Source organism: Triticum urartu, chromosome 1A (assembly GCF_056163025.1).
Source record: "Triticum urartu cultivar PI428250 chromosome 1A, HENAU_Tu73, whole genome shotgun sequence".
Taxonomy (NCBI): domain Eukaryota; kingdom Viridiplantae; phylum Streptophyta; class Magnoliopsida; order Poales; family Poaceae; genus Triticum; species Triticum urartu.
The window spans coordinates 333,837,950-333,910,038 of record NC_141873.1 but is presented as its reverse complement, the minus strand read 5'-3'; the positions used below and the strand labels follow the sequence as shown (position 1 = coordinate 333,910,038).

Genomic DNA, 72,089 nt, shown 5'->3' with positions numbered 1-72,089 from the left:
CAGAGTCGGGCAAGTCAGCTTTGCTTGAAGCCCAAGTAAAGTTGCCGTGTGAGTTTGAAATCTGACCGTTGGAACACGTGTCAGTTCCTTAGTGACCCAGGGTCATTTCGGATAAATCAGGTCGGGTTGCCAAGTGGCTATAAATAGCCCACCCCCTACAACCATAAACGGTTGGCTGCTCAGATTTAGAGTACGGCTTTTGTCGTTTGAGAGCAACCCACCTCGAAGCCTTTGAGAGAGAATCCCTTGCGAGGATAAAGCCCTAACCGCCCAGAGCCAAAGAGAATTAGGCATCACTTAAGTCTTCTTGTCTGTGTGATCTGAAGACTTATTACACTTGAGGACTATGCATCCTCCAGCCGGTTAGGCATCGCGTTCTGAGCATCCAAGAGACATTGTGGATTGCCGGTGAACGAAGTCTGTGAAGGTTTGGGAGTCTACCTTGAAGACTTACCAGAGTGATTGGGCGAGGTCTGTGTGACCTTAGCTCAAGGGGAATACGGTGAGGACTGGGTGTCCTGAGCTACGTGTTCAGGACTGGGTGTCCGGGACTGTGTGTCCTAAGGTTTAAATACCTAGCCGCCCTAACCAGACGTACAGTTGTCACAGCAACTGGAACTGGTCCAACAAATCATTGTCTTCAGCGAGTCACTGGTTTCATCTTCCCTTCCCTTTACTTACTGTTACTCCTTGTGAAGTCATTATATGTTCGCACTATCTTTTGTCTTCACTGAGTGACTGCGTGTTCTGTGTGGCTTCACAATATCTTCCTACCTGATCCTTACTACATTGCTGCTATTAGTCATTGTGCTTTCACTCTATTGAATACTTGACTATGGCTTGCCTAGTGTAGTCTACCTTCCGCTGTAGGGTAATAGGTTTATTTCTATCGTTTGTCTTCATAACTTCCACGTTTTGAAGACTTCCATAAAAATCGCCTATTCACCCCCCCCCCCTCTAGTCGATATAACGCACTTTCAATCATCACCAACAATCTCCCATCTCGGGGAGGGAAATCTCCATCAACATCTTCAACAACACCATCTCATCTCAACCCCTAGTTCATCTCTTGTGTTCAATCTTGTTACCAGAACTATAGATTGGTGCTTGTGGGTGACTAGTAGTGTTGATTACATCTTGTAGTTGATTGCTATATGGTTTATTTGGTGGAAGATTATATGTTCAGATCCATTATGCTATTTAATACCCCTCTAATCTTGAGCATGTTTGTTGTTTGTGAGTAGTTACTTTTGTTCTTGAGGTCATGGGAGAAATCATGTTGCAAGTAATCATGTAATCATGTCATTTGATAACGGGATCACATCATTAGGAGAATGATGTGATGGACAAGACCCATCCGTTAGCTTAGCATAATGATCGTTCAGTTTTATTGCTATTGCTTTCTTCATGTCAAATACATATTCCTTCGACTATGAGATTATGCAACTCCCGGATGCCGGAGGAATGCCTTGTGTGTTGTCAAACGTCACAACGTAACTGGGTGATTATAAAGATGCTCTATAGGTATCTCCGAAGGTGTTTGTTGGGTTGGCATATATCGAGATGAGTATTTGTCACTCCGAGTATCGAAGAGGTATCTCTGGGCCCTCTCGGTAATACACATCATAAGAAGCCTTGCAAGCAAAGTGCCTAATGAGTTAGTTGCGGGATGATGTATTATGGAACGAGTAAAGAGACTTGCCAGTAACGAGATTGAAATAGGTATGAAGATACCGACGATCGAATCTCGGGCAAGTAACATACCGATGGACTAAGGGAATAACGTATGTTGTCATAACGGTTCGACCAATAAAGATCTTTGTAGAATATGTAGGAGCCAATATGAGCATCCAGGTTCCGCTATTGGTTATTGACCGAAGAGGTGTATCGGTCATGTCTCCATAGTTCTCGAACCTGTAGGGTCCGCACGCTTAACGTTCGATGACGATTTTGTATTATATGAGTTATGTGATTTGGTGACCGAATGTTGTTTTGAGTCCCGGATGAGATCACGGACATGACGAGGAGTCTCAAAATGGTCGAGAGGTAAAGATTGATATATAGGACGATGATACGTCCATTTTGCATCATGATTTTATATCGATATTTATTGCATTATGGGCTATTATTACACATTATGTCACAACACTTATGTCGTTTCTCTCTTATTTTACAAGGTTTACATGAAGAGGGGGAATGCCGACAGCTGGAATTCTGGGCTGGAAAAGGAGCAAATATTAGAGACCTATTCTGCACAACTCCAAAAGTCCTAAAACTCCACGAAAGTCAGTTTTGGAATATATTAAAAATATTGGGCGAAGAAAGCACTAGAGGGGAGCCAGCCACCGTCCACGAGGGTGGGGGGCGCGCCCCCTGCCTCGTCGGCCACCTGGAAGGCCCCCGATGCCCATCTTTTGGTATAAGGTGTATTTTGCCCTGGAAAAATAGGAAGGAAGCTTTCGGGATGAAGCGCCGCCGTCTCGAGGCGGAACCTTGGCGGAACCAATCTAGGGCCTCGGCGGAGCTGTTCTGCCGGGGAAACATCCCTCCGGGAGGGGGAAATCATCACGATCGTCATCACCATCGATCCTCTCATTGGGAGGGGGTCAATCTCCATCAATATCTTCACCAGCACCATCTCCTCTCAAACCCTAGTTCATCTCTTGTATCCGATCTTTGTCTCAAAACCTCAGATTGGTACCTGTGGGTTGCTAGTAGTGTTGATCACTCCTTGTAGTTGATGCTAGTAGGTTTATTCGGTGGAAGATTACATGTTCAGATCCTTTATGCATATTAATACCCCCTCTGATTATGAACATGAATATGACTTGTGAGTAGTTATGTTTGTTCCTGAGGACATGGGAGAAGTCTTGCTATAAGTAGTCATGTAAGTTTGGTATTCGTTCGATATTTTGATGAGATGTATGTTGTCTTTTCTCTAGTGGTGTTATGTGAACGTCAACTACATGACACTTCACCATTGTTTGGGCCTAGGGGAAGGCATTGGGAAGTAATAAGTAGATGATGGGTTGCTAGAGTGACAGAAGCTTAAACCCTAGTTTATGCGTTGCTTCGTAAGGGGCTGGTTTGGATCCATATGTTTCATGCTATGGTTAGGTTTACCTTAATTCTTCTTTCATAGTTGCGGATGCTTGCGAAGGGGGTTAATCATAAGTGGGATGCTTGTCCAAGGAAGGGCAGTACCCAAGCACCGGTCCACCCACATATCAAATTATCAAAGTAACAAACGTGACTCATAGGAGCATGATGAAAACTAGCTTGACAATAATTCCCATGTGTCCTCGGGAGCGCTTTCCTTTATATAAGAGTTTGTCCAGGCTTGTCCTTTGCTACAAAAAGTATTGGGCCACCTTGATGCACCTTGTTTACTTTTGTTACTTGTTACCCATTACGAATTACCTTATCACAAAACTATCTGTTACCGATAATTTCAGTGCTTGCAGAGAATACCTTACTAAAAATTGCTTGTCATTTCCTTCTGCTCCTCATTGGGTTCGACACTCTTACTTATCGAAAGGACTACGATAGATCCCCTATACTTGTGGGTAATCAAGACTCTTTAGTGGCGCGATTGCCGAGGAGTGAAGCGCCTTTGGTAAGTGGAATTTGGTAAGGAAAAATTTATATAGTGTGCTGAAATTTACTATCACTTGTTAATATGGAAAACAATCCTTTGAGGGGCTTGTTCGGGGTATCTTCACCTCGACCAGTAGAGCAAAGAGTTTCTCCTCAACCTACTAAACCTACTGAAAATGTTTACTTTGAAATTCCTTCACGTATGATAGAGAAACTGCTGGCTAATCCTTTTACAGGAGATGGAATGTTACATCATGATATGCACCTAATCTATGTGGATGAAGTTTGTGGATTATTTAAGCTTGCAGGTATGCCCGAGGATGTTATCAAGAAGAAGTTCTTCCCTTTATCTTTGAAGGGAAAGTCATTGACATGGTTTAGGCTATGTGATGATATTGGATTGTGGAACTACAACCGATTGAAATTGGAATTTCATCAGAAGATTAATCCTATGCATCTGGTTCATCGTGATCGTAATTATATATATAATTTTTGGCCTCGAAGGAGTAAGCATCGCTCAAGCTTGTAGGAGGCTTAAGTAAATGTTATATTCACGCCCCAATCATGAGCTCTCAAGAGAAATTATTATTCAAAAAATTTATGCTCGGCTTTCTCTCAATAATCGCTCCATGCTCGATACTTCTTGTACTGGTTCTTTTATGATGAAGTCAATTAAGATGGGATTTATTGGAAAGAATTAAATGCAACTCTGAAGATTGGGAAATCGACGATGGTAAGGAGTCAGGTATAACACCTAGGTTTGATTGTGTTAACTCTTTATGGATACCGATGCTTTTCGTGAATTTAGCACTAAATATGGACTTGACTCTGAGATAGTAGCTTCTTTCTGTGAATCATTTGCTACTCATGTTGATCTCCCTAAGGATAAGTGGTTAAAATATCATCCTCCCATTGAAATAAAAATAGTTGAACCTATTAAAGTTGAAGAAAAGACTATCACTTATAATGTTGATCCTATTGCTCCTACTACTTATATTGAGAAACCACCTTTTCCTGTTAGAATGAAGGATCATACTAAAGCTTCAACTGTGGTTCATAAGAGTAATACTAGAACACCTACAACCTCTGAGCAAATTAAAGTTAAACCTATTATTGCTATGGTTAAGGATCTCTTGGTCGATAATATTGATGGGCATGTTATTTACTTCTGTGATGAAGCTGCTAGAATTGCTAGACCCGATACTAAAGATAAATATAGACCTGTTGTAGGCATGCTTGTTGTTTCTGTTAAAATAGGATATCATTGCTATCATGGCTTATGTGACATGGGTTCTAATGCGAGTTCAATACCTCGTTCCTTATACAAAGAAATTATGCATGATATTGCACCTGCTGAGATAGAAGATATTGATGTTACTATTAAGCTTGTCAATAGAGATACTATTTCACCAGTTGGGATTGTTAGAGATGTAGAAGTCTTGTGTGGGAAAGTTAAATATCCTACTGATTTTCTTGTTCTTGGTTCCCCACAAGATGACTTTTGTCCCATTATATTTGGTAGACCCTTCTTGAATACTGTTAATGCTAAGATAGACTGCAAAAAGGATATTGTTTCTGTTGGTTTAGGGGATATGTCTCATGATTTTAATTTTGCTAAATTTCGTAGATAACCCCATGATAAAGAATTGCCTAGTAAAGATGAAATTATTGGTCTTGCTTCTATTGCCGTGCCTCCTAATGATCCCTTAGAACAATATTTGCTAGACCATGAAAATGATATGTTTATGAATGAAAGAAGGGAAATAGATGAAATATTCTTTAAATAGGGACCAATTTTGAAACACAACTTGCCTGTTGAAATTCTAGGGGATCCTCCTCTACCCAAGGGTGATCCTGTGTTTGAGCTTAAACTATTACCTGATACTCTTAAATATGCCTATCTTGATGAAAAGAAGATATATCATGTTATTATTAGTGCTAACCTTTTCAGAGAAGGAAGAAGAGAGATTATTGAAAACTCTGAAGTTTCACCGTGCTACTATTGGATATACTCTTGATGATCTTAAGGGCATTAGTCCCACTCTATGCCAGCACAAAATAAAATTGGAGAAAGACGCTAAACCGGTTGTTGATCACCAACGATGGTTAAATCCTAAGATGAAAGAAGTGGTAAGAAATGAAATACTAAAGCTTCTGGAGGCAGGTATAATTTATCCTGTTGGTCAGTGGGTAAGTTCTGTCCATTGTGTCCCTAAGAAGGGAGGTATTATCGTTGTTCCTAATGATAAAGATGAATTGATCCCACAAAGAATTGTTACAGGTTATAGAATGGTAATTGATTTCCGCAAATTAAATAAAGCTACTAGAAAGGATCACTAACCTTTACCTTTTATTGATCAAATGCTAGAAAGATTATCCAAACACATACATTTTTGCTTTCTAGATGGATATTCTAGTTTCCCTCAAATACCTGTGTCGAAAGAAGATCAGGAAAAGACCACTTTTACTTGCCCTTTCAGTACCTTTGCTTATAGACGTATGCCTTTTGGTTTATGTAATGCACCTACTACCTTCCAAAGATGTATGACTGCTATATTCTCTGACTTCTGTGAAAAGATTGTTGAGGTTTTCATGGATGATTTCTCCGTGTATGGGACTTCTTTTGATGATTGCTTAAGCAACCTTGATCGAGTTTTGCAGAGATGTGAAGAAACTAATCTTGTCTTGAATTCGGAGAAGTGCCACTTTATGGTTAATGAACGTATTGTCTTGGGGCAAAAAGTTTCTGAAAGAGGTATTGAAGTGGATAAAGCTAAAGTTGATGCTATTGAAAAGATGTTGTGTCCTAAGGACATTAAAGGTATAAGAAGTTTCCTTGGTCATGCCAGTTTTTATATGAGGTTCATTAAAGACTTCTTGAAAAATTATAGGCCTCTGACTAATATCTTACAAAAAGATGTTCCTTTTGTCTTTGATCATGATTGTGTAGAAGCATTTGAAATACCTAAGAAAGCCTTGATTTCTACACCTATTGTTCAGCCACCCGATTGGAATTTACCCTTTGAAATTATGTGTGATGCTAGTGATTATGCTGTAGGTGCTGCCCTAGGACAAATAGTTGATAAGAAATTAAATGTTATCCAATATGCTAGTAAAACTCTAGACAGTGCCTAGAGAAATTATGCTACTACTGAAAAAAAATAGCATTTGTATTTGCTTGTGATAAGTTCAGACCTTATATTGTTGATTCTAAAGTAACTGTTCACACTGATCATGCTGCTAATAAATATCTTATGGAAAAGAAATATGCTAAACCTAGACTTATTAGATGGGTTCTCTTGCTACGAGAATTTGATTTGCATATTATTGATAGAAAGGGAGCTGAGAACCCCGTTGCAAACAACTTATCTAGGTTAGAGAATGTTCTTGATGGAGCAGTACGAGAATCATTTATGATAGCTTTCCTGATGAACAATTAGCTGTCATAAATGATTCTCATACTGCTCCATGGTATGTTGATTATGCTAATTACATTGTTGCTGAATTTATACCACCTAGTTTCACATACCAGGAAAAGATAAAGTTTTCTATGATTTAAGACATTACTTCTGGGATGACCCACACCTTTATAAAGAAGGAGTAGATGGTGTTATTAGACGTTGTGTACCTGAGCATGAACAGGAACAGATCCTACGCAAGTGTCACTCCGAGGCTTATGGAGGACACCATGCTGGAGATAGAACTGCACATAAGGTATTGCAATCCGGTTTTTATTGGCCTACTCTCTTCAAAGATGCCCGTAAGTTTGTCCTGTCTTGTGATGAATGTCAAAGAATTGGTAATATTAGTAGACGTCAAGAAATGCCTATGAACTATTCACTTGTTATCGAACCATTTGCTATTTGGGGCTTTGATTATATGGGGCCGTTTCCTTCCTCTAATGGGTATACACATATTTTAGTTGCTGTTGATTATGTTACTACGTGGGTAGAAGCTATTCCAACTAGTAGTGCTGATCATAACACTTCTATTAAGATACTTAAAGAAGTTATTTTTCCAAGGTTTGGAGTCCCTAGATACTTAATGATTGATGGTGGTTCACATTTTATTCGTGGTGCCTTTCGTAAAATGCTTGCTAAGTATGATGTTAATCATAGAATTGCATCCCCATATCACCCACAGTCTAGTGGTCAAGTAGAACTGAGTAATAGAGAGCTTAAGTTAATTTTGCAAAAGACTGTTAATAGATCTAGAAAGAATTGGTCCAAGAAACTTGATGATGCATTATGGGCCTATAGAACTGCATATAAAAATCATATGGATATGTCTTCGTATAAGATGGTTTATGGAAAAGCATGTCACTTACCTCTCGAACTAGAACATAAGGCATATTGGGCCATTAAAGAGCTCAATTATGATTTCAAACTTGCCGGTGAGAAGAGACTATTTGACATTAGCTCACTTGATGAGTGGAGAGCCCAGGCCTATGAGAATGCCAAACTGTTTAAAGAAAAGGTTAAAAGATGACATGCCAAAAGGATACAAAAACGTGAGTTTAATGTAGGTGATTATGTTTTGTTATACAACTCTCGTTTAAGATTTTTTGCAGGAAAACTCCTCTCTAAATGGGAAGGTCCTTACATTATCGAGGAGGTCTATCGTTCCGGTGCCATAAAAATCAACAACTTTGAAGGCACAAATCCAAGGGTGGTGAATGGTCAAAGAATCAAACATTATATCTCAGGTAACCCCATAAAATTTGAAACTAATGTTATTGACACTGTAACCCCGGAGGAGTATATAAGGGACACTTTCCAGAATGTTTCAGACTCCGAAAAGGAATAGGTATGTGGTACAGTAAGTAAACCGACTCCAAAACAGTTCCAATAGCAATTTTTCTCCGTTTTGGAATATTTAAGAAAATAGGAAAATAAGAAGCAGTCCGGAAAGGACATGAGGTATCCACGAGGGTGGAGGGCGCGCCCTACCCCCTGGGCGCGCCCCTGCCTCATGGGCACCTCGTGTGCCCTCCGTACTCCGTTTTCTTGCACGATACTTTGTTTGGTCGGTAAAAAATCATTATATAATCTCTCGAAGGTTTTGACCACCGTACCATGCAAATATCCCCTGTTTTTGGTTCGAGCTGTCTCTGCTGCAGATTTAGAGCAAGATGTCCTCTCAAGACTCCGATGGAGAGAGCTATGTCTCACACCTCATTGCTGACCCAAAGACCTATGGGGACCTATCTCCTTATGGTTGAACTCTGGATGATGAGGAGGATTCTCACTTGATGAGGATCGATGATTCAAGTTTGGAGGAGGAGGATGTTCCTCTACCTCAACCCGGGATATGCACGTGAAGTTCAAGAAGTCTAGTCTCCCAAAGAGGGCTAACATGTCTAATAACCGATCCATTCCTTCTCGTTTTCGGCATAAGAGCAAAGGAGATTTATGTGACAAGATCTTGAAGCTGGAGTTGGAGGTCGATGATTTAAAGGAGGAAATTGCTCTCCTCCACTATAATATGAAAAAGTTGAAGGCACAATTGTCATCATCACCACCATATTCTTCACCACCAAAGAAAGAGACATAAATACATGGGTATGGACACCCCCCTTGGCAACTGCCAAGCTTGGGGGAGTGCCCCGGTATCGTATCACCATCACACTTCTATCTTTACCGTTTTTCTTAGTTTGATCCTTTTGGTTATATGTTGATCTAGTAGAATAAAGTTTAGTATGATCTAGCTTTGAGTTTTATGTTGATCCTTATCTATGTAATCGAGTCTGTGAGCTATATGTAATAAAGATTAGTCTTGAGTCAAGGGCTTGGTTATCTTGCTATGATCTTGAGGGTATAAAAATAAAATAAAAGAGAAAGAATAAAAAGAAATAAAGAGATCATATTGATCTTATGGAGAGTAATGACTTCACATATAAAGAGTATGATGAATAAAAGTTGTTGAGAGTTGACAAACATAGTTTTGGTCATCGTTGCAATTAATAGGAAGTAATAAAGAAAGAGAGGTTTTCACATATAAATATACTATCTTGGACATCTTTTAGGATTGTGAGCACTCATTAAAATATGACATGCTAAAAAGTTGATGTTGGACAAGGAAAACAATGTAATGGGTTATGTTTTCTTATATCCGAAATAAATTATATTGTTATGGATCATCCAACATGTTGAGCTTGCCTTTCCCTCTCATGCTAGCCAAATCCTTTGCACCAAGTAGAGATACTACTTGTGCTTCCAAATATCCTTAAACCCAGTTTTGCCATGAGAGTCCACCATATCTACCTATGGATTGAATAAGATCCTTCAAGTAAGTTGGCATTGTTGCAAGCAATAAAAATTGCTCTTTAAATATGTATGATCTATTAGTGTGGAGGAAATAAGCTTTATACGATCTTGTGATATGGAAGAAATAAAAGCGACGGACTGCATAATAAAGGTCCCTATCACAAGTGGTAATATAAAGTGACGTTCTTTTGCATTATGATTTTGTGCATCCAACCATGAAAGCACATGACAACCTCTCCTTCCCTCTGCGAAGGGCCTATCTTTTATTTTTGTCCTATACCTTATACAAGAGTCATGGTGATCTTCACCTTTCCTTTTTACATTTTATCATTTGGCAAGCACTGTGTGTTGGAAAGATCCTGATATATATAGCTAATTGGATGTGGGTTTTCATAAACTATTATTGCTCACATTACCCTTGAGGTAAAAGGTTGGGAGGCAAAACTATAAGCCCCTATCTTTCTCTGTGTACGATTAAAACTTCATACCCATAAGTATTCCGTGAGTGTCAGCAACTATGAAAGACTAAATGATAGTTGAGTATGTGGACTTGCTGAAAAGCTCTTATATTGACTCTTTCCGATGTTATGATAAATTGAAATTTCTTCAATGACTGAGATTATAGTTTGCTAGTTTTCAATGAAGTTTATGATTCATACTTTACATTGTGAATAAGATTGTTACTTTAGCATAAGAAATCATATGATAACATCCCTTAAGACCTTATTCTAATAACACTTTTCTTATTCTGATAACAAACCCCATAGCGCACCCCCGACCCATCGAAAAGAAAAGGCAGTCAACGCCCACTCCTCCTCATGCCCACCCATCGCAGCTTCTTCGTATCTCTGCTTCCCCCACTACCGCACCACCTCCCTCCCTCCCCCACCGCGGCAACCGGCGCCGATCTCCCTGCTCCCTCACCCCGCTCGCAGCCTTCCTTCCCTCGCTGGTGAGCCATCCCTCCCCCGTCCACTTCCTAGATCGAGCCGGTGCCGGATCCAGCACCCCTCCCCCTCCCCCCCCCCCCCCCCGCGTCGACTAGCTGCCGGATCCATGCAGTCCCCTCGCCGGCGAGCCACCCCTCCCCCGACCACCGTCCTCCCGCGCCTACCGAGCATTGGATCCGCGTGAACCCGTCCCCACCAACCGCTGGGTCAGGGTACTGCACTATTACTCACTTCCTTATTCTCCCCCTTAGGTCGTCGTACCTCCATGGGCCTCCCACTGCTCCCCCCATGCCTTGCCAACGAACTGGCCATCCTCTTTGCGCCTTGCCAGTGCCCAGTGCATGAGGAGCGCAGCGCTGGACTCCCCAACCTCCTTCAAGAACAGATCCGGTCTTCCCCTCGGCCCTTCTCTGACTCTGTGTCGTGGCCGCACTGCACACTGCTGCACGCGCAGTACACACCTCGATGGAGTGCCCCCACGCTCACGCGACACCGGCTAAGATGCATATGGTGGTTCTCTTCTTCCCCAACAAGAGGAAGGTGCGGTGTGGCTATGGCATAGTTGAAGTTCAGGATATTGTTATAGCTTTCTCAAATTTTGCTTGGGAATAGTTCAACGAGCGCGGATGTGCAGCTTCGCCAGCGCGATAGTGGAGGAGGCAGTACACTTTGCATCTTGCAGTATGAACCCCATCGTGTCGTGGTGCAGTCAACCACAACGCAGAGCCTTGAAAATTTGTTTGTGCTATTTGGAGTTCTCTCAATGTGTAGAAGATAATTATTTCACCTTTTTGAAGTCCGCTTTGTTCTTGGTTGTGGCACGCAAAAAAGGTGATGCAGTTTCCTCGGTTAGCAATTGCATTTTTTTGGGCTCTTTTCCCTATAAAATGTCGAGTCCTGATGTTACATTACAAAATAAAGAACGCATGTGGTTCACTCGCGGGAGCAGTGCGACATGTGGCTGTTGCAGTGCACGGGCCCTCGAGGTGCAGTGCAGCGTGCGTGCAGCCCGGCTGTAGGAGAGCCAGGTTGCATTTTGATTTTGTTTTTCAGGTGGTCATTACCAGATTCGGGGTTGCAAAAAGTAGTGTGGGCTGCTTCAGGTGAGCTCGCCTCCGGCGCATCCGTGCAGTGCGGTGCATGCGTGTGTGCAGTGCATTGTGCGTGGGCAGCAGCTCGCAAGGTCTCATGCGCTTCATCGTGTCCAGTTTCTTGCACAGACGTGTAGTTCTGCGCCACATTCCTGTTCTCACCTCGATCTACAGCGGCCTTGTCAACAACCTCCGCGTTCTACATGAAACAGTTCTTTTTCTTTTGAGTCGAGTTGTGTGTGACATGTTGTGTGTTGGACTAGATGCAGTATGGACGGCGACGTCATGCAGCTCATTGGCGGCGTACGTGTGATCCGATAACTAGCAGCGTGCAGTTCGGTAGCCCCCTGATGCATCTTATTTTGCAATTATTTTGCTGTGTTCTGTGATCTCTGTGTGCTGTCAAAAAACTCGGGTGTGTTTTGGTGCAGTTTGCTAGTATCCCATCTGCAGTGCAGTACCCATGTCTTGAATAAATTTCTTTGAAGAGATAAAAAATGAGTTCACTCCATTTGGGTAGCAGCTCATTACCCCTGCTGCATGAAGTGCAATTTGTTTCGTGTGTCTCAAATTTCAGTCGACTACAGAAACAATTGCAGTGTGTTTGGTCCTCGAATGTGGTTCACTCTTAAGAGTGATGCCGTTCACTTGTGCCTAGCATGAAAAATAGCGAATCAAAAAAAAGTAAAGCGGTTCACTTTGATATATGATGTGGTTCACTTGCCCTAGTCTCTGCAGTCCACTCTCGTTCATAAAAAAAGTTAAAAAAAACAACAAAAACTCCTATGAGAAAAATAATGTCCGACAAAAGAAATTATGCAGCTCGCTTGCAAGTCCGATGTAGTGCGGTTTTCATTCTGAAGCACTGCGGTCTGCCGTATGATCTTGTTCATCTCGTAAGTGCGAAAAAATTGTTACGGAAGCGAAGAAAAGTAATGCAGTTCACTTCTTGGTAGTGTTGAGATTCATTTACACCAGATGTGAAGTACACTCTACTTTCTTGTCCTTGAAAAAATTACGTTTGAATAAAAGAAACCATGCAGTTCTCTTACCCGTCTGATGCAGTGCGGCTTTTCGTCCAAAGCAGTGCGGTTTTCAGTCGGATGAAGTACCCACGTCGATTTAGGTGTCGCGAAAAACAGTGTCCGCATTTCGGTAAAATCAAAATTCCTCTTAAACCGTAAAGAATTAGAGAGGGTGTTCTACATGAAAAAGTTGCGGCTTGTCGATATCTTTCCAATGGCGTATTGTTTGAATCATTCCGACCAGCGGTTTGTAAACATTTCGCGACAAAACGGCCGCTGCCTCTCGTCATCAGCCGCACGATTTTCAAAATTAACTAAAAATCGTAAAGAATCTCAAAACCATTTCTACATATGAAAGTTGCGCCTTGTCCATAGCTTTCCAGCAACATATTACACGCCTCGTTTCGACAAACGGTTAAAAAACTAGAGCGAAAACAGTACCAAAAATTAGAATTTTTTTGAAAAACAAAATTCCGCGATTTAGTAAATTTGAAACTGCTCTTAAACCGTAACGAATTAGAGAAAGTAGATATGAAAAAGATGCGCCTCGATGATATCTATCCAACGGTGTATCATTTGCTTCATTCCGACGAGCGGTTTAGAAAAAAATGCGAAAAAACGCTCGCTGCCACTCGTTGTGGGCCGCACCATTTTCAAAACTGCTCTTAAACCGTGAGGAATCTCGAAAAGTGTTCAACATGGCGAAGTTGCGCCTAATCCGTAGCTTTCCAACAGTATATTACATGCCTCGTTCCGATAAACGGTTAAAAAATTAGAGCAAAAACAGTACTGAAAAAACACTACACGCAGTTTTTTCCGACACGAAGTTCACTAGTCTCTGTAATGCAGTGCTCTTGTTAAAGAAAGTGCAGTGCTCTCGCATTGAGCATGCAGTACGGAAGTGTTATCAGAATAACTATTCTGATAATATTATCAGAATAGACGGGTATATATATATATATATATATATATATGTTGTTCTAAGAGTGATCATGATGCCCTCATGTCCGTATTCTATTTTATCGACACCTCTATCTCTAAAATGTGTATATATTTTTCGATATCGGCTTCCGCTTGAGGACAAGCGAGGTCTAAGCTTGGGGGAGTTGATACATCCATTTTGCATCATGCTTTTATATCGATATTTACATTATGGGTTGTTATTACACATTATGTCACAACACTTATGTCGTTTCTCTCTTATTTTACAAGGTTTACATGAAGAGGGAGAATGCCGGCAGCTGGAATTCTGGGCTGGAAACGAGCAAATATTAGAGACCTATTCTGCACAACTCCAAAAGTCCTTAAACTCCACAAAAGTCAGATTTGAAATATGTTGAAAATATTGGGCGAAGAAAGCACCAGAGGGGAGCCAGCCACCATCCACGAGGGTGGGGGGCGTGCCCCCTGCCTCGTGGGCCACATGGCAGGCCCCCGATGCCCATATTTTGGTATAAGGTGTATTTTTCCCTGGAAAAAAATAGGAAGGAAGCTGTCGGGATGAAGCACCGCCGTCTCGAGGCGGAACCAATCTAGGGCTCCGGCGGAGCTGTTCTGCTAGGGAAACATCCCTCCGGGAGGGGGAAATCATCACCATCGATCCTCTCACCGGGAGGGGGTCAATCTCCATCAACATCTTCACCAGTGCCATCTCCTCTCAAACCCTAGTTCATCTCTTGTATCCGATCTTTGTCTCAAAACCTCAGATTGGTAACTGTGGGTTGCTAGTAGTGTTGATTACTTCCTGTAGTTGATGTTAGTTGGTTTATTCGGTGGAAGAGTATATGTTCAGATCCTTTATGCATATTAATACCCCTCTGATTATGAACATGAATATGATTTGTGAGTAGTTACGTTTGTTCCTGAGGACATGGGAGAAGTCTTGCTATAAGTAGTCATGTGAGTTTGGTATTCCTTCGATATTTTGATGAGATGTATGTTGTCTTTCCTCTAGTGGTGTTATGTAAACGTCGACTACATGAAACTTCACCATTGCTTGGGCCTAGGGCAAGGCATTGGGAAGTAATAAGTAGATGATGGGTTGCTAGAGTGACAGAAGCTTAAACCCTAGTTTATGTGTTGCTTCATAAGGGGCTGATTTGGATCCATATGTTTCATGCTATGGTTAGGTTTACCTTAATTCTTCTTTCGTAGTTGCGGATGCTTGCGAAGGGCGTTAATCATAAGTGGGATGCTTGTCCAAGGAAGGGCAGTACCCAAGCACCGGTCCACCCACATATCAAATTATCAAAGTAACGAACGTGAATCATATGAGCATGATGAAAACTAGCTAGACGATAATTCCCACGTGTCCTCGGGAGCGCTTTCCTTTATATAAGAGTTTGACTAGGCTTGTCCTTTGATACAAAAAGGATTGGGCCACCTTGCTGCACCTTGTTTACTTTTGTTACTTGTTACCCATTACGAATTACCTTATCACAAAACTATCTGTTACCAATAATTTCAGTGCTTGCACAGAATACCTTACTGAAAACTTCTTGTCATTTCCTTCTGCTCCTCGTTGGATTCGACACTCTTACTTATCGAAAGGACTACGATAGATCTCCTATACTTGTGGGTCATCAGACGATAGTATTCAGACACTGGAAGTGTTCTGAAGGGTACCAGGTACATATCGGGTCACCGGAAGGGGTTCCGGGCACCCCCGTTAAAAGATATGGGCCTAATGGGCCAAGAGGGGAAACGTAGCACCCAGCAGGGGCTGTTGCGCCCCCCATATGGGCCAAACCAGAGGAGGAAGGAAAGAGGGGAAGAGAGAAGGAAGGGGAGGGATTCAGCCTCCCCCTTCCTTCCCTCCTCCCTCCTCCTTCCTTCCCCCTCTGGAAAATATGGTAAGGGGGGCGAATTGGACTAGGCCCCCAAGTAGGATTCCTCCTACTTGGGGTGCCCCAAGGTTGTTCCCCTCCCCCACCACCTATATATACATGGGGAGGGGTGCCTAGAACACACAACAACATCTGTTAGCCGTGTGCGGCGCCCCCCTCCACAGATTACACCCTCGGTCATATCCTCGTGATGCTTAGACGAAGCCCTGCGCGGATCACTTCACCATCACCGTCACCACGCTGTCATGCTGATGGAACTCATCTAATTCCTTGACACTTTGTTGGATCAAGAGTTTGAGGGACATCATCGAGCTGAACGTGTGCAAAACTCAGAGGTGACGTACGTTCGATACTTGATCGGTCAGAATGAGAAGAAGTTTGACTACTTCAACCGCGTTGTCAAATGCTTCTGCTTTTGGTCTACGAGGCTACGTAGACACACTCTCCCCCTCTCGTTGCTATGCATCTCCTAGATAGATCTTGCGTGAGCGTAGGAATTTTTTTGAAATTGCATGCTACGTTTCCCAACAGTGGCATCCGAGCCAGGTCTATGCGTAGATGATATGCACGAGTAAAACACAAAGAGTTGTGGGCGGTGATCGTCATACTGCTTACCACCAATGTCTTATTTTGATTCGGTGGTATTGTTGGATGAAGCGGCCCGGATCGACCTTACATGACCATGTTCATGAGATCGGTTCCACCGACAGACATGCAACTAGTTTTGCATAAAGGTGGCTGGCGGGTTTCTGTTTCTCCTACTTTAGTTGAATCAAATTTGACTGCGACCGGTCCTTGTTGAAGGTTAAAACAACAAACTTGATAAATCACCGTTGTGGTTTTGATGCGTAGGTAAGAACGGTTCTTGCTAGAAGCCCATAGCAGCCACGTAAAACTTGCAACAACAAAGTAGAGGATGTCTAACTTGTTTTTGCGGGGCATGTTGTTGTGGTCTGATATGGTAAGACATGATGTGATATACGTTATTGTATCAGATGATCATGTTATGTAAAAGTTACTGGCAACCGGCAGGAGCCTTATGGTTGTCTCTTTATTGTATGAAATACAAACGCCATGTAATTGCTTTACTTTATCACTATGTGTTATTGATAGTTGTAGAAACAATAGTTGGCGAGACAACCATGACGCTACAATGGAGGTCAAGGTGTCAAGCCAGTGATGATGGAGATCATGATGATGCTTTGGAGATGGAGATCAAAAGCACAAGATGATGGTGGCCATATCATGTCACATATTTTGATTGCATGTGATGTTTATCTTTTATGCATCTTATTTTGCTTAGTACGGTGGTGGCATTATAAGATGATCCCTTACTAAAATTTCAAGGTATAAGTGTTCTCCCCGAGTATGCGCCGTTGCGACAGTTCGTCGTGTTGAGACACCACGTGATGATCGGGTGTGATAGACTCTACATTCACATACAATGAGTGCAAGACAGTTTTGCAGATGCGGAATACTCTGGTTAAACTTGACGAGCCTGGCATGTACAGACATGGCATCGGAACACTGGAGACCGAAAGGTCGAACATGAACCATATAGTAGATATGATCAACATAGAGATGTTCACCATTGATGACTACTCCATATCACGTGATGATCGGACATGGTTTAGTTGATTTGGATCATGTATCATTTAGATGAATTGAGGGATATCTATCTAAGTGGGAGTTATTAAGTAATTTGATTAATTGAACTTAATTTATCATGAACTTAGTCTTGGTAGTTTTGCATATCTATGTTGTGGATCAATAGCTCGCGATATAGATCCTATATTTTTTTGATATGTTCCTAGAGAAAACTAAGTCGAAAGATGATAGTAGAAATGGTGCGGACTGGGTCCATGATTTGAGGATTGTCCTCATTGATGCATAGAAGAATTATGTCCTTGATGCACCACTTGGTGACGAACCTGTTGCAGGAGCAGATGCAGACGTTACGAACATTTTGCAAGCTCGATATGATGACTACTTAATAGTTTAGTGCGCCATGCTTTACGGCTTAGAACCGGGACTTCAAAAATGTTTTGAACACCACGAAGCATATGAGATGTTCCAAGAGCTGAAATTAGTATTTTAGACTCATGCCCGTGTCGAGAGGTATGAGACCTCTGAAAAGTACTTTGCCTACAAGATGGAGGAGAATAGCTCAGCTAGTGAGCATGTGATCAGAATGTTTGGGTACTACAATCGCTTGAATCAAATGGGAGTTAATCTTCCAGATAAGATAGTGATTGACAGAGTTCTCCAGTCACTATCACCAAGCTACTATTCGTGATGAACTATAATATGCAAGGGATGACAAAAATGATTCCCAAGCTCTTCGCGATGCTGAAATCGGTGAAGGTAGAAATCAAGAAAGAACATCAAGTGTTGATGGTTAACTAGACCACTAGTTTCAAGAAAAAGGGCAAGGGAAAGAAAGGAAACTTCAAGAAGAATGGCAAGCAAGTTGCCACTCCCGTGAAGAAGCCCAAAACTGGACCCAAGCCTGAAACTGAGTGCTTCTACTGCAAAGGAAATGGCCACTGGGAAGTGGAACTTCCCCGAACATTAATTTGGCGGATAAGAAGGATGGCAAAGTGAACAAAGGTATATTTGATATACAGATTATTGATGTGTACCTTACTAGTGTTTGTAGTAGCCCTGGGTATTTGATACTAGTTTAGTTGCTAAGATTAATAACTCGAAACAGGAGTTGCAGAATGAACAGAGACTAGTTAAGGGCGAGGTGACGATATGTGTTGGAAGTCATTCCAAGGTTGATAAGATCACCGTCGCACACTCCATCTACCTTCGGGATTAGTGTTGGACCTAAATAAATGTTATTTGGTGTTTGCGTTGAGCATGAATATGATTGGATCATGTTTCTTGCAATACAATTATTCATTTAAGTCAGAGAATAATTGTTGTTCTATTTACATGAATAAAACCTTCTATGGTCTTACACCCAATGCAAATGGTTTACTGAATCTCGATCGTAGTGATACACATATTCATAATATTGATGTCAAAAGATGCAAAGTTGATAATGATAGTGCAACATATTTGTGGCACTGCCGTTTAGGTCATATTGGTGTAAAACGCTTGAAGAAACTCCATGTTGATGGACTTTTGGAATCACTTGATTATGAATCATTTGATACTTGTGAGCCATGCCTCATGGAAAAGATGACTAAAACTCCGTTCTCCGAAACAATGGAGCGAGCCAATGAATTATTGGAAATAATACATACCAATGTATGCGGTCCGATGAGTGTTGAGGCACGCAGTGAGTATCGTTATTTTCTGACCTTCACATATGATTTAAGTAGATATGGTTATATTTACTTAATGAAACACAAGTCTGAAACATTTGAAAAGTTCAAAGAATTTCATAATAAAGTGGAGAATCGTCGTAACAAGAAAATAAAGTTTCTACGATCTGATCGCGGAGGCGAATATTTGAGTTACGAGTTTGGCCTTCATTTAAAACAATGTGGAATAGTTTCACAACTCACGCCACATGGAACACCACAGCGTAATGGTGTGTCCGAACATCGTAATCGTACTTTATTAGATATGGTGCGTTCTATGATGTATCTTACCTATTTACCACTATCGTTTTGGGGTTATGCATTAGAGACAGTCGCATTCACGTTAAATAGGGCACCGTCTAAATTCGTTGGAACTATGGTTTGGTAGGAAACCTAAGCTGTCGTTTCTTAAAAGTTTGGGGATGCGAGGCTTATGTCAAAAGGATTCAGCCTCATAAGCTCGAACCCAAAGCGGAGAAGTGCGTCTTCATAAGATACCCGAAATAAACTATTGGGTATACCTTCTACCATAGATCCGAAGGCAAAATCTTTATTGCTAAGAATGGGTCCTTTCTAGAGAAGGAGTTTCTCTCGAAAGAAGTGAGTGGGAGGAAAGTAGAACTTGATGAGTTAATTGTACCTTCTCTCGAATTGGAAGGTAGCTCATCACAGAAAACCGTTCCCGTGATGCCTACACTAACTAGAGAGGAAGCTAATGATAATGATCATGAAACTTCAGATCAAGTTACTACTGAACCTCGTAGGTCAACCAGAGCATGATCTGCACTAGAGTGGTGCGGTAATCCTATTCTGGAAGTCATGTTACTAGACCATGACGAACCTACGAACTATGAAGAAGCTATGATGAGCCAAGATTTAAATAAATGGTTTGAGGCCATGAAATCTGAGATAGGATCCATGTATGAGAACAAAGTATGGACTTTGGTGGACTTGCCCGATGATCGGCGAGCCATAGAGAATAAATGGTTCTTCAAGAAGAAGACTGACGCTGATGGTAATGTTACTATCTACAAAGCTTGACTTGTCACAAAAGGTTTTCAACAAGTTCAAGGAGTTGACTACAATGAGACTTTCTCACCCGTAGCGATGCTTAAGTCTGTCCGAATCATGTTAGCAATTGCCACATTTTATGATTATGAAATCTGGCAAATGGATGTCAAAACTACATTCCTTAATGGATTTCTTAAAGAAGAGTTGTATATGATGCAACCAGAAGGTTTTGTCGATCCTAAAGGTGCTAACAAAGTGTGCAAGCTCTAGTGATCCATCTATGGACTGGTGCAAGCATCTTGGAGTTGGAATATATGCTTTTGATGAGGTGATCAAAGCATATGGGTTTATACAGACTTATGGTGAAGCCTGTATTTACAAGAAAGTGAGTGGGAGCTCTGTAGCATTTCTGATATTATATGTGGATGACATATTGCTGATTGGAAATGATATAGAATTTCTAGTTAGCATAAAAGGATACTTGAATAAGAATTTTTCAATGAAATATCTCGGTGAAGCTGCTTATATATTGGGCATCAAGATCTATAGGGATAGATCAAGACGCTTGATAGGACTTTCACAAAGCACATACCCTGATAAAGTTTTGAAGAAGTTCAAAATGGATCAGTCAAAGAAAGGGTTCTTGCATGTGTTACAAGGTGTGAAGTTGAGTTAGACTCAAAACCTGACCACGACAGAATATAGAATGAAAGTTATTCCCTATGCCTCGGTCATAGTTTCTATAAAGTATGCCATTCTATGTACCAGACCTATTGTGTGCCTTTCCATGGTTTTAGCAAGGAGGTACAAGAGTGATTCAGGAGTGAATCATTGGATAGCGGTGAAAATTATCCTTAGAGGAATAAGGAAATGTTTCTCGGTTATGGAGGTGATAAAGAGTTCGTCATAAAGGGTTACGTCGATGCAAGCTTTGACACTAATCCAGATGACTCTGAGTCTCGATCTGGATACATGTTGAAAGTGGGAGCAATTAGGTAGAGTAGCTCCATGCAGAGCATTGTAGACATATACATTTGCAAAATACATACAGATCTCAATGTGACAGACCCGTTGACTAAGCCTCTCTCACAAGCAAAACATGATCACACCTTAGTACTCTTTGGGTATTAATCACATGGTGATGTGAACTAGATTATTGACTCTAGTAAACTCTTTGAGTGTTAGTCACATGGCGATGTGAACTATGGGTGTTAATCACATGGCGATGTGAACTAGATTATTGACTCTAGTGCAAGTGGGAGACTGAAGGAAATATGCCCTGGAGGCAATAATAAAGTTGTTATTTTATATTTGCCTATTCATGATAAAGGCTTATTATTCATGCTAGAATTGTATTGATCGAAAACCTAAATACATGTGTGAATACATAAACAAACACTGTGTCCCTAGTGAGCCTCTACTTGACTAGCTCGTTGATCAAAGATGGTTAAGGTTTCCTAACCATGGACATGAGTTGTCATTTGATAACGGGATCACATCATTGGGAGAATGATGTGATGGACAATACCCATCTGTTAGCTTAGCATAATGATCGTTCAGTTTTATTGCTATTGCTTTCTTCATGCATGTCAAATACATATTCCTTCGACTATGAGATTATGCAACTCCTGGATACCGGAAGAATGCCTTGTGTGCTATCAAACGTCACAACATAACTAGGTGATTATAAAGATGCTCTATAGGTATCTCCGAAGGTGTTTGTTGGGTTGGCATAGATCAAGATGAGGATTTGTCACTCCGAGTATCGGAGAGGTATCTCTGGGCCCTCTCGGTAATACACATCATAAGAAGCCTTGCAAGCAAAGTGACTAATGAGTTAGTTGCGGGATGATGTATTAAAGAACAAGTAAAGAGACTTGCTAGTAATGAGATTGAACTAGTTATGAAGATACCGACGACCGAATCTCGAGCAAGCAACATACCGATGGACTAAGGGAATAACGTATGTTGTCATAACGGTTCAACCGATAAAGTTATTTGTAGAATATGTAGGAGTCAATATGAGCATCCAGGTTCCGCTATTGGTTATTGACCGGAGAGGTGTCTCGGTCATGTCTACATAGTTCTCGAACCTGTAGGGTCCGCACGCTTAACGCTTGATGACGATTTTGTATTATATGAGTTATGTGATTTGGTGACCGAATGTTGTTCGGAGTCCCGGATGAGATCTCGGACATGATGAGGAGTCTTGAAATGGTTGAGAGGTAAAGATTGATATATAGGACGATAGTATTCGGACACTGGAAGTGTTTCGGAAGGTACCGGGTACATATCGGGTCTGAAAGGGGTTCCGGGCACCCCGGCAAAAGATATGGGACTAATGGGCCAAGAGGGGAAACGCAGCAACCAGCAGGGGCTGCCGTGCCCCCGTATGGGCCGAACCAGAGGAGGAAGGAAAGAGGGGAAGGGAGAAGGAAGGGGAGAGATTCGCCCCCCCCTTCCTTCCCTCCTCTCTCCTCCTTCCTTCCCCCTCCGGAAAATAGGGTAAGGGGGCCGAATTGGACTAGGCCCCCAAGTAGGATTCCTCCTACTTGGGGCGCCCCAAGGCTGTTCCCCTCCCCCTCCCACCTATATATACGTGGGGAGGGGGCACCTAGAACACACAACAACATCTGTTAGCCGTGTGCGGCGCCCCCCTCCACAGATTACACCCTCGGTCATATTCTCGCGGTGCTTAGGCGAAGCCCTGCGCGGATTACTTCACCATCACCTTCACCACGCCGTCATGCTGACGAAACTCATCTACTTCCTCGACACTTTGCTGGATCAAGAGTTCGAGGGACGTCATCGAGCTGAACATGTGCAGAACTCAGAGGTGTTGTACGTTCGATACTTGATCAGTCGGAACGAGAAGAAGTTCAAACTACATCAACCGCGTTGTCAAACGCTCCCGCTTTCGGTCTATGAGGGTACGTACACACACTCCCCCCCTCTCGTTACTATGCATCTCATAGATAGATATTGCGTGAGCGTAGGAAATTTTTTAAAATTGCATACTATGTTTCCCAACAGCAATGTGGAGAAGGATGGTCGCAAGGTGGGCATCCCTTGATTCGACGGCTCGTGACCCGATTGATCTTTGCCAAAGATCAGCCATCCGACATGTAGAGTGGTTGTTATTAAAATGTAAACAATTAGCTATTTTCGGTCGTGTGGATGTCGCACATCCATACATTCCTATCACTGGGAAAAGGAACAAAGGAATCTCTAAAGATAATATGCTCTCCAGAAATTGAGGGCTTTGGTGCATCATTGGTAGATTGGATGTGTGGGTCTCGGTTGTAAAAGGGCGTTCGCTTTTTCAACCGCTTGGATCCAGCTATTGGATGCGTGTAGATTTTCTTATGTCATGTCTCACATATACAACCACATATGTGATACACATGTGTTGCTGATTGACGATGGATCCTATGTCCTATATATACCTAAATAGTTGTTCTTGTTATCTCTTTTATCTTAACATGTACACATGTCGCTTCATTAAAGACCCATCACAACATGCATGAGATTATTATTTTCATTATTAGTTGATCTCCATTACTTTTATCTATCTTAACATGCACATTCTTGAAATATATTGCCCGTCTTTTTTTTGAGCATCAGTACAGACTCAAGCGCTCATATACACGCGCATACACTCACCCCTATGAACGCATACACGCATATCCTACCCCTATGAGCACCTCCGAGAGACTGAGCCGGCGTATCATCTTGAGATTTACGAAGTCACCGTAGGCGCCTCGTCGTCGACGGGAACGTCTCCTCCCACTGAAAGTGCATCGCCGGAAATCCTGAAATAAATCCAGGAATAATGCGAGCACCAGGATTTGAACCCTGGTGGGTTGGGGATACCACTGTCCACCTAACCAACTCAACCACAGGTTGATTCGCAATATATATTGCCCGTCTTCCTTCATCAGTTTAGACTTTTGGAGCAACTGACTGGAGCATGAATTCAATATGGTATCCGAGCCAAGAGGTCTTGAGTTCAAGACCCTGCCAACACAGTATTAAATAAAACAATTTTGCGACCCGCATCGATCCCACGTCTAAAGACTAAAATAGTCTAGACGTGAGGGGGAGTGTTGAAATAATTGCCCGCCTCCCCATCAGTTCGGACTTTTCGAGCAACTGGCTGGAGCATGAATTCAATACACACATCCCACCTTATCACACATGCCACCTCATTAAGGGCCCACTCATCATGCATGTGAATTTTTTCTATGTATTATGACATCACTTATATTCAACAAATATTTTTCAACTATAATTTGGATCGGAGGGAGTATATATTTTTAGTTTTAGTTCATGTGTTATTAATGCAATTATTCATGTTTCATACGATCAAATCATATTGAAATATATTGCAACTAATTCCCACAACAAAGCGTGTGGTATCATATAGTATCACATACTACCTCCGTCTCGGTGAATAAGTCATTCACGTAGTTCTAGGTCGACGATTTAACTATCTAAATATGTAGAAACTATATCCGTGTAAAAATCTAGTGATATATTTTTCATGACATATAACACATATTTAATTACTCAAATCGGTGACCTAGAACTAGCCAAATGACTTATTCATCTAGATGGAGGTAGTATGTAGGATTAGGAACACAACAGTCACCATCGCCCACCACTCCAAAAAAAAATCATGTCCAATCTAAAGACAAGGACCAAGCCAGCGACACCAACGACCTGCAAAAATAAATGACACAACACACACACATCATTCAACAAACATCGACAATAAAACAGCTAAAAAAAGTACACAACCGACGCAACAATATTTTTTTAATAGGCGCAGCAAAGTTTTTCTTTTGAGGTCTTGTTTTTTTTTTTTTTGAGATCAGGCGCAGCGAAGTGCGCGTCAACTTCTAGTCCAAATTGGCCTCTTAGGCTCATGGGCTATCATCATCATTTAAAAGCATCCAATATTTTGTTAGTCCATGACCGGCCCGTAGCGGGAGTCTTAACAGATCGAACCGTCGCAAGGAGCCCACAATAGCCTGATAGTCCCACGCTGCAGCGAGGCAGTCGGTGGACGGACCTGCGGGTCGTCCCCTCCCTTGAGCCCCCCCGCGCGCCATGGACGGAGAGCAAGGTCGGCAGCGGCCTGACTCCGGCAAGAACCTCATAAAGATCCCGTCCTACCAAGAGGTCTTCGGTAACGGAGCCGCTGCCTCCTCCTCCTCCTCGACGCCCCCCTCCTACAACCCTCCTCTCCCCAGCGCCGCCGCTGCCGCCGCCGGCTCTTCGTCGTCGTCGTCGTTCTCCGAGGCCTTCTCCTTCCTCAAATCCTCCGAGTTCTACTCCCCTCCCCCGCCGCCTCCACAGCCATCCACCGCCCCTAGGTACCATCTCCCTCGCCCTCTCCTCGGATTCTCTCAGTGAGGCCTCACCCCTCTAGGTTCGGTTTCTTTGAACAGGCCGCCTTTGGCTGGCGCCACCACTACGCCGTCGCAGAGCAAGAACGCCATTCTAGTGAGCAATAGGCAGGTAATGGAGTGTGGTGATGATTTAGTACTTTTCTTCTTATAATCAATCTTCTCCCCTTTCTTTTGTGTTAAATTTGGAGTCTTTGTTCGTTTTTCACTTGGCAGAAAGGGAACCCATTACTGAAGCACATCAGGAATGCGAGGTGGACGTTCGCTGACATCGTTCCGGACTACGTGATTGGGCAATCATCATGCGCACTATACATAAGGTTCTTGCTCTATCATTCTATTTGTTGGTTCCTTTGTCTCGACTCGTTTTGTATTAGAAGAACAATGCCAAGAAGGCACAAAGTAGAACACAAACAAAGACAAGGATAAATAAACAAACAGAAAGAAGGATGGCAGGGAATCGAAGTAAGCCTAAACTAGGCTATTCCACCAAAAACAGAGAGGTGGCGAGGGACACCCTCTATTTTGTTTGCTGGTTTCACTGCATCTGCATGTATTGTTACCATTGGGGGCCAATACTAGAACCAGAGATACGCGAAAGTACTGTGCATCTAACAGATACATTTCGCTAGGGGCGTTCGAAAACAGGGTTTACTGCCTGCTTCCCTTTTTCATGGGTTCATGTGGAACCGTTATTTGAACACCCTAGCATTTCATATAGTGCACTGCACTACCAATCTGTTAGACAACAAGTTTGGAGCAGTAGTACTGCAATCTTAGTGATCTGCGTCACCTGTTGCTAGTAAAGGTTTTGTGCCCCGGTGTGTGCTGTGAGGTAGTGGCATGATTCTTACCATGTAACTTTGGTCAATGCAGTCTCAGGTACCATCTTCTTCACCCAGACTACTTGTACTATCGGATAAGGGAGCTCCAAAAGAATTTCAAACTCCGTGTCATCTTGTGCCATATTGATATTGTGAGTTTGAATCATCTGACCAACCTATTTTGCTTTAATTGGGAAATGAAGTTTGAGACATCTCAAAAAGGTTATTTATTAATCCATGTTCATATACTTCATGATCAGGAAGATGTAGTAAAGCCTTTACATGAAGTCACAAGGACATCACTGCTGCATGACTGCACCCTTCTGTGTGGTTGGAGGTATTATTCAGAACATTCTTATATGCTGGGATTATGCAATACCATGTTTAATTATGTTCCCTTTGTTTTAATTCTGTACTGTTGCATTGGTTCTTTATAAATGTAATTGCAAATTTGCAATTATAAGATCTTGTTTAGGTTCCTTTGCTCTGAAATAAAACTGTGACCGTGCACTGCTTAGTGATCTCATTATCTAATACTTGTTGAGCATTTTGCATATGAAAATTAAATTCAAGAGTGGAATAGTGGATGTAAGTACATGTTAAAGAAATGCTAATAGCTCTCCAACATGCTAACTGGAAAATTTTAGTAACAACATGATGATGTACTGATTTGGTTGCAAAGGCTTACTAAGATGCTCTTTGACCAAGCTGTTCTCTCTTGTAGTCTGGAGGAATGTGGCAGGTACTTGGAGACTATTAAAGTGTTTGAAAACAAGCCAGCTGACAGCATTCGCGAGCACACAGATAATGATTATTTATCTCGGGTATGCACCCTTACAGTTACAACATGGTTTGATCTATCTATCTCATTAACTGGACTGGGACGGATTAGTAAGTATGTTGAGTAATTAAGATTTGCGGAAAAGAAATCCCGCAACTTCAGCAATACTCAGTATTGCTTTTTCATTTATCAAGTTCCAAGCATTGCAAGTGGTTTCAATACAGAAGTTATATCGTCCTTTTGGGCTGCTGTAACAACGATAATTATTTGGTGGTTTCAATACTCAATTATATTGCCCTGTTCAGAGTGTCCATTGTGTTAACAATGATCATTATTTGGTGTGTTACTCATTTATGCTGTGGTTCTGGTTTTGGCAGTTCACTCATGCTCTTACATCGATCCGGCGTGTTAACAAAACAGATGTTATCACACTTGGTTCGTCTTTTGGGGTAAGATGGAATAAGAACTGGAACTATTACATTGTCTTCCATAATCTATTGGATATTGTTGTGTGCAGCTTTATTACTGTAAAAATGGTAGCATTTCACCCGGCAAGATCACCCATCAAACAAAAACAATTCACAGTATAATTACACGCATCGGGTCTTGTATTTGCAGTCACTTTCCCGAATCATGGATGCTTCTATGGAAGAACTAGCTCGTTGTCCAGGAATTGGCGAGCGGAAGGTACCACTTTAGACCTCCAATTTTATTTGTCATGGTTCATGTTGTTACCAACATTTTTTTCCCGATCATCCCATAGATATAATAAGCTACAACCATGTGTCGTGTCTGCATTGCTTTGCTTTTCCGCTTACTAACATGAAAGGCCATGTTTCGCTAGGCTAACATGTAGAGTTTGTCGAATGTAGGTAAAGCGACTTCATGATACTTTTCATGAGCCATTTAAACGAGTTACGCCCCGCCCAAACCTCGTAGTACCTGATACTCCCGACAGAGAGAAAGTGTCTGGTCAGCCTTCATCGACCAACGATGGCACGCCGGAAAAGCCAGGCACTTCCAAGAACAAGAAAGGCCCTGATGTCAAATCGGCCCTTACTGCTGCATTTGCAAAGTACTCAGAAAAGATCCGCAGTCAGGGCCGCGAGGCGGCCCATGAGGCTGGTGAAGGTCCTAGCAGCTCAACCATGGAAGGTGACAAGACAAAACAATTAGATTAGCAGTAGGAAGGAGTAGGAAGTGGCACGTGCAGGTGTACTGCTGTTGTTGTAGCTGCAAAATTTGCTTCCTCTGTTTATTGCTCCTAAACAAGGGTGAATTTTGCATTGTACTGATTGTTGTTGTAGTGTAGGCCTTCCCTTTTCTCAGCAAGGGTTGGATTTTGCATTGTTATGCTGGCCTCCTCTTTCCTGTCAACACAATTTAGCCGATCTTCTCTTTTTTTCTGCCTTGGAGAACTCTCAGAGCCATCCAAAAGATCTTCTCTTTTTTTCTGCCTTGGAGAACTCTCAGAGCCATCCAAAAGTACACCGGAAAATGTAATCTGTATTTTGTGATAAACATTGCCCATGCTTCGTTGTTCTTGTTCAGCAACTGAAGCAGACTGCTCGATTAACTTTCGTGTTTAGGCTTTGGAGATGTGTTTAAGCTTAATGCTGCGTACTTTTCACACTACTCGGTACTTCTTGCTGCCCAAAAATAGAACTCAAACTCTACTGGGCAAGTTCTGACATTGATACATTCAGAACTGGGAGCACAAGTTCAGCAAAGCTCTTAACATAAACGGGCTCTACTGCCATTCTTGGTTGATTATTATTATCATTCAATGTAGAGCAATATCGCCAATCCATTCATTTCCTAGTTCCTCCGCTGCAGTCTGCAACGGAGGGCTGCAAGCTGTACTCCAGGCAGGGATCAAATGATAATGCTTCAGCGACAAAATTATACTCCCTCCTCCCTAAATATTTGTCTTTCTAGACATTTCAAATGACTACTACATACGGATGTATGTAGACATATTTTAGAGCGTAGATTCATTCATTTTGCTCCATATGTAGTCACTTGTTGAAATGCCTAGAAAAAAGTATTTAGGAACGGAGGGAGTACAAGCCACTGCTGGATAAAGTACAACTTATTTATTTTGCATTCTTCTGCAAGCTGTTCGAACCAACGGGCACCCTACACAATCTACGGGATAATCACAAATGTTTGAATGATAGGTGTGGCCATAGCAGGGGAATGCACAGGACCGCAGTCTATGACCCACCAAAACCTATTGAATAAATTAAACCGAAAAAGAAGCTAAATAAAAACTAATATACACACTGATGGCAACAGGCCAAGGAGCATGTCCCCATTTTTTCCTTCTGACGGCGCTTATTCGGATATACATATATATATAGCTTCCGCGAGTACTGCTTCTCTAATGAAACTCAGATGATGCGAAAGCTAAGTGCGGGTACCCATATCAGCTGAACGTTTCACCTTGCTATGTTTCTTCATTGTCCTCGTCCCTAATGTCTTCTATTTCTTCTCGGCAGTATAATGCATTAAGTTCTTGCTGCAACTGAAAACGATTCCCGAAAAGGCATCGTGAATAAAGATTCATTCATCCATGAACAAATGGCAGCTTAAGAAATGTATTGCGACAAACTAAAACAAATGTTGGTACCAACCTGAACATGTTTTTGCTTGGCTGAAATCAGTTCGTCAGTCAAAGTAATCATTCTGCAGGAAAAAAAGGAAAGTTCATGAATTTGATACAATGTATACATATGTTCGAAAATAAAGATTATATAGCATCTAATAGGAATATTAAAAGTTGATTCTATCTAATGACCGACAAATCAGCATCTACGAGACTAAACATGATGTCACCATAATAACTAATGACAATTTATCTGCCACATAAACATGTAAATATGCTAGAACCGTTACAGTAATGTGTTTGTTGGAATTGTTTGTGAGATCATTCCCAAGGCAGTGGGCCTACCTAGACTGCAGCTCTGAAATTTTAACAAGTAATGACCGTTCTTTCTCAGTATTAGATGTTTCAACCTGCCAAACAATAGAAAGGATTCAGTGACGACAAACAATCTTCTTAAGGAACCGCTATCATTAAGTAAGGGTATCCCCTAACAATACAAGAAATCATACACCATTGCTGCTTACCACTGTCTCACTTTGCATATTTCGGACTTGCGACGACGTTCCAGACTGTGCACCTGAAGAAAATACGAGATTTAAGATTTAACCAAAGAAAAGGAGAATTTCATAGCCAGAAGAGAAAAAACATTTACCGTCAGCTTTCTCATTCTGTTGCATGCTACTTAGTAGGTTCACGATCAGATCCTGAGGTAAGAAAATTACAAAAAATGATAAATATCTTTTATATAACTTATCATGTATCATACATTCGTAAACATGTTCAAGCTTCCTCCATACTTGCTGAAGTGTAGTCTGTTGCACGAGGTTCTCAAGGTGGGGAATGAGAACAGACGATGATACCGAGCTATTGCAGAGTTCCTTCAGATGATGACTGTTAGACTGTAGCATCCATGCATCAAGAAAATTGGATCAGCTACAGCAGAAGTTGCAAAAAGGACAGAAATGATGGATTGTCTCTATGGTATCTCTTAAGGTTTATTACCATTTTGAAAGGTAAAATACAGTGTGCCTTTTAGGTGTGCATCTTCATTTCTCCACTAAAAAGGAAAATCTTTTCTCATGGTCTCTTTAAGAAAGTGAAACTAAGCAAATAAAGATCAAATAGAAGAATTATACCGTTGGTTTGGCATTGACAATCCAATCACCAACACTTGCGGATTTTCTTAGCTGTATACCCTGCGCAAGCAAGGTATTAATCACAAATGTACAGACTGCCGTAGATTCCATTTAACCTAGACTATAACTATGTCCTGAAAATAGCCTGGTAATATTAATATTCATAACAATCTTACCTGTGGTGATTTGCGTGAGATGCTACTCAATGGAATTTCCTGAACCTGTAAAGTAAGGATATGTTAAAAAAAGCATTTAGGCTCTGTACTGTTACCTTAAGTTTATCCACCAAATTTGCTTACCTTCGCAAGATCAACGTTCTCAGATGTCACAGAAAAGCGGCCTTTAATATGCACCACGCTACGTTTAGATTTATCTCCCAATGAATCTACATATCCTACAATGATCAAAAGAAACTCCTCCAGTACCACTCATCCAGAAAGCACATAAATCCGAAACAAAATTGATGTTTGAAGGCCACAGTTAAACAGGGGAAATAGAGAAGCCCTAGTATATGCTACTGTGCTACAACAATGCCAGAGCAAAAACCGGACGTGTCTATGGAATTGTACCTCCTGAAGACCGTATAGGAGCTGAGTAACTGTTTGCAGAGGCACGAGTTGGCAATGATAATGGACCACTAAGATTTGCGGCTCTTCTCGTATCACTTCCATGTTTGTCAGCAGTTGCATCCCTGCCATGAGAAAGAAGGATAATTGAATATTAGTATAGGATAAACTGATGACTAAAATGATGAAGTGTTCTTCCATAACAAGAAATCAGAATAAGACTTCTGAGAAAAAAAGATGTTGTAAAGATAACAGACCTTTCAAAATTATGGCTCCTTTCAGTTGTTGAGCTATTAACACCACCTTCAACTGGACCCCCAGTAGTCTGTTGTTTCTGTCCAACATTAGTTCTCCAATATTTCGACTCTGGTTCCTTTGATGTAGAGGGCAATGAATCATTCTCTGATCTAGAATTTTCATGTCCATTGGGCATCCTTCTACAATCAGGATTTGTCGTAGAGGTTTCTTCACTGAAATATAACAGAAGATATTACATTTCAAGACAAATGTTGTGCTGAAAATCAAAATATTAACATCATTTAAGTTGCTGGTCATTCTCTATCCACAACATCCTACTTTGATTTCTTGAATTGTACAAGCACTTCTGCAGTTATATGCAGAATCAACAGGTATACACTTTAAAGTTCTAGGAAGATTTATCACCAGAACATAGCCAAGAGTTTTGCTTTGCTACAGTTATTTTCATTCGCAGATGATGGTAAATATCAAAAAAAAGTTTAAATAAACTTAACAACATGCAGCAGTTTTTTGCTTAACCTGCAGGTATTTTCATTTGCAGATGACGACTGTCCTGAAGGGGTCCTCGAATATAAACTCTGATGACGAAAAAAAGAACTGTTACAACAGAAATATCCAATGTGTGCTTTTCTTCATGTTGTAAAATTAACTTATAAAACAGGAGCTGCGTTGCACCTAGGTATCCTATACAGTTATCACAGGGTGCATTTCTCAAGTTTGCTGATGCTGGATCTGCCTAGATCCAGCCAGGAAAAATCGGAATCAAGTAAAATTGTCAATATGGTTATAAGTCTAGTTTTTCCTCCATCATTTTGCACAACAAGCCTGGTATTATGATGATTTCCCACTCACACAACTTACACCCATAGACCATAGTTAAGAACTTTCAGTGGGACATTCCAAAATTCCTGGCAACAGTTTGATCATGGGCAACAACAATTAAAATTCCAAAACACAGAGAGCGTGACACACATTGAGATTGCTATGTTTGGTCAACAAGAAAAAATAAGGAGGATATTACAATTTAAGCTATTTGGTCTGCTGAATGCTGGACAATATTCCAAATTCATAACATTTCTGCGCACTTGGAAAGTAACTTGAAGCTTTTCTAAAGAGGACTGTTAAATGGCTCTTCTATAAAGAAAGGTAGTCATGAATCTACAAAACCTTTTCAGATTCAATGATTCTTGCAGCGACATCGTCCTCTTTTGTTTCAGATGGTTCATCCTCATAAATCTGGAAACTTAGATAGCTTAATAATAAGGCAATTAAGGTATAATGGAAGTTAAGCAAAAAGAAAACAGTAAACTTTACTAGTGATGCTTGAGCCTTGAGGTCTTCAATATCAAAGTGCCACGCACTAACACCTCGCTGGTATTCACTCTGTTGGATAAACCGATCAAGCATGAGAAACAATTAGGTTGATCGAAGGATGACTTAACAACCATGATTATTAAAAAGGAGACACATTTATAAACCCAAAATATTAAATAATTTATAGGGAACTAAAACATATAAGTGCAATTTCCCACAGAATTTATAGCGAGAAGAGACATTCATTGCAGAAACATGTGACTACACATGGAACAGTTGTATGAGGCAGATGAGTGAAGGTAAGAAAGAGAAATGCAGAACATAAGAAGGTTCTCTTAGTGTTCTAGGGTCCTAATTCCCCAAGTACCAGAAGCCTATCTTACAGTCATTCTTGTCAGGTTTCTAAACTTTATCATCAAGATACTAAACACTGAATTTGTTATTTTTCAAACAACCTTGTTACAAGATAACTTATGATGCAATGATTCATCATCATTGAAAAACATGGCACTATACGCCTATGCTTTGCTAAGTTGATATCTAGTGCAAAATACCAATCAATCACAAGGTATATCCAACAAAAACTACCACAACCTAGGGTTGTCTACCTACCTTGTGCACTATATGAGTATACAACCCTCATGTACTAGATCGCACTTTTGAAGACAGCACTGATGTGGGTTTTTTTAATCAACAACTCACAGGTTGATCTGGCCTGTTCTAGAAGTTACTAAGAAACTTATGCAATAATTGTAAATGCGAAATAGCCTTAAACATACATGAGAGCAAACTGAAACAGAACCACAAAATATAGACATGAAGGTTTAATATCACCAACCAGGGAAAGTGCCTCCTGCTCAGAAGAAGGCATTTTCTTCAAAGCCAATTGTGCTGCGTCTTTAAGCTGGAAATATGTAAGAACTGTCAGATATGAAATACATTGTGATTTTTGAGATAAAAAAGCAGAAGAAAAGTAGTTACCTGGAGTGCCTTTACACGCTCCCATAGAGGAGGCAGATCAGTTAACATACCCTTCATTGTCGATTCTGGAGGTTTTGCAGTTTTGAAAAATGAATGCTTGAGCAACTTCTCAGCCGTCGGTCTCTTTGTTTGATCTTTCACCAAGCACATCGCAACCATCTCTTTAAATGCCTGAGCACAAGTGAAAATGGTTCATCAAAAGGTAAACAGTAGAATATACTCTATTGTAGTTTTCAACCACATAAATGGTCCAAAAACCCAATAATTAGCTGAAAGGATCAAAATTACCTTCGAAAATCTTCTGTCTCGGTCATAGTCAAGACCAGGTGGCGCATTCTGGAGAGTCATGAGAAGAACCTGTAGCCAAAAGGAACCATATTTAAAAAACATGAGGATTTGCATGGATATGTTACCCTTGTGCAATATGAGGGTACAGGGCATGACCAGCAGATGCCCTTGGCCAATGGAAATAGAATACAAATAAGTGTGTAGATTATACTGTTGTACTATAATATTAGTATGAGGTGTGGAATGAGTCACTGGCCCGTAGGTATAAAAAAAATATTAGTCATCACCAACCCATACACCATCACAATATCAAAAGCAAAAAATCACATAAATGATTAATTACTTTACATTGCAGATGAAATCAAATCGTTACCTTCATAGGGGGGTACTTCGAAAATGGAGCATGTCCATGCGCTAGTTCAAGTGCAGTGATTCCAAACGACCATATATCGGCTCTGTAAAAATATGGATATTAGCTGTTAGTCCATCTCGGTTAGTAAATAAAATGCCAAAAAAAGCATCAGGGTGCTGGATCTTGACAAGCCATTTAATTCAATATGAAAGTAAGTCTCCGAACATCAGGTGATTTGTCCATGGCATGGCATGAGTTATCTGGGGACAGACTATCAACGAACATCTTTGTGAAGATTAACATTTCTGGAGTACTAAAAGCAAGCATGACACCATTATGAAATACTTATTAACATAAAAGCCAAAATCGCAAGAACAGGCTGCTGAACTTAAAAATAAGATATAATATTTGTCTGACACTCTTGTCAGTACATTATCCTTACTATATTCTGGATTTGTAATTTATAATGGAAAGGATAGCCCCATCCTTGCCTATAAGATGATGATGTGCGATGCAGGAGTTGCAAAGATAAGAGTCCCTATAAAAGAAAGTACCCGGGCCCGGCTATTACCACCTCCAGAAATGTAATTTTAGCAAAACTTCATTTTTCATGGTGATGGTTATTAAAAAGAATAATAGCAATGAATTCATACAGAAAATAATAAGAACACAAAGGTACAATGCATAGAAGACGTCCAAGGTGACTGCAGTGATGCTCTTTATGACATAAAATCAAACAACAATTCCTAAAACACATTTGTTACCAAAAGGTATGTGCATTTGTATGCACAATTAGAAATGTAACATACTTAAAGTTATATCCAGTGCCAGGCTGGAGAACTTCTGGAGCCATCCTAAAAGGTAAAATTAGAAACAAAAGAAAAAGGGTCAAAACATTCTCAAGTTCTATAATATTAATTTGATCCCTAGCATCAAGATACAGAAATCTACTTACCAGCATGGAGTTCCAACAAATGTGTTCCTAGATCTTTGCCTATCACCTCTATCAAACATACAAGCAGAAACGCCAAAGTCCCCAAGCTTCACTACACCAGCACTATCAATAAGGATGTTACCAGCCTGCATAGTGCCATATTGAGCAAAAATAAAGAATCATCACAAACCACATCAAACAATATAAGAACTGCACAGGAATCTTCTATAGAAGCTAACCTTGATATCACGATGGATTTGCCCTTGCCTATGAAGGTACTCCAGAGCCTTGAGTGTTTCTTTTAAAATTGATGCAATAACAGGTTCCTCGAAACCTTCAGGATACGCAATCTTCATCAAGTGTAAACATGAACCCTCCGTCATGAATGGCATTATGACCCAAAGACTGTGCTCCACAACAAATGAGCAGTAAGCCCTGATGACATTAGGGTGATCGATCAAGCTCATTATTTGAGCCTCCCTTTGTACTTCATCCTGCAAATGATATACATTTGTAAGATCTAAATTCATTTATAGCCTCCAGAAAGGGAAGAAACCAAGAAAAGAAATATGTTGACATTTGACACTACGCAGTGTTAGCATTAGGGGTGCAAGTGGGGCGGAATGGCAGACAATACCACGGTACAAATGTAGAGTTAATTTTACATTAACTGATGAGCTAATTGATGAGTTTTGCAGGACGAAGTGGGATGCCGCTTGCACCCTAGTTAACATATCACATATGCGAAAAAGGTATCACTAACTCCCCCAAAACAAGTAGCCTGTATGACAATTTGGTATGCAATGTGGGTTTCTTTTAGAGAAAATTGTATGATTGTCTTCGAGTGCACTAACGACAAATGGTGCAGGAGAAACTACAATTGGAATGTACAAAACAAGAGTCGCGAGTTTACGACTTTACTTCTCTTTGGTTACGTAACATCCCTCCCCCCCCCCCCCCCCCCCCCCTAAAAAGAAGGATTTATCGTAAATATAAGAGACATCGATTGAGCTTTGGTTAGCCGATACTTGAGCTTGTTGGCATACGTGTATGGTATACATGTTCATGTAGAGATGTATAATAACGACATCCTCCCAAACCCCAAAAGGATAATGTCATGGTACGAACCGCATAATCTTACGTAGCACTAGGAAATGCTGATCCTTGTATCTATCTATGAGTCATGAATTCTAGTAGACGACAATGTCCCCTTCTCCTAAGACCTTCGTCGTCAACGAACACGTGTGCCCACCCAAATGGAAGCACAAGGCCAAGCTGCATGACCGCGTCCCTGCCCATGCAGCATGCATGCAAATTTAAGCACCTCCCCTCTCCAGGCAGGGTTCTGGCAGTGACACTATGCCGTATCCACCACCATCAGGTTCATACATCGGCAAAAAAATTGCTCGAAGTAAATGATAGTTGCCGATGTTGCAACATTCTAGCAAAAATAACTGACCCTCTCAACCAGCTGCAAGCCAAAAGAAAACATCCAAAAATACAGCCACCCTAAGAATTGAAAATGCTGCATATTCAGGACTCAACTGATCGTCCTAGCCTCTTCACAACGACTAGTGGCGCATCATTAAAAATGCTAATTTATTAATGTCACTATATTATGTAGAAGCAAATCCTGGAGCACGCGAGGCTAATAGGACGCTAGACAGGCCAAATTCCAGCGCGATCTCCAAAGCTACCGAATCAGCAGTAGGATCCACTCCAATCAACCAATGGATCTCTCGCCAGATCAAACAGCAGAGGACGCCAAGCAACCCAGCGCCGAAGCCGTAAGAGAGCAGGGAGGGAGGGAGGGAGGGACGAGACGGATGCTCACGATGTTGTTGTTGAGCTGGTCGAGATCCAGGCACTTGACGGCAACGGTCTGGTTCCTGGGGAGGAAGAGCGCGCGGTACACGACGGCATGCGCGCCGTAGCCCACCTCCTCCATGAGCCGGTAGTCGGCCGGGTTCACCGTGAACGACGGAGGCGCCGCGGCGGCCGCGCCCCGCTTGACGCTCCCGTTCCTGCCCATGCCGCCCCGCCGTCCGCCGGAGGCAGCGCCGACGGCCCTCCGGTGCCCTCGGGACCAGCGGAGCTCGCCCCCCACGCCCCGCCGCGCTCGGCCTGGCCTCTGACCAGTGTCTCCCGCGCGAGCTGGGAGGAGGGAGAGGAGAGATGCTGGAGAGAGAGAGAGAGAGGGGGGGGGGAGGGGTGTGCTACGCTGGAGAGAGAGAGAGAGAGGAGGGGGTGAAGAGGAAGAGGAAGAGGAGATAGCGAACGGAAGGACGCTTAACAAACGGGGTCGCGAAAGGGAGCAAAATACTAATGATTTCGGCGGTGACGTGGCGAGGGCGGGGGGCGGCGACGTGGGGGCGACCTGCCTGCGAGACCCGTCGATGACCTGTGGCCCCCGCTGAGTGGGACCCGGCTGTCAGTGACCGCGGCGGCAGTGGCAGCGAGGGAGTGGCGTGCGGCCGACTGCCCGGTAGATCTCCGCCTCCCGATGCTGGGCTTCCGAGGGGGGGATCGTCTGCGGGGAGCGGAAGGACCGGTGTGTACGGACACCGGCAGCTAATCCAAACTCATAAATAACCGAGCGAGATAAGTAAGAAAAGATTAATTCGGATGCGAGTAAACCGGGAATGCTTTGAGTGACTGATCAATGTGGTCTTAAATCAGCCGGATATAGCTTATACCACACGTTTTTTGTGTGGCCCCAGAAACAGATAAAAAAATCATGATCTGCTGTCTAAAACCCCTTGAGATAGTGCTTTCGTATAGTCCACAGTTCTAAAAAGACCATTTCGTAACGGCTGCTGAAAATATTGTTTCATATTCTAGAGCGTATTTTTGTTAGTAATATTCCTAACCGCAAAAAACTTGTTAAATTTTAATATACATGTTTTCCTCTAAATGATTTTGTTATGGTCGGTGTTGGCTGTCACATACACGCGGGCATGCATACACACATGTGTTTTGATGTGTTTATCACATTCGCCTCTAGGGCTGGAAACATGCAAGGGTGAGTTTGTTTAAGAAAAAAATGCTAACTCGATTTGTGCTCACCTAGAGGTCGAGTTAGGGAGTGAGCTCTTACTCGACTTGTAATCTTGGGCAACTTTTGAGCAAGACAAAATATATGAAAAAAAACAATCCACTTGTTAGGCAATGTAAAATTCTCGAACATGGTAATACCACAACAACTACAAATAGAAATATAAAAATACATCGGTCAAAATGGAATTATGGTAATGAAGTTAAAACTTGGTGTACCATTTGTGAAACAAAGGATGTACATAATAAACTACAACACATGCGTCATAGTTTTGAAACAAAACAAATATGTAATGCATGTAAGATAATCGTTGACGTGTACCTATCCTACATAATAAATTATTGCATTACAAATGAGAAGTGCAAATAAATTAGTTGCATCTATATGCATCTATAAAAATATCCATAGCATTTACGTTGTTGCAGGGTGTATGAAGCCAAAATTTACTGAGCTGATTTTGGTTCAACTCATTTTTAGTTGAATAGCAATTTGGGCTCATGTTGGCTCCTTTCTTTTTGAGTCATCCGGAGTTGAGCTCGAGTGCTAACAAGCATGAAGGTTTCTCTTTGCATTCCCAGTGACCTCATTGAGAAGGCTCTATCATGCCCTCACTGCATTGGAGTTTTAAGTTAACTAAAGGAAACCGCGCGTTGCTGTGAGAATTTGTTGATAAAAATTTGGGTTGATAACATAAGAACCAAAATTAAAAATACATATAACTTATTATATTACATTACGTATAGTTGTAGCAATATTTATTGAATGTAAGTAGAATAATTTAATGAAAAACATTTTCCCATGCATGGTTTAATGTTGTGGTAGGTCTTTTCTCCTGCATGCTTGCATGTTGAGGTGAGTTTTATCTCATCCATAATTGTATGGTGAAGTGGCATGCATGTTGAGATAAATAAGCTAGTGGGGATGACTCGGGTTGCCCGTAGTGGGTAGTATTATAATTCAGTATTGTGCATATGATACTAGCGTATGGTACTACATCCGTAATGCATACCGTATCATAGATTAGTATCTTAGATTATCTCATTTATTGTCATGCAAGACATATAGTAGTTTTATTATGATACGGTATCATGATATGGTACTCAACCTTCTATTTATTCATTTATTTTATGTCACATCATCAAAATTTAAAATTGCCTAGTTGACATGCATGATACTAGTTATTGTACTCCTATTACGGGCGGCATTAGGTATATAGATTATGTATAGTTGTCACAATATTCATTGAATATAAGTAGAATAATTTAATGAAATACATTTTCTCATGCATGGTGAATGTTGTGGTAGGTCTTTTCTCATGCATGTTGAGGTGGGCCTTATCCCATTCATAATTGTATAGTGAGATGGCATGCTTGCATGTTGAGATAAATAAGTTAGCGGGGATGACTCCCTTAGGTATACTAGATGATACCTCGCATTGCTGCGATGATTGGTTGCAATATTTTTTGATGAAATTTAAATAAAAATTAAAATAGATATAATATATTGTATTTATTACTATATAGTTGTAAATATATATAGACGTAAGTTGCATTTCCCATGCATGTTAAGAAAGATATAATTAGTGTGTTTGATGAGGTGGCACGTGCGGTGGGATGGGACGTGTGCATGTCGACAGATAATATAAATGTCATTACCCGTGCATGTTAAGAGAAATAATTAGTAGGGTGATGAGGTGGCTGATACGTCTCCAACGTATCTACTCCCTCTGTTCCTAAATATAAGTCCTTTTAGTCATTTCAAATGGACTACAACATACGGATGTATGTAGACATATTTTAGAGTGTAGATTCACTCATTTTGCTCCGTATGTAGTCACTTGTTGGAACCTCTAAAAAAACTTATATTTGGGAACGGAGGGAGTATAATTTATGAAGTATTCATATCATGTTTACAACAATTTTATATGGTTTTGTTATGATTTGATTAGAACTAACCCAGACTATCGTTGTTTTTAGCAGAACTACCGTGGTGTCATTTTTTGTGCAGAAATAAAAGTTCTCGGAATGGGCTGAAAATTTACGGTGATTTTTTATGGACCAAAAGAGACCTCCGAAGCACCGGAGCTGGGCCAGGAAGTGACCGAGGAGGCCACAAGCCTAGGGGGCGCACCCCCACGGCTTGTGGGCCCCTCGGGCACCCCCTTGACATGAGACCGACACCAAAAATTCTTAAAAATACCCAAACCTCCAAAAGAACCCTAGGTTGGAAGTTCTGCCACCGCAAGCCTCTGTAACCATGAAAAACCAATCGGGAGCCCGTTCTGGCAACCTACCGGAGGGGGAAACCATCATCGGAGGCCATCTTCATCATCCCGGCGTCCACCATGACGAGGATGGAGTAGTTCACCCTCGGGGATGAGAGTATGTACCAGTAGTTATGTGTTTAATCTCTCGCTCTCGTGTTCTTGATTTGGCATGATCTTGATGTACCGCGAGCTTTGTTACTATAGTTGGATCATATGGTGTTTCTCCCTCTCTATATTCTTGTGATGAATTGAGTTTTACCTTTGAGGTTTCACTATTATCGGATTGAATACTTTTATTGATTTGAGAACACTTGATGTATGTCTTGCGTGGGATACCCGTGGTGACGATGGGGTGTTCTATTGACTCACTTGATGTATGTTTTGGCACTCAACTCGCAGATTATCAAGGTGACATTGGGGTAATCTATGCATAGGGGTTGATGCATGTTTTCATCCTTGTTTCTCCGGTAGAAATCTCGGGACACTCTTTGAGGTTCTTTTTGTTGGATTGAATATTATGAATCTGAAGCTGTTTGATGCATATCGTATAATTGACCCACGGATACTTGTGGTGACATTGGAGTATCTGGATGACATTAGGGTTAATGATGTGTATCATATGGTGTTATTTTAGTACAAACTCTAGGCTTGTTTGTGACACTTATAGGAATAGCTCAAAAGATTGATCAGAAAGAATAACTTTGAGGTGGTTTCATACCCTACAAGCAATTTCATCTTATGTTCTCCGCGGTAGGAACTTTTGAGTGACTCTTTGTCGCACGTTGAGGGATTGACATATTATTTAATTATGTTATCATTGTTGAGAGACTTTGCACTAGTGAAAGTATGAACCCTAGGCCTTGTTTTCAAGCATTGCAATACCGTTTCTGCTCACTTTTACTACTTGCTACCTTGCTGTTTTTATATTTTCATATCACAAAAACCTATATCTACTATCCATATTGCACTTGTATCACCATCTCTTCGCCGAACTAGTGCACCTATACAATTTACCATTGTATTGGGTATGTTGGGGACACAAGAGACTCTTTATTATTTGGTTGCAGGGTTGTTTGAGAGAGACAATCTTCATCCTACGCCTCCCGGATTGATAAACCTTAGGTCATCCACTTGAGAGAAAATTGCTACTGTCCTACAAAACTATGTGCTTGGAGGCCCAACAAGAGTCTACAAGAAGAAGGTTGCGTAGTAGACATCAATGGCATGTGTGCATGTTGAGAGAATTGAGATAGTGGGGATCAACTATTTAGGTATATTGTATAGGATTCTATCACGTCAAATATGTTGTTGGTAGATTGTTAGTTAGACCTATTCGAAAAGGGCTCTATTAGTTACATGTGTTACTTACATTGCGGATAATATATTGGTTTTGTAGATCATGAGGATCTACGAACTCATCACTTATCCAAGAACTTTATAGGGCTCATGCAATTTTTTACAAATCATACAAAGTCTATGTTAATTTATCTTTACACTAGAGTCAACACCAAAAGGTAACACTGTCAAGGTTTTCTTCCTGTTCGGCTCAGAAACCCCACCCATCTATCTAAAATATTGCCCCCTCACTAAGGAGCTTGAATGTCTTGGGTAAACATGGACGAATGGCCAGCTCCTAGTTGTGCATAACCAAAACTTTTTCGCGTTGCTCATCAGTTAGAGGGCCCTTCTTGTATCAACCCTACAAGAATATCAAACACAAACATAGTGGGCATGTCATCTCAGTATCATGGAAGGAGCAAATAGTTGGATCTCCATGGATATGCAAATCTTCATGGAGGTCACTGATAGGGCCCTTGAGTATATCGGCTAGAGGGCACTCGCTTTTAGCATGCTTGCCCAACATGTAGTGCAAGACATAAGTAGCAAGAGCTTGGAGTTTTAGAGGTTTGGTGTGTCACGGAAAATTGACACGACGGGCTATACTGCGGCATCCGGCTACAGACGAAGAAGAGGAAGGCGACAACGAAGTGGTGTGATGCATCAACTTTTTGTGAGTGGGACGTGTGGACCGTTGAATGTGGGTATGGCATGTGGGCCAGTGTAACTAGAAATTGTGGAGCTTAGTGGGGGCCATTCATGTTGGGGAACACAATATTTCAAAAAAAATTACCTATGATCATGCAAGATCTATCTAGGAGATGCATATCAACGAGAGGGGAGAGTGTGTCCACGTACCCTCGTAGACCGAAAGCGGAAGCGTTTAGTAATGCGGTTGATGTAGTCGAACGTCTTCGCGATCCAACTGATCCAAGAACCAAATGTACGACACCTCCACGTTCAGCTCGATGACGTCCCTCGATATCTTGATCCAGTTGAGGACGAGGGAGAGTTCCGTCAGCACGACGGTGTGGGGATGGTGATGATGAAGTTACCGGCGCAGGGCTTCGCCTAAGCACTACGACGATATAGCCGAGGTGTGTAACTGTGGAGGGGGGCACCGCACACGGCTAAGAAAAGACTTGGTGTGCCTTTGGGGTGCCCCCCTCCCACGTATATAAAGGGGGGGAGGTGGCCGGCCCAAGGGGGGCGCGCCATGGGGGGAGTCCTACTTGGACTCCCGGTCCAAGTAGGATTCGCCCCCCTTCCTATTCCAACTAGGAGAAGGAGGGAAGGAGGGGGAGAAGAGAAGGAAAGGGGGGCTGTCGTGGTTCTAAGTCTGACAGTAGAATAGGGGGGTAGGAATGTAGAGGCAAGATCCTAGCTATAGAGGAGTTGTTCACATGAGTTTTACGAGTTTAGGCCCTTCTTAGAGGAAGTAACAACCCTACGTCTTGGAGCCCGGAGGCGGTCGACTGGATTATATGCGTGTGTGTTACAGAGGGTGTGAACCTTTGTCCCTAAGGAGGGGGGTGGCTTATATAGAGTTCACCAGACCCCTCCCGCCCTCAGTTACAAAGGGTTTAAGGTACATAAAGATGGAGACGTTACTGGTAACGCCTGCAATAAAGATACATAATGACCATTAAGGCTATGACTTAATTCCCGATCATTGCAGAGTGGAGTGGCTCTAGATCTTCTGGTAGTCGAGTGATTGTCCATACGGTCGAGTGTCTTCAAGACTGTCGAGTGGAACATAGCTTCATGGTCGAGTGGATGATGATTTTTCTTCGACTGCTTCTGGTTCTTTTAGAGATGTCCTTGGAGAGGGTATCTTGGACAGATCCATGACCCTACCCTAGGTACATAGCTTCATCATTAGCCCCCGAATGGATCAGGGTTTGAGTGAGGAAGGAGTTGAGAACGCTTCCGACTCATTTTTCGTTGTTATGAGTATATCTTGTTCGGGATCAATGAACTGAGGTGATGACACCAACTTCTTTTTCAGTCGCCTTGATCCATTCTTAGTTTTTGTCGAGTGAACTTTTACTGAAAAGCTTCAGTGATGATGTGGAGGATGCCTTCCGTCTGACAAGTTGTTCTGCTGTCCGCGGATTTTGCGAGATTCGAATTTTGGGAAGCGCACCGGGCGGGGGAGGCCGTGGTAATCGGGACGGTTTAGGCAGGTCGCCTCGATCCCCGCGCCACCTTTTTTGCCACGTATCGCGCGCGTGACTGTTGTGGGATTTGATGAGATCGTCCGGGCCTACAAGTCAGTCACTCAGAAGTATCCTTATAAAAGGCACCGGACCGGGCTTTTGAACAGTGCGCCCTCATTCTCCTTCTTCTTCCTCAGATTTCTCCGCTGCCCCTGCTTCCGCTCTCGGTGTCGTAGCTCCGCTCGGACTCGATTTGCTACCATGGGGAAGGCAAAGACGGTGGATTGGAGCACGCAAAGAAGGCGAAGGCGAAGGCAAAAGGAAAGCGGACCAGCTGAGGTGGATCCTCGTCAAGGTCCGGCCTGCCGCCAGGCTGGATCCAGGGCGATTGGATCCGCTCGACGATTAGCCAGGACGACCTTGACGATCTAGTTGAGGGGGGACTGATCCCCCACGAATCGGTGCGGCTCCCGGGGAACGAGACCGAGCCGCGGCTGCGGGAGGGTGAGTGCGTTCTCCTCGCCACTCATGTTGACCGCGGGTTTTCTTTGCCTCCCCACCCTTTCTTTCGTGGTTTTCTGAATTTCTTCAGGGCTCAACTCCACCACTTTACTCCAAACACCATCGTGTACCTTGCTACCTTCATGTCAATGTGCGAAAATTTCTTGGGTTGCCGACCGCACTGGGGTCTCTTCAAGCACATATTCACATGTCGCTCCCAGTCAGTCAAGAAGGCCAACCCGAGTGACGAGAGGACGCATGTGAAACAGATGTGCGGAGGACTTGGAATCCAAATGAGGAACAAGAGCACCTTCCCAACTATGATCCTTCCCGACTCGGTCCGGGGCTGGCAGTCGACCTGGTTTTACTGCAAGGACCAGCCGACCCCGGGTCAGTCGACTGGACTTCCCCCCTTTTCTTTGGATCGAGTGGAGAAGCCCTCCTCCTTGAGGGTGATCCCAGAAGAGAAGGCACAAGTGAAGGTGTTGGTTGAGTGGGTCGTCCAACTTGTCCGCGACGGAGTGACTGGTATGGACCTGCTGGAGGTCTTTCTCAGTCGACGCATCCAACCGCTCCAAGCCCGTGACCATCCGATGTGGATGTACTCGGGACTCGAGGACTCCACTCGGATCCACCCGGAGGACGTTAGTGAAGACACGGTGGAGAAGTGGCTGAGAGGAATCACCGGCAACAAAGATAATCCCCGGGGGTCTAGGAGGGTGATTCCATTCGACCATTTGCACCAGCCGGAACAGGTATGATTCTGTATTGTCAAGTATCTTCTCGATTCACTATGTAACATCTTGTTGACGGTCGACTGTATTTCTTTCGTTCATTGTCTTTTCAGGCTCTTATTGATATGTACTCGATGCCCAATGGAGTGCAGGAGCAACACGTCGAGGAAGGGGCGAGCGGGGGCGAGAGTGGTGAGTGGCACTCGGATGCAGAGGAGGACGAGGAGAGCGACGACTCGAGCGATGAAGAAGAGGTCGACTCGCCTCCTCGCAAAGAGAGGAGGTCCAAGCACGCTCACGACCCGGCGAGCACCCCTGACCTGATGCCCGCGCCGACTGGGCCATCTTCGAAGCGCCCTCGGACATCTTCCCCAACGCCGACTGAGAAGGTACCGAAACAACTCAAGACTGCACCACCTCCTGTGCCGAAAGCCTCGAAGGCCACCTCCTCCAAACCACCGAAGGCTTTGCCCAGAATCAAAGTGACCATCCCCACCATCTCCGAGTAATCATTTGACCTGATCTTTTGGTCGACTCGAGCAACAGAACATAACTGACTGAATGTTGACATTTGCAGCGTTGCTATCTCTGGAACTTCTTCCTACCAGTACCGAGACGAGGAAATGGAAGACGCGGTTACCTCCAACCCAGGTAAAACTCTCATGATCCTGTCCTTGATTATTGGGTCGATTAAATTCTGGTGATTCACTTGGGGTCGACTGATCTATCTGCAGCCCCGCCCAACATCATCGATCTTCCAGATGATGATGAAGATGTGGCCCCTAGGCCCAGGAAGAACAAAAAAGTAGCATTTGGCAAGACGTCTCAGCAGGGACCGGTGACAACACCAACCGTCCGGCAATCCGAAGACGCAGGTGGGGCCTCTGTAACCTTCGCTGCCCCATTGTTGAGTGAGCGCCCTGCACCGTCGATTGTACCAGTGTTTTCTTCAGTCGTCCAACCTCACGCTTCGGAGCTCCAAGCTGCCGCACCTGGGTCATCTGCCCCCTTCTTCACCAACTACCATGTTCCGGAAAGTCAGTCGGACGCGGCTGCGGAGGCCATCCGCCAGGCTAACGTGATGATGGAGCGGATGAAGACGGTGCACGAGAACAGCCAGGCTGCTTACGATGCCGGCGCGGCTCTCCAGGCCAATGTCCAGGTAAGTAGGCTTCCGACTGACCTTGTTCTATTAGGATATGCTACCTGAAATATTTTATTTCATACAATCTCTTATTGTTTGCGTCGAATTTGTACACCCACTGGGTGTGTTTTGTTGTCTTTGGTATCTACGCTCTTCCACTCGGCCTGGTGAGTGGGATCTAAACCGGTGGGGGCACGCTAAGTGCACCCACTAGGTGTAGTCTCCGAGGCCGCAGTCGACTGCAGGCAGTCGACTGGGGTCTGATTACTTTTTTCTTTCTTTTCTTCCACTCGACTCGGGCGGACCGGTCGAACGGGATCCGAACCAGTGGGGGCACGTCAAGTGCACCCACTGGGTGTAGTCCCCGAGACCGCGATCGATTGCTAGCAGTCGGCCGGGCTCTGAATAGTTCTTTTCTCTTACTTCCCTTTTCTTTTTTTTCTTTTTTTACTCGACCTGGGCGGACCGGTCGAGTGGGGTCTGAATCAGTGGGGGCATGCCAGTGCACCCGCTGGGTGTAGTCCCCGAGACCGCGGTCGACTGCGGGCAGTCGGCTGGGGTCTTGAGTAAACTTTTAAGTTTTATTCACTCGGAAGTAAATAATCTTTGACCTTGTCGATTGTCACGTCTTTTTTCTTCTGCAGAAATTGTGTACTGTCATTTCTAAGTTTGACGAATTTGAGGAGAAGCAGAGGCAACTCAACCTCGACTTGGAGCTGGCCCAACAAAAGTTGAAGAAAGCTCAAGACGAAGCTGCTGGTATGGAAGGTAACTGCCCGTCGACTGTTTACGTCGATCGTCTTTTAAGATATTTCTTCGATCTCTTGTTTGATCCGATTGCTTCTTTTGCAGAGAAAATGAGGTTGGCTCTGGAAAAGAAGGACCTGGACCTTGCTGCTGCGCAAAAGGAAGCTCAGGATAAGACTGCCCTTGTAGACCAGAAGTTGGCTTCGGTCGAAGCGTTGGAAGGAGAAGTAAACAAGCTGAAGTCCTCTCTCAATGAGTCCAACCGAGAGGTAACTTGTCTGAAGAAGGATAAGATTGCTCTGAATGAGAAGCTGGAGTCCGCGGTCCGTAAGAGAAATGACACGGAAGCCTATCTGAGAACTCTAGCTAAGAAGCTCTATCTTATGCTGGAAGGTACTCCTTTTAATCCGACTGCTTTACTGCTTGCAAGTTAATCTTGTCCGGTCGACTCACCAACTCTTTGACTGCAGAATTCTGTCAAAACTTTAACGAGGAAACTGGAAGGATCGAGACGGGTTTAGACCCCATCGTTTCTTCGGTCGGCGACGAAGCTGCGATGAACGTGCTTCGACTGGAATCCCGTGTCGCCAGCATCACAAATTACCTCGCTCGTCTGAAGGTGGCAGTTTCACGGATCGACTCATCACTCTAGCCAAGGGCGACGCTTCAAAATGACCTCGAGTCTCTGATGACTCGGCTCAACGAGATTCCTGGTCGAGTGCAAGAGTGGAAGAAGTCCTCTGCCCGGTGTGGTGCTGACGTGGCGTTGTCCTTGGTAAGGGTCCACTGCAAGGAAGCTTGTGAAGACAAGCTGGCGGCGATCAAGGTCGCCAACACCAAAAGGCGCGACTTCCAGTCCTTTATGGAGACTTTCATCGCTGCTGCCACTCGGATCGCAGATGGAATCGACTTGGACGAATTCGTCGAACCCGCCAGCCCTCCTCCTGCCGAGTCAACAAACTATGGGATTTAAACATGTCTTAAATTTGCCTCGGAATGCCAAGTGGTTGCTGTAACCATTAAACTCCTTCGGGCTTGATGCTCGAATACTTTTGATTTGTCGCTTGGAATTTTAGGATTTATCCAAACTGCTTTTGAATATGCTTGTGATTGCTTTTGGAATCTGCTCCCTATTTGTTGTGACCTTCGTGTTCGAGATGCAGCCTTGAAACGGAGACTTCAATCGAACTGTGCCTTGTCGTCCTTGCGGACAAGGATGGGGCACACGTTATATTTGTGGCGTAGCTCGGAGGAGAAGGTTGCAGTCGACCTACGCCTCGTCGTCCTTGCAGACAAGAATGGAGCGCACGTTGTATTTGTGGCGTAGGTCGGAGAAGAAGGTCGCGGACGACCTGTGCTTCGTCGTCCTTGCGGACATGGATGGAGCGCACGTTCTATTTGTGGCGTAGCTCGGAGAAGAGGGTCGCGGTCGACCTGCACCTCGTCGTCCTTGCGGGTAGGGATGGAGCGTACGTTGTACTTGTGGTGCAGCTCTTAGGGAAAGGATTGCAGTTGACCTGCACCTCGTCGTCCTTGCGGATGAAGATGGAGCGTACGTTGTATTTGTGGCGCAGCTCCAAAGGAGAAGGACGGCTCACCCCTCGGTAGGATTTTACAAACTTAGGCGAGTACTGGACTGCAGCTAAGCCCCCGAGTGGGAGGATTGCTCATCACTCGGTAGGATTTTACAAACTTAGGTGAGTACTGGACTGCAGCTAAGCCCCCGAGTGGGAGGATCGCTCACCACTCGGTAGGATTTTACAAACTGAGGCGAGTACTAGACTGCAGCTAAGCCCCCGAGTGGGAGGATTGCTCACCACCCGGTAGGATTTTACAAACTTAGGCGAGTACTGTACTGCAGCTAAGCCCCAGAGTGGGAGGATTGCTCACCACTCGGTAGGATTTTACAAACTTAGGGGAGTACTGGACTGCAGCTAAGCCCCCGAGTGGGAGGATTGCTCACGACTCGGTAGGATTTTACAAACTTAGGCGAGTACTGGAATGCAGCTAAGCCCCCGAGTGGGAGGATTGCTCACGACTCGGTAGGATTTTACAAACTTAGGCAAGTACTGGACTGCAGCTAAGCCCCCGAGTGGGAGGATTGCTCACCACTCGGTAGGATTTTACAAACTTAGGCGAGTACTGGACTGCAGCTAAGCCCCCGAGTGGGAGGATTGCTCACCACTCGGTAGGATTTTACAAACTTAGGCGAGTACTGGACTGCAGCTAAGCCCCCGAGTGGGAGGATTGCTCACCACTCGGTAGGATTTTACAAACTTAGGCGAGTACTGGACTGCAGCTAAGCCCCCGAGTGGGAGGATGGCTCACCACTCGATAGGATTTTACAAACTTAGGCGAGTACTGGACTGCAGCTAAGCCCCCGAGTGGGAGGATTGCTCACCACTCGGTAGGATTTTACAAACTTAGGCGAGTACTGGACTGCAGCTAAGCCCCCGAGTGGGAGGATTGCTCACCACTCGGTAGGATTTTACAAACTTAGGTGAGTACTGGACTGCAGCTAAGCCCCCGAGTGGGAGGATGGCTCACCACTCGGTAGGATTTTACAAACTTAGCCGAGTACTGGACTGCAGCTAAGCCCCCGAGTGGGAGGATTGCTCACCACTCGGTAGGATTTTACAAACTTAGGCGAGTACTAGACTGCAGCCAAGCCCCCGAGTGGGAGGCTGGTTCACCACTCGGTAGGATTTTGAAAACTTAGGTGAAACGGGTTCGCAGCTAACCCCCCGAGTGGGAGGCTGGCTCACCACTCGGTAGGTTTTTTGAAAACTTAGGCGAAACGGATTCGCAGCTAAGTCACCCACTGGGGTTTTTTCAGACGTAAACAAAAGCAACAACAATCGTGCCAGAGGACTATAAAGCTCTTGTCTTTGATAAACAAATTACAACGGTATTTCTTATTACATTTTATTCGAACGAATACTTAAGTATAAAAGGGGCGGAGCAGCTCCGCGTTCCAAGCCCGTGGCTCGTCCTTCTTATGCTCAACACTTTAAAGGTGGGATGCTCCATTGTGGATCACTCTGGTGACAATGAAGGGACCTTCCCAAGCTGGGGCGAGCTTATGTGGTTTCTGCTGATCCACTCGAAGAACCAAGTCTCCCTCTTGAAAGGCTCGACCCTTCACGTGTCTAGCGTGGAATCGACGCAAGACTTGTTGATAAATGGTCGACCGGATCAAGGCCATCTCTCTTTCCTTCTCTAGGAGGTCGAATGCGTCTTGCCGAGCTTGTTCTGCTTCATCTTCAGTGAAGAGCTCAACTCGTGGTGCATTATGAAGCAAGTCACTTGGTAAAACAGCTTCAGCCCCATAGACCAAGAAGAATGGAGTTCGACCAATCGACCGATTAGGAGTTGTCCTCAATCCCCAAAGAACTGATGGAAGCTCATCAACCCAGGCGCCTACTGCGTGCTTGAGATCTCGCATTAGTCGGGGTTTCAGTCCTTTGAGAATCAGGCCATTTGCTCTCTCTGCTTGTCCATTCGACTGGGGATGGGCGACTAAAGCATAGTCGACTCGTGTGCCTTGTGAGGCGTAGGAGGCTCTGAACTCATCAGAATCGAAGTTCGATCCGTTGTCAGTGATGATGCTGTGCGGAACCCCATATCTGAAAATCAACTCTCTGATGAAGCTGACAGCGGTACTAGCTTCAAGATTCTTAATAGGCTTGGCTTCAATCCATTTGGTAAACTTGTCGATTGCTACAAGCACATGAGTGAAGCCGCTCCTACCATTCCTCAGTGGACCAACCATGTCCAATCCCCAAACCGCAAAGGGCCAGATGAGTGGGATGGTCTTCAGGGCTGATGCAGGTTTGTGCGACATATTGGAGTAGAACTGGTAGCCTTCACATCTATCGACTATATCTTTCACCATTTCATTTGCTCATGGCCAATAGAATCCAGCTCGGTATGCTTTAGCCACAATGGTCCGAGAGGACGCATGGTGACCACAAGTCCCCGAATGGATGTCGTGGAGGATCACTCGGCCTTCTTTTGGTGTTATGCATTTCTGCCTAACCCCAGTTGCACTTTCTCTGAACAGTTGTCCTCTTATTACAGTAAAGGCCTTGGATCGACGGACGATCTGTCAAGCCTCTTCTTCGTCTTCTGGGAGCTCTTTCCTAAGGATATATGCAATGTATGGTACTGTCCAGTCGGGAGTGATGACCAACACTTCCATGACCAAGTCGACCACGGCTGGGACCTCGACTTCAGTCGGATCTGTGGCACTCTTAGGCTGTGGGGGCTCTTCATTGAAGGGATCTTCTTGAACTGAAGGTGCATGAATATGCTCCAGGAACACATTACTAGAAATGGCTTCTCTCTTGGAGCCTATCTTTGCTAAATCATCTGCTGCTTGATTTTTCAGTCGGGGGATATGATGGAGCTCTAACCCCTCAAACTTCTTTTCCAACTTTCTCACCGCGTTGCAGTAACCAGTCATGGCTGGGCTTCTGACGTCCCACTCCTTCATCACTTGATCGACTACCAAATCTGAGTCACCATAGACCATGAGGCGACGGACGCCGAGTGAAATGGCCATACGCAACCCATACAAGAGTGCTTCATATTCTGCTTCGTTATTGGAGGAATCAAAGTGAATCTGGAGGACATATCTGAGCTTGTCTCCTCGGGGGGATACCAGTACTACCCCAGCACCGGAACCATTCAGCATCTTGGAACCATCAAAGAACATGGTCCAGTGCTCTGAGTGTACTTGAGTCGGCAGTTGTTGTTCAATCCACTCGGCGAGGAAATCTACTATTGCTTGGGACTTGATAGCTTTCTTTGCCTCGAACTTGATATCTAAGGGAAGGAGTTCAATCGCCCACTTTGCCACTCGACCAGTTGCATCTCTATTGTTCAGAATCTCTGATAACGGAGTGTCGCTAACGACTGTAATGGAGTGATCAGAGAAGTAATGTGCAACCTTCTTCGTGGTCATATAGATCCCATAAACAAGCTTCTGATAATGTGGATATCTTTGCTTTGATGGAGTCGAAACTTCAGAGACATAGTATACTGGGCACTGAATTTTGTAAGCTTTTCCTTCTTCTTCCTGCTCGACCGTAAGTACTGTACTGACGACTTGTCCAGTGGCTGCAATGTAAAGCAGTAAAGGCTCTTTGCTGATTGGAGCAGCAAGCACCGGCTGGGTGGAAAGCAAGGCTTTAAGCTCTGCAAATGCTGCATCAGCCTCAAGAGTCCACTCGAACTTATCTGATTTCTTCATCAGTCGGTAAAGAGGCGGTGCCTTTTCACCGAGGCGAGAAATGAATTGACTTAAGGTGGCCAAATAACCAGTAAGCTTCTGGACATCGTGCACACGCACAAGGCATTTCATCCGGAGTATGGCACCCACTTTCTCTAGGTTAGCGTCGATCCCTCGTTCGGAAACGAGAAAACCGAGTAATTTTCTGCCTGGAACTCCAAACGTGCACTTTGATGGATTAAGCTTGATATCATACCTTCTGAGGTTGGCAAAGGTTTCAGCAAGGTCAGCCAGTAGGTCGGAACCTTTACGTGACTTGACCACAATGCCATCCATGTATGCTTCCACACTCCGACTGATCTGAGTGAGCAGGCACTTCTGAATCATCCGCATGAATGTGGCTCCAGCGTTCTTCAAACCGAATGGCATAGTGACATAACAGAAGCACCCAAATGGGGTGATGAAAGCTATTTTTATCTCATCAGGTCCGTACAGACGGATCTGATGGTACCCGGAATAAGCGTCCAAAAAGGACAAACGCTCACACCCCGCAGTCGTGTCGATTATTTGGTCGATGCGAGGGAGAGGAAAGTGATCTTTCGGGAAGGCCCGATTGATATGTTTGAAGTCGATGCACATGCGAAGTGAGTCGTCCTTCTTTGGGACCATGACAACATTAGCTAACCACTCGGAGTGGTAAATCTCTCGGATAAACTCAGCTGCCAGAAGCCGAGCCACTTCTTCACCGATTGCCTTCCTCTTCTGTACGGCGGACCGTCGAAGATGTTCTTTGACTGGTTTCACCTTTGGGTCGACTTGCAAACGATGCTCATCCAGTCCCCTGGGAACACCTGGCATGTCGGAAGGTTTCCATGCAAAGATGTCCCAGTTCTCACGGAGGAACTGGATGAGCGATTCTTCCTATTTGGAGTCGAGTGTTGTTGAGATGTGAGTCGGAGCAGCATTCAGATCCGTCAGGTGAATGTGAATCGACTTTATTTCACCAGACGACTGGAATGCTGAATCCGTGGCAGGCTTCTTAGTACGCAACAAATCACTCGGATCTGCATTTTTTTGATATTCCTGCAATTCCACTACTGCCATCTGTGCATCGGCGATCTTTGAGCCCTTCTGGAAGCACTCTTCTGCCTTCTTGTAGCGACCAGACCTCAAACAGTCTGATCTCTGTGCTCCGGTGTCATCCCTGGATCAGTAATGCTGACACCACACAGTACTAGGAGGATTTATAACAGAGTAGCAATCACACACTTATTACATCGAGTGTCTCAAAAGAGAACTTATTACAATAAATATGGCTTAAGGCCATCTAATAACGATAACAACGGAAGGCTTGGAAGATAAGTGAGTCCATCAACTCCAACGGCATCACTGAGTATAGAACCACGACCTAAAATTCCTCAATCGTCGTCTGAAAAGTCTGCAACATTAACGTTGCAGCCCGAAAACGGGTCAGCACATGCAATATGCTGGCAAGGTAACACATAGAGAGTAATGGAATGCAACAGCTATACTATATGCATATTTGGCTGGTGGAAAACTCTATGGTTACAGTTTTTGCGTAAAGCCAATTTTTCCCTACTTCAAAGGAATAGATTTAATTACTATCATGGTGGTTGTTAAACATTGAGAATGGTTGACAACATTCTCAATCCCAATTAAGTAACATCATTTAAACCCAACAAAATTAATTTAGAGTAACATGTTGAGATTCACATGATAATCCAGGTACTAGATACTCAAGATGTCCATAACCGGGGACACGGCTAACCATGATTAGTTTGTTACACTCTGCAGAGGTTTGCGCACTTTTCCCCACAAGACTCGATCGCCTCCGTTTGGTTTCTCGCACTACAGGGTGTTTGAGAAACGGATGACCGAGACATAGTCTTTCAGAAGCGCTAGCACCTTACGATCGGGTAGACCGTACCACCTACATCCCCTACATCTGCTAGTCTACCACTGTAAGAGTTCGCACAACTTAGTCAACTATGCCAGAGCCCATAATGGCTTGTGGCTGCACACGGAAGTTTCTAGTATGAATAATCTCATGATCCCTTTGAGCCTGGGTGGCGGTCCAAAAGAAAAACAGGCAAGTCCTGGAAACCCCAGGTGCCTCAATCCACCCAGATGTGTGTTAGGTTGCCACCTTAGATAAACCATTAATTAACAATCTCACATCTGTCATGGATATCACTCACCCAATCCACATCTACTAGCCTAGCATGGCATAATAAGCAAACGTAGAAGTAACTCCCAAAGGTTTGATAATAAACAGGTAATAGGTACTACCTCATCTACTTCCCATCCCACAATTTAATTAGATCCTAATCATGCAACGTGTGAGGATTGATCTAATGCAATAAAACTGGGTTGTAGAAAAGGTATGATCAAAGTGTTACTTGCCTTGCTGATGATCCGCGAAACCTAGAGATTCGAAGTAACAGGCGGCGCACTCCGGGTATTCTATCGCAGACAAACAACAAGCATACAATAAGTACTCATCTAATGCACAGGTAAAACTCAAATAGAAGATCTAACCAGAAAGTTCAACTTAAGAACCCTGGTTTGCATAAAGAATCAAATCGAACGAAGCAAAAGAAATCAAACGGTGAAAGAAAACAACTTCGTTCTAGAAATCTGGATCTAGGGCAAATTTTACAGTAGCAAAAACATGTTTAAGTTGATTATTGGGAAAGAGGGTTTCGAGACGAAACTCCAGGCGCTTGAATCGCCTGATTCCGACAAACGAAGGAAAAGTTATACCAAAACGAAAATCGGATCAGAAATCGCGATCAGAAAATAACCGCGGAAAAATCCGATGAAAAAGAAAAACGACGAACAATTTATTTTTTTAAAACAGCACGGAAAACGAGGGGCGGCGAACCTCGGGCGGCGCGCAACTCCGGCGGCGGCGGCGGCTGGGGCTGGGGCGCGCTAGGGTTAGGGTGGCGGTGGTGGGCTGGCTCGGCTCGGGCCTCGGGCGCGCCTTATAAAGGTCCCGGCCAGGCGGAGTCCTGGCCGAGTACGGCCCAAAGTCGGTTCCGCGTTTTTTTTAATAATTCCGCTCGAAAGAAAAATAAAAAGAAATACTAAACGGACTCCAAAAATCACGAAATAAATTTTCCCGGGTTTCTAAAATCAAGCCCGATAAAGTGAACATTTATCTAGGCCCAAACTACAACTTCGAAAAAAACACGCATTTTTCCTAAATTCAAATAAAAATACCGAAAAACTTCGAAATAAATCTTATTTGATTTTTTTATTAAATCCTCAATATTTCTATATTTTGGGAAAGTCATTTTATTCCCTCTCTCATATTTTTGTAATAGAAATAATTGATGATAAAATAAAAAAAATCAAATGATCCTGTTTACATAATTTGAGAAAACTCAAATATGTAAATAACGAAATCCCGAACTCTCTCCATGGGTCCTTGAGTTGCTTAGGATTTTCTAGGATCAAAACCAAAAGCAAAATAAAATATGATATGCATGATGATCTAATGTATAACATTCCAAATTGAAAATTTGGGATGTTACACTTCTTTCGATTGCCGGTGATAGTGATCACTCCTTTGGGACCAGGCATTTTCAATTTGAGGTACACATAACATGGTCGAGCCATAAAACGTGCATAAGCTGGCCTGCCCAAAATAGCATGATAAGCACTCTGGAAATCTACAACTTCAAATGTCAACTTTTCTTTGCGGTAATTCTTGGAATCATCGAACACTACATCAAGGGCGATCTGGCCGAGTGATGCAGCCTTCTTGCCAGGAATGACTCCATGGAAACTCATATTGCTTTCACTGAGTCTGGACATCGGAATGCCCATTCCTTTCAACGTCTCTGCATGCAGTATATTCAGGCCACTTCCACCGTCCATCAGAACCTTAGTCAACCGAATACCTTCGACTACTGGGTCGACCACTAGCGCTTGCCTCCCAGTGGTGGCTATGTGCACTGGGTGATCGGACTGGTCGAATGTGATGGCAGTCTGAGAGCACTTCAAATAACTGGGTGTCACCGGAGCAACCATGTTCACTTCTATGTTGATGACTTTTAGTCGACTCTTACTCTCAACATCAGCAAAAATCATCAGAGTGGAATTGATGTGGGGGTAACCATCATCGTCCTCCTCCTCATCCTCAACTTTGTCTGCTTCCTTCTCATTTTCTTTGGGCTGTTTCTCTCAGAATTGCTGGATTAGGAGTCGACACTGTCGAGTGGTATGCTTTGGGTAAATGAAATTACCCTCTTCATCTTTCTTGGTGTGAATGTGGCATGGTAAATCCAACACATCATTTCCATCTTGATCTTTTACTTTCTTGGGGTTCCACGGTCCTTTAGGTTTCCCCTTGAACTTCCCCCGAGTCACGGCTAAGGCTTCACCAGGAGCGGCTGGCTCGGCTTTGCGCTTCTGCTTTCGACTGGAGTTTCCTCCTCCGGTTTTGTGGGCGACTGCTTTGTGCTTGCCACTCCGGAGTCGGTCTTCTTCTTCACCATTGGCGTACTTGGTGAGAATCTCCATCATCTGTGTCATAGTCATATCTCCTGTTCGACCGAATTTCAGATTCAACTCCCGATACTTAACACCTTCTTTGAAGGCACAAATTGCTTGGTGATCTGACACATTCTCCACTGTGTGGTGCAACGTGATCCATCTCTGGATATAATCCCTCAAAGTTTCATTCAGTTTCTGAATGCAACACTGTAATTCTGTCAACCCTGCCGGCCGCTTGCAAGTACCTTCAAATGTTCTGACAAATACTCGAGCAAGATCTTCCCAAGTATAAATACTACCAGGAGCTAACTGATTCAGCCACGCCCTGGCTGAGCCCTCCAGCATCAAAGGAAGGTGCTTCATGGCCACTTCATCATTGCCGCCACCGATCTGTAAAACCACTCGGTAATCCTTGAGCCAAGTGTCAGGCTTGGACTCACCAGTGAACTTACTGACTCCAGTCGCTAATCTGAAGTTGGGAGGAATCATCGCAGACCTGATGGCTCTGCTGAAGCACTCTGGGCCTGAGACATGCACTCTGTTGCTGGTTGGAAAATCTCTATCGGAGCCTTCTTTGTGAGCTCTGTTCCTGTCGACCAGACCCTGACCGAGAATAGATCTCGCATCAAACCCCGGTTCCCTGGGGTCGACTGGAATCCTTCGCCCACCACTATGAGGGCGTCTGTCATCCTGCTGCCGAGGCATGTATGATCCACTCCTTGGGGGAGGCGTGGGCCCTCGACGACGATCATCGTGATCGAGTCGGTGATCATACTACTCACGGTTTTTGTACTGATCTCGTCGGTCTCCACGTCCCTCATGCCTCGGGGGCGATCTTGGCTGTGAGCCGACTGGACTGTGTCTACAACCATGGATCTGCTGTGAATCCTATTCCGCGACTGAGATACTACTGTATTCTGCTCTCCCGCGGCTCGAAGCAAAGCCCGGATCTGCACCAAACCTCGACCAGCTTCCGACTGGGAAGGTTGGATTGACTCCGCTATTCGGGCCGCAGCTGCGAGATTCTGGATTGGAGTTCGGTATACCTGAGTCGGAGGTGGAAAAAGTTGATGTCGACTCGACTCGGGAGCACGCTGCCGAGCACGCTCGTCGAGTGCGCATTGGAGGTTCTCTAGTCGAGTGCGCTCATCCAAGTTGGCCAGGCACGCCTCCTCCAAGGCCTAGGCCTCAGGGGTTTCTCCAACGATAGGAGTGTGCAGTGCATCCATGTTCCGGCGGCGAAGTTCCTCTCTCCTCTGTGAAGAGAGGGGTTCGGGTCGGTAGTCTTCGTGGACACGCGATAGATCGCTGCCACCATCGCCTCCGTCCTCACGGGTGAAGCCAGGAGGACTATGTGGTCCATTGACCACCAAAACTTCCGCCGCGGGGTCGCTGCTGTCGCACTCGGATGCCGTCTCTACGGAGCCAGTCGACAGGTCGAACAGGCCATAGAGAGTTTCATCGGGCTCGATTGCCACGACCTGGGGGGTGGCAGATTGGTGAGCCACCGCGTGCCTCACCCATCGTTGAAGCCTCGACCGACCGGAACGTTTTCCCTGGCGGGCTGCAGGGAGGGAGGTCGGCACAGGCGCCGACTGATACTGAGTCTACGACTGCCGTAGGAGGACGCCACGGACGCACGCGTGAAAGTGCGTTGCCCCGCAGACGGGGAGCGCCTCGACGTCGAGTGGCGCTTCCTGGAGCCAAGCAGAGTCGTCGACGATGAATACGAGCGCACCGAGACGGATCTCGCGGCCCTTGGCCAAACCTCCGCTTGAAACCATGTTGATGGGGATCAGAAAAATCACAACTTCTCCAACAAGTCTCTAAGACACCTGCCCCACGGTGGGCGCCAACTGTCGTGCTTCTAAGTCTAACAGTAGAATAGGGGGGTAGGAATGTAGAGGCAAGATCCTAGATATAGAGGAGTTGTTCACACGAGTTTTACGAGTTCAGGCCCTTCTCAGAGGAAGTAACAGCCCTACGTCTCGGAGCCCGGAGGCGGTCGACTGGATTATATGCGTGTGTGTTACAGAGGGTGCGAACCTTTGTCCTTGAGGAGGGGGGGTGGCTTATATAGAGTTCGCCAGACCCCTCCCGCCCTCAGTTACAAAGGGTTTAAGGTACATAAAGATGGAGACGTTACTGGTAACGCCTGCAATAAAGATACATAATGACCATTAAGGCCATGACTTAATTCCCGATCGTTGCAGAGTGGAGTGGCTCTAGATCTTCTGGTAGTCGAGTGATTGTCCATACGGTCGAGTGTCTTCAAGACTGTCGAGTGGAACATAGCTTCATGGTCGAGTGGATGATGATTTTTCTTCGACTGCTTCTGGTTCTTTTAGAGATGTCCTTGGGGAGGGTATCTTGGACAGATCCATGACCCTGCCCTAGGTACATAGCTTCATCAGGGGCCGGCCCCCCCAACCATAGTCTAATTCGGATTGGGCTTGGGGGGCGCGCGCCACCACCTGCCGCCGCCTCCTCTCTCCACTAGGGCCCATGAAGGCCCATTAACTCCCCGGGGGGTTCTGGTAACCCACGGTACTCCAGAAAATGCCCGAACCTTTCCGACACCATTCCGGTGTCCAAACACAACCTTCCAATATATCAATCTTTATGTCTCGACCATTTAGAGACTCCTCGTCATGTCAGTGATCACATCCGGGACTCCGAACAAGCTTCGGTTCATCAAATCACATAACTCATAATACAAATCGTCATTGAACGTTAAGCGTGCGGACCCTACAGGTTCGAGAACAATGTAGACATGACCGAGACACATCTCTGGTCAATAACCAATAGCGGAACCTGGATGCTCATATTGGCTCCTACATATTCCACGAAGATCTTTATTGGTCAAACCGCATAACAACATACGTTGTTCCCTTTGTCATCGGTATGTTACTTGCCCGAGATTCGATCGTCGGTATCATCATACCTAGTTCAATCTCGTTACTGGCAAGTCTCTTTACTTGTTCCGTAATGCATCATCCTATAACTAACTCATTAGTCACATTGCTTGCAAGGCTCATAGTGATGTGCATTACCGAGGGGGCCCAGAGATACCTCTCCGATATACAAAGTGACAAATCCTAATCTTGATCTATGCCAACCCAACAAACACCTTCGGAGACACCTGTAGAGCATCTTTATAATCATCCAGTTACGTTGTGATGTTTGATAGCAGACAAGGTGTTCCTCCGGTATTCGGGAGTTGCATAATTTCATAGTTAGAGGAACATGCATGTATAAGTCATGAAGAAAGCAATAGCAATAAAACTAAACGATCATTATGCTAAGCTAACGGATGGGTCTTGTCCATCACATCATTCTCCTAATGATGTGATCCCGTTCATCAAATGACAACACATGTCTATGGTCAGGAAACTTAACCATCTTTGATTAACGAGCTAGTCAAGTAGAGGCATATTAGGGACACTCTGTTTTGTCTATGTATTCACACATGTACTAAGTTTTTGGTTAATACAATTCTAGCATGAATAATAAACATTTATCATGATATAAGGAAATATAAATAACAACTTTATTATTGCCTCTAGGGCATATTTCCTTCAGTCTCCCACTTGCACTAGAGTCAATAATCTAGTTCACATCGTCATGTGATTTAACACCAATAGTTCACATCTTTATGTGATTAGTTCACATCTCCATGTGACTAACACCCAAAGGGTTTACTAGAGTCAATAATCTAGTTCACATCGCTATGTGATTAACACCCAAAGAGTACTAAGGTGTGATCATGTTTTGCTTATGAGAGAAGTTTAGTCAACGGGTTAGCCACATTCAGAGCCGTATGTATTTTGCAAATCTTCTATGTCTACAATGCTCTGCATGAAGCTACTATATCTAATTGCTCCCACTTTCAACATGTATCCAGATTGAGACTTGGAGTCATCCGGATTAGTGTCAAAGCTTGCATCAACGTAACCCTTTACGACGAACTTTTTGTCACCTCCATAACCGAGAAACATGTCCTTATTCCACTAAGGATAATTTTGACTGTTGTCTAGTGATCCACTCCTGGATCACTAGTGTACCCTCTTGCCAAACTCATGGTGAGGTACACAATAGGGATGGTACATAGCATATTTTATAGAACCTATGGCTGCGACATAGGGAATGACTTTTCATTCTCTTTCTATTTTCTGTCGTGGTCGGGTTTTGAGTCTTTAGTCAACTTCACACCTTGCAACACAAGCAACAATCCTTTCTTTGACTGATCCATTTTGAACTTCTTCAGAACTTTATCAAGGTATGTGCTTTATGAAAGTCCAATTAAGCGTCTTGCTCTCTCTCTATAGATCTTGATGCCCAATATATAAGAAGCTTCGCCGAGGTCTTTCATTGAAAAATTCTTATTCAAGTATCCTTTTATGCTATTCAGAAATTCAGTATCATTTCCAATCAACCATATGTCATCCACATATAATATGAGAAATGCTACAGAGCTCCCACTCACTTTCTTGTACATACAGGCTTCTCCAAAAGTCTGTATAAAACTATATGCTTTGATCACACTATCAAAGCGTATATTCCAACTCCGAGATGCTTGAACCAGATCATAGATGGATCGCTGGAGCTTGCACACTTTGTTAGCACCTTTAGGATTGACAAAACCTTCTTGTTGCATCATATACAACTCTTCTTCAAGAAATCCATTAAGGAATGTAGTTGTGACATCCATTTTCCAGATTTCATAAAATGTGGCAATTGCTAACATGATTTAGACAGACTTAAGCATCGCTACGAGTGAGAAAATCTTACCGTAGTCAACACCTTGAACTTGTCGAAAACCTTTTTGCGACAATTTGAGCTTTGTAGATAGTAATACTACTATCATCATCCGTCTTCCTTTTGAAGATCCATTTATTATCAATGGCTCGCTGATCATCGGCCAAGTCAATCAAAGTCCATACTTTGTTCTCATACATGGATCCCATCTCAGATTTCATGGCCTCAAGCCATTTCGCGGAATCTGGGCTCATCATCGCTTCCTCATAGTTTGTAGGTTCGTCATGGTCTAGTAACATGACTTCCAGAATAGGATTACCGTACCACTCTGGTGCAGACCGTACTCTGGTTGACCTACAAGGTTCGGTAGTAACTTGATCTGAAGTTTCATGATCATCATCATTAGCTTCCTCACTAATTGGTGTAGGAATCACTGGAACTGATTTTTGTGATGAACTACTTCCCAATTCGGGAGAAGGTACAATTACCCCATCAAGTTCTACATTCCTCCCACTCACTTCTTTCGAGAGAAACTTCTTCTCTAGAAAGGATCCATTCTTAGCAACGAATATCTTGCCTTCGGATCTGTGATAGAAGGTGTACCCAACATTTTCTTTTGGGTATCCTATGAAGACACATTTCTCCGATTTGGGTTTGAGCTTATCAGGTTGAAGCTTTTTCACATAAGCATCACAACCCCAAACTTTAAGAAATGACAGCTTAGGTTTCTTGCTAAACCATAGTTCATATGGTGTCGTCTCAATGGATTAAGATGGTGCCCTATTTAACGTGAATACAGCTGTCTCTAATGCATAACCCCAAAATGATTGTGGTAAATCGGTAAGAGACATCATAGATCGCACCATATCTAATAAAGTACGGTTACGACGTTCGGACACACCATTACGCTGTGGTGTTCCAGGTGGCGTGAGTTGCGAAACTATTCCACATTGTTTCAAATGAAGACCAAACTCGTAACTCAAATATTCGCCTGTGTGATCAGATCGTAGAAACTTTATTTTCTTATTACGATGATTTTCCACTTCACTCTAAAATTCTTTGAACTTTTCAAATGTTTTAGACTTATGTTTCATTAAGTAGATATACCCATATCTTCTCCAATCATCTGTGAAGGTCAGAAAATAATGATACCCGTCGCGAGCCTCAACACTCATCGGACCGCATACATCGGTATGTATTATTTCTAGTAAGTCAGTGGCTCGCTCCATTGTTCCGGAGAACAGAGTCTTAGTCATCTTGCCCATGAGGTATGGTTCGCAAGCATCAAATGATTCATACAAGTGATTCCAAAAGTACATCCGCATGGAGTTTCTTCATGCGCTTTACACCAATACAACCTAAACGGCAATGCCACTAGTATGTTGCACTATCATTATCAACTTTGCATCTTTTGGCATCAATATTATGAATATGTGTATCACTACGATCGAGATTCAATAAACCATTCACCTTGGGTGTATGACCATAGAAGGTTTTATTCATGTAAACAGAATAACAATTATTCTTTGACTTAAATGAATAACCATATTGCAATAAACATGATCCAATCATATTATGCTCAACACAAACACCAAATAACATTTATTTTAGGTTGAACACTAATCTCGAAGGTAAAGGGAGTGTGTGATGGTGATCTTATCAACCTTGGAATCACTTCCAACACACATCGTCACCTCGCCCTCAACTAGTCTCTGTTCATTTTATAACTCCTGTTTCAAGTTACTAATCATAGCAACTGAACCAGTATCAAATACCCAGGGGCTACTATGAACACTAGTAAAGTACACATCGATAACATGTATATCATATATACTTTTGTTCACTTTGCCATCCTTCTTATCTGCCAAGTATTTGGGGCAGTTCTGCTTCCAGTGACCATTTCCTTTGCAGTAGAAGCACTCAGTTTCAGGCTTGGGTCTAGCTTTGGGCTTCTTCATGGGAGTGGCAACTTGCTTGCCATTCTTCTTGAAGTTCCCTTTCCTTCCCTTGCCGTTTGACTTGAAACTAGTGGTCTTGTCAACCATCAACACTTGATGCTTTTCTTGATTTCTACCTTCGCTGATTTCAGCATCATGAAGAGCTCAGGGAATCGTTTTATCATCCCTTGCATATTATAGTTCATTACGAAGTTCCAGTAACTTGGTGATAGTGACTAGAGAAATCTGTCAATCACTATCGTATCTGGAAGATTAACTCCCACTTGATTCAAGCGATTGTAATACTCAGACATTCTGAGAACATGCTCACTGGTTGAGCTATTCTCCTCCATCTTGTGGGCAAAATACTTGTCAGAGGTCTCATACCTCTCGACTCGGGCATGAGTCTGAAATACCAATTTCAGCTCTTGGAACATCTTATATGCTCCTTGGCTTTCAAAACGTTTCTGAAGTCCCTGTTCTAAGCTGTAAAGCATGGCGCACTAAACTATCAAGTAGTCATCATACCGAGCTTGCCAAACATTCATAACGTCTGTATCTGCTCCTGCAATAGGTCCATCACCTAGCAGTGCATCAAGGACATAATTCTTCCGTGTAGCAATGAGGATAATCCTTAGATCATGGACCCAGTCCGAATCATTGCTACTATCATCTTTCAACTTATTTTTCTCTAGGAACATATCAAAAATAAAACAGGGGAGCCATACGCGAGCTATTGATCTACAACATAGATATGCCAAAACTATCAGGACTAAGTTCATGATAGATTAAAGTTCAGTTAATCATATTACTTAAGAACTCCCACTTAGATAGACATCTCTCTAGTCATCTAAATGATCACGTGATCCATATCAACTAAACCATGTCCGATCATCACGTGAGATGGCGTAGTTTTCAATGGTGAACATCACTATGTTGATCACATCTACTATATGATTCACGTTCGACCTTTCGGTCTTAGTGTTCCGAGGCCATATCTGCATATGCTAGGCTCGTCGAGTTTAACCTGAGTATTATGCGTGTGCAAAACTGGCTTGCACCCGTTATATGTGAACGTAGAGCTTATCACACCCGATCATCACATGGTGTCTCGGCACGACGAACTGTAGAAACGATGCATACTCAGGGAGAACACTTATACCTTGAAATTTAGTGAGAGATCATCTCATAATGCTACCGTCATACTAAGCAAAATAAGATGCATAAAAGATAAACATCATATGCAATCAAAATAAGTGATATGATATGGTCATCATCATCTTGTGCCTTTGATCTCCATCTCCAAAGCACCGTCATGATCACCATAGTCACCGGCTTGACACCTTGATCTCCATTGTAGCATTGTTGTTGTCTCACCAACTATTTCTTTTACGACTATCGCTACCACTTAGTGATAAAGTAAAGCAACTACACGGCGATTGTATTTCATACAATAAAGGGACAACCATAAGGCTCCTGCTAGTTGTTGATAACTATTACAAAACATGATCATATCATACAACAATTTATATCTCATCACGTCTTAACCACATCACATCACAACATGCCCTGCAAAAACAAGTTAGACGTCCTCTACTTTGGTGTTGCAAGTTTTACGTGGCTGATACGTCTCCGTCTTACCTATAATTTTTTATTGTACCATGCCAATATTCTACAACTTTCATATACTTTTGGCAACTTTTTATACTATTTTTGGGACTAACATATTGATCCAGTGCCCAGTGTCAGTTCCTGTTTGTTGCATGTTTTTTGTTTCGCAGTAAATCCATATCAAACGGAGTCCAAACAGAATAAAAACAGACGGAGAATGTTTTTGGAATATTTGTGAAATATGGGAAGAAGAATCAACGCAAGAAGGTGCCCGAGGGGGCCACGAGGCAGGCGTGCCCCTGACCCTCGTGAGCCCCCCGTAAGGCGGTTGCTGCTCTTCTTTGGCCGCAAGAAAGCTAATTTTCGGAGAAAAATCTGGGCGAAGGTTTCAATCCAATCGGAGTTACGGATCTCCGAATATATAATAAACGGTGAAAGGGCAGAATCTCAGAACGCAGAAACAGAGAGACAGAGAGACAGATCCAATCTCGGAGAGGCTCTCGCCCCTCCCACACCATGGAGACCATGGACTAGAGGGGAAACCCTTCTCCCACCTAGGGAGAAGGTCAAGGAAGAAGAAGAAGAAGGGGGGCTCTCTCCCCCTCGCTTCCGGTGGCGCCGGAACGCCGCCGGGGGCCATCATCATCACCGCAATCTACACCAACACCTCCGCCATCTTCACCAACATCTCCACCACCTTCCCCCCTCTATCTACAGCGGTCCACTCTCCCGCAACCCGCTGTACCCTCTACTTGAATATGGTGCTTTATGCTTCATATTATTATCCAATGATGTGTTGCCATCCTATGATGTCTGAGTAGATTTTTGTTATCCTATCGGTGGTTGATGAATTGCTATGATTGGTTTAATTTGCTTGTGGTTATGTTGCTGTCCTTTGGTGACCATCATATGAGCGCATGCGTGGACCACACCATAGGGTTAGTTGTATGTTGATAGGACTATGTATTGGAGGGCAAGAGTGACAGAAGCTTCAACCTAGCATAGAAATTGATGCATACGGGATTGAAGGGGGACCGATATATCTTAATGCTATGGTTGGGTTTTACCGTAATGGACGTTAGTAGTTGCGGACGCTTGCTAATAGTTCCAATCATAAGTGCATAGAATTCCAAGTCAGGGATGACATGCTAGCAGTGGCCTCTCCCACATGAAACTTGCTATTGGTCTAGTAAAGTAGTCAATTGCTTAGGGACAATTTCACAACTCCTACCACCACTTTTCCACACTCGCTATACTAACTTCATTGCTTCTTTATCTAAACAGCCCCTACTTTTTATCTATGTGCTCTTTATTATCTTGCAAATCTATCCAAAAACACCTACAAAGTACTTCTAGTTTCATACTTGTTCTAGGTAAAGCGAACATTAAGCGTGCGTAGAGTTGTATCGGTGGTCGATAGAACTTGAGGGAATATTTGTTCTACGTTTAGATCCTCGTTGTGTTCGACACTCTTACTTATCGAAAGAGGCTACAATTGATCCTCTATACTTGTGGGTTATCAAGACCTTTTTCTGGCGCCGTTGCCGGGGAGTTATAGCGTGGGGTGAATATTCTGGTGTGTGCTTGTTTGCTTTATCACTAAGTAATTTTTATTTCTTGTTCTAAGTTGTTCTCTCTCTTTAGTTATGGATACGGAACACGAAACACAAAAAAAATTAGTGGTACTTGCTACTCATGGAGATGGGGAACCTCGTAAAACCCTTGATGCTTATTATGTGAAAGATATTATGTACTACTTTGATAATCCTGAGAAAACCCCATTCAATCATATAATGGGAGACATGTTGGATCAACATGAATACTTTAGGGATTATCGCTTGACTCAAAAAGGGAAACTATTATGGGATCAAATTCATATGTTGCATTGGTATGCTCGACAACTATGCTTGGGATATGATTATACTTATTGCTCTAGGATGAAGGCTCCACACCTTCCCTTTTCATGCAAATGTAATGATGATAAAACCTTGTCTTCTTATGCTAATGGTATATATGATTACTATGATGTGGAACAAATAGAATAATTCGTTGCTTTTATGGGTGCTTATGAAATTGAATCTTTGTTTAAAGAGTTTGAAGATTCAGTTTATAGACCTGAAAATTTTGCTATACTTAAATATTGCTATGAGAATTATGAATTCAATTCCGATATTGATGATTTTATTGAGAGAGTCTCCGCTATCCAAGAAGAGACTAATATTTTGCAGGAGTCTATGGAAGAAGAAATTAATGACATTGTGAGCTCATTGGATGAAAAAGATGAGGAGGAGAGCGAAGAACAAAAGGAGGAAGAGCGGATTGATCACCCGTTCCCACCTTCTAATGAGAGTAACTCTTCAACTCATACATTGTTTAATTTCCCTTCGTGCTTACCGAAGGATGCATGCTATGATGATTGTTATGATCCCATTGATTCTTTTGAAATATCCCTTTTTGATGATGCTTGCTATGCTTGTGGCCAAGACGCCAATATGAATTATGCTTATGGAGATTAAATTGCTATAGTTCCTTATGTTAAACATGAAATTGTTGCTATTGCACCCACACATGATAGTCCTATTATCTTTTTGAATTCTCCCGACTACACTATATCGGACAAGTTTGCCCTTATTAAGGATTATATTGACGGGTTGCGTTTTACTACTACACATGATGATTTTGATAGATATATTATGCATGTGCTTGCTGCTCCTACTTGCAATTATTATGAGAGAGGAACTACATCTCCGCCTCTCCATGTTTCCAATATGATAAAATTGCAAGAAACTATTTATACTATGCATTGGCCTTTACTATGTGTGCATGAATTGTTCTTTTATGAAATACCGATGCATAGAAAGAGAGTTAGACTTCGTCATTGCTTGATATATGTTACTTTGTGCTCACTACTAAATCACAAATCATTGTTAATTAAAATTGGCTTTGATATACCTTGGGATCCGGGTGGATCCATTACTTGAGCACTATATGCCTAGCTTAATGGCTTTAAAGAAAGCGCTGCCAGGAAGACAACCCGGAAGTTTTAGAGAGTCGTTTATTTCTGTTGAGTGCTTTTATATAGTTTAAAAACAAAAAAATAAAGAGGGGAACCCAAAACTTTTCAAAAAGGAAAGTGAAAGTGAGAGAGACAAGCATTGTTGAAGTGGGGGAGCCCCTTGAACTTTGTTCATGCTCACGGAAACTTTGTGAATCTTGATTGCAGAAACTTTTCAACAAAAATAATTATCCCCTTGTACAATTCCATTGCATTATAAAAATAATGTGCCAAGATTTTCCTTTAGGATGTTTACATTGCTTGTTGGTTTGTGCGGTGCAGAACAGAAACTTTGGCTGTAGTGCGTGATTTTACATTTTTTACTGGAACATCAAACGGTTCTGAAACAGTTTGCACTGTCTTTCTATACAAATTGTTTATTTTTCCTAATTGTTTCAGAATTTTTGGAGTACCAGAAGTATGGTTAATATTCAGATTACTACAGACTGTCCTATTTAAGACAGATTCTGTTTTTGATGCATAGTTTGCTTGTTTTGATGAAGCTATCAATTTCTATCAATAGATTAAGCCATGTAAAAGTTATATTACAGTAGCTACAATGCAAAAACAAAATATGAATTGGTTTTCAACAGTACTTAGAGTAGTGATTTGCTTTATTATACTAACGGATCTTACCGAACTTTTTGTTAAGTTTTGTGTGATTGAAGATTTCAAGTTTTGGGAGAGATCACGATGGATGAAGGAATAAGGAGTGGCAAGAGCCTAAGCTTGGGGATGCCTGAGGCACCCCAAGGAAATATTCAAGGACTCCCAAGCAACCAAGCTTGGGGATGCCCCGGAAGGCATCCCCTCTTTCTTCTAACGATCATTGGTAATTTTACTTGTAGCTATATTTTTATTTGTCACATGATATGCGTAAATCTTGGAGCGTCTTTTGCATTTATTTTTCACTTGCTTTGATGCACCATGCTGGTATGAGATAGTCCTTGGTTGATTTATATAATGCTCTTTGCACTTCACTTAAATATTTTGAGTATGGCTTTATATAATGCTTCCTGTGCTTCGCTTATATCATTTGAAGTTTGGATTGCCTGTTTCTCTTCACATAGAAAACCGCCATTTGTAGAATGCTCTTTTGCTTCACTTATATTTTTTAGAGCATGGGCATATCTTTTGTAGAAACAATTAAACTCTCTTGCTTCACTTATATCTATTTAGAGAGATGACAGGAATTGGTCATTCACATGGTCAGTCATAAAATCCTACATAAAACTTGTAGATCACTGAATATGATGTGTTTGATTCCTTGCAATAGTTTTGCGATATAAAGATGGTGATATTAGAGTCATGCTAGTGGGTAGTTGTGGATTGTAGAAATACTTGTGTTGAAGTTTGTGATTCCCGTAGCATGCACGTATGGTGAACCATTATGTGATGAAGTCGGAGCATGATTTATTTATTGATTGTCTTCCTTATGAGTGGCGGTCGGGAACGAGCGATGGTCTTTTCCTACCAATCTATCCCCCTAGGAGCATGCACGTAGTACTTTGTTTCGATAGCTAATAGACTTTTGCAATAAGTATGTGAGTTCTTTATGACTAATGTTGAGTCCATGGATTATACGCACTCTCACCCTTCCATCATTGCTAGCCTCTTCGGTACCGTGCATTGCCCTTTCTCACCTCGAGAGTTGGTGCAAACTTCGACGGTGCATCCAAACCCCGTGATATGATACGCTCTATCACACATAAGCCTCCTTATATCTTCCTCAAAACATCCACCATACCTACCTATTATGGCATTTCCATAGCCATTCCGAGATATATTGCCATGCAACTTCCATCATCTTTATATACATGACTTGAGCATCAATGTCATATTGCTTTGCATGATCGTAAGATAGCTAGCATGATGTTTTCATGGCTTGTCCGTTTTTTATGTCATTGCTACGCTAGATCATTACACATCCCGGTACACGCCGGAGGCATTCGTATAGAGTCATATCTTTGTTCTAGTATCGAGTTGTAATATTGAGTTGTAAATAAATAAAAGTGTGATGATCATCATTATTAGAACATTGTCCCATGTGAGGTTATCAAAATAAAAGAGGCCAAAGAAGCCCAAAAAAATAGGCCAAAGAAGCCAACCAAAAAAAGAGAAAAAAAGAAAAAAATGAGAGAAAAAGAGAGAAGGGGCAATGTTACTATCCTTTTACCACACTTGTACTTCAGAGTAGCACCATGTTCTTCATATAGAGAGTCTCTTGAGTTATCACTTTCATATACTAGTGGGAATTTTCATTATAGAACTTGGCTTGTATATTCCGATGATGGGCTTCCTCAAATGCCCGAGGTCTTCATGAGCAAGCAAGTTGGATGCACACCCACTTAGTTTCAGTTTGAGCTTTCATACACTTATAGCTCTAGTGCATCCGTTGCATGGTAATCCCTACTCCTCGCATTGACATCAATTGATGGGCATCTCCATAGCTCGTTGATTAGCTGCGTCGATGTGAGACTTTCTCCTTTTTTGTCTTCTCCACATAACCCCCATCATATTATTCTATTCCACCTATAGTGCTATATCCATGGCTCACACTCATGTATTGCGTGAAAGTTGAAAAGGTTTGAGAACATCAAAAGTATGAAACAATTGCTTGGCTTGTCATCGAGGTTGTGCATGATTTGAATATTTTGTGTGGTGAAGATGGAGTATAGCCATACCATATGATTTTGTAGGGATAACTTTCTTTGGCCATGTTATTTTGAAAAGACATGATTGCTTTATTAGTAAGCTTGAAGTATTATTGTCTTAATGTCAAATGATAGACTATTGCTTTGAATCACTCGTGTCTTAATATTCATGCCATGATTAGATTACATGATCAAGATTATGCTAGGTAGCATTCCACATCAAAAATTATCTTTTTTATCATTTACCTACTCGAGGACGAGTAGGAATTAAGCTTGGGGATGCTAATGCATCTCCGTCGTATCTATAATTTTTGATTTTTCCATGCCAATATTCTACAACTTTCATATACTTTTGGCAACTTTTTATACTATTTTTGGGACTAACATATTCATCCAGTGCCCAGTGTCAGTTCCTGTTTGTTGCATGTTTTTGTTTCGCAGTAAATCCATACCAAACGGAGTCCAAACGGAATAAAAACGGACGGGGAATATTTTGGAATATTTGTGAAATATGGGAAGAGGAATCAACACGAGAAGGTGCCCGAGGGGGCCACAAGGCAGGGGGGCGCGCCTGCCCCCACTGGGCGCGTCCCTGACCCTCGTGGGCCCCCCGTAAGGCGGTTGCTGCTCTTCTTTGGCCGCAAGAAAGCTAATTTTCGGAAAAAATTCGAGGCCAAGGTTTCAATCCAATCGGAGTTACGGATCTCCGGATATATTAGAAACGGTGAAAGGGCAGAATCTCAGAACACAGAAACAGAGAGAGACACAGAGACAGATCCAATCTCGGAGGGGATCTCGCCCCTCCCACTCCATGGAGACC

At 43.1% G+C, this 72,089-nt stretch overlaps 2 protein-coding genes across 5 annotated transcripts; one reads left to right on the top strand and one right to left on the bottom strand.

The window, feature by feature from the left end:
- Positions 1-25,118: 25,118 nt before the first annotated feature.
- Positions 25,119-28,670, top strand: ERCC1 (nucleotide repair protein). Of its 2 annotated transcripts, XM_048675086.2 has the most exons (9): positions 25,121-25,478; positions 25,554-25,623; positions 25,728-25,831; positions 26,388-26,487; positions 26,596-26,672; positions 27,060-27,159; positions 27,494-27,565; positions 27,735-27,803; positions 27,989-28,670. In XM_048675086.2, exons 1-9 carry the CDS (start codon positions 25,213-25,215, stop codon positions 28,295-28,297), a joined length of 1,167 nt encoding a protein of 388 aa, XP_048531043.1. In that variant the 5' UTR covers positions 25,121-25,212; the 3' UTR covers positions 28,298-28,670. The 2 variants fall into 2 exon arrangements, with proteins under 2 accessions (XP_048531050.1, XP_048531043.1); XM_048675093.2 differs by lacking the exon at positions 27,494-27,565 and having other exon boundaries at positions 25,119-25,478.
- Positions 28,671-29,197: 527 nt separating this feature from the next.
- LOC125509980 (uncharacterized) lies at positions 29,198-37,813 on the bottom strand. Of its 3 annotated transcripts, XM_048675070.2 has the most exons (22): positions 37,388-37,809; positions 35,793-36,047; positions 35,575-35,699; positions 35,429-35,473; positions 34,641-34,722; positions 34,268-34,336; positions 33,980-34,150; positions 33,837-33,902; positions 32,999-33,067; positions 32,852-32,920; positions 32,204-32,262; positions 31,684-31,896; positions 31,430-31,551; positions 31,160-31,254; positions 31,037-31,081; positions 30,861-30,920; positions 30,522-30,623; positions 30,377-30,428; positions 30,249-30,301; positions 30,070-30,134; positions 29,753-29,804; positions 29,198-29,643 (listed from the first exon to the last, which is right to left on the bottom strand). In XM_048675070.2, the coding sequence occupies exons 1-22, from the start codon at positions 37,583-37,585 to the stop codon at positions 29,566-29,568; spliced, it is 2,145 nt and encodes a 714-aa protein (XP_048531027.1). In that variant the 5' UTR covers positions 37,586-37,809; the 3' UTR covers positions 29,198-29,565. The 3 variants fall into 3 exon arrangements, with proteins under 3 accessions (XP_048531027.1, XP_048531020.1, XP_048531033.1); XM_048675063.2 differs by having other exon boundaries at positions 32,852-33,067; positions 37,388-37,810; XM_048675076.2 differs by lacking the exons at positions 29,198-29,643; positions 29,753-29,804; positions 30,070-30,134; ... (1 more) ...; positions 30,377-30,428; positions 30,522-30,623 and adding an exon at positions 30,698-30,781 and having other exon boundaries at positions 32,852-33,067; positions 37,388-37,813.
- Between the last annotated feature and the right edge of the window lie 34,276 nt (positions 37,814-72,089).

Excerpts from the sequence above, each read along its gene's own strand:
- LOC125509980 (XM_048675063.2), bottom strand. The coding sequence starts at position 37,585 with ATGGGCAGGAACGGGAGCGTCAAGCGGGGCGCGGCCGCCGCGGCGCCT. Across the intron at positions 36,048-37,387 it reads ACCAGCTCAACAACAACATC|GATGAAGTACAAAGGGAGGC; the intron begins GTGAGCATCCGT and ends TATCATTTGCAG. Across the intron at positions 34,337-34,640 it reads CGAAGTACCCCCCTATGAAG|GTTCTTCTCATGACTCTCCA; the intron begins GTAACGATTTGA and ends TTTTGGCTACAG.
- ERCC1 (XM_048675086.2), top strand. The coding sequence starts at position 25,213 with ATGGACGGAGAGCAAGGTCGGCAGCGGCCTGACTCCGGCAAGAACCTC. Across the intron at positions 26,673-27,059 it reads ACCCTTCTGTGTGGTTGGAG|TCTGGAGGAATGTGGCAGGT; the intron begins GTATTATTCAGA and ends TCTCTCTTGTAG. Across the intron at positions 27,566-27,734 it reads CACTTGGTTCGTCTTTTGGG|TCACTTTCCCGAATCATGGA; the intron begins GTAAGATGGAAT and ends TTGTATTTGCAG.